This window comes from Hyperoodon ampullatus, assembly GCF_949752795.1.
Source record: "Hyperoodon ampullatus genome assembly, chromosome: 14".
Lineage (NCBI taxonomy): Eukaryota > Metazoa > Chordata > Mammalia > Artiodactyla > Ziphiidae > Hyperoodon > Hyperoodon ampullatus.
In genome coordinates this window covers 16,036,936-16,108,809 of record NC_136927.1, presented here as the reverse complement: position 1 = coordinate 16,108,809, position 71,874 = coordinate 16,036,936, and the positions used below count along the sequence as shown (strand labels likewise).

Below are 71,874 nucleotides of genomic sequence, written 5' to 3'. Positions count from 1 at the left end.
AGGTGAAATTAATTTTAATAATACATTTAATTTTGTCCAATTTATTTTATTCAATATATAATTTGTACATACAATGTTTATAATATATATTACCTTATACATCCAAAATATTATCATTCCAACATATCAATATGAAAATTTGAGATATTTTACATTCTTGTTTTTCATCTGAAGTCTGAAATCTGGTGGTTTCTTACATTTACAACATGTCTCAGTCTGGACCAGCCACATTTCAAGTCCTCAGTAGCCACAAAGGTTTGGCGGCCCCCACCATGGATGGCGCAGACGTCAGCCTAGAGCTGTGAGCAGCCTTGGCTTCAGGTGTTCTATATGAACTCAGTGACATCAGTTGAAATCCAAGCCCTCCCAGCTAACAACTCAGACAGTGTCAACCGCATATCTTCTTTCACAGGATGCCCTTGAGTTAAGGAGGATTTAGTGAAGATGCTGTCAACATTTAGAAAAGATGAGAAAAAATAGCATTCAATTAAAATGTCGGTTATACTGTCTACTGTTGATTTGTGCAATACAAAGATAACTCAGTTTACTGAAGTTCATTCTCAACATTTGAGAACATGTGGGGTGGATGCGACCTGAATGAGGGAAGGACATGGTCCTTTCCACTGCTGTGCAGTTTTCTCAGGGAAGAAACAAACACCCTGCTTATCACCAATTACTAAGTTTTATTGTCACTCACTGCTAAGTTGCATCTACACAGTTGATTGGATAATAAAAGTCTGATAAACTAATCAAAAAATTTTTAATCCTTTGTTGAATCTGATATTTCCCATTTTGGGCATTTAACTTCATTGAGCTGGATTCTAGTGGGAACCATTTACACAATGCTAACTTTTAAACCCCTATTTAGAGCAAACATGGAAATAATGGTCCTGAATTACACCTCTCTGAGCCTCAGTGTCTCTGTCCACAAAAAGGGGAGGATGAAATACACAAATTCTAAGGTGTCTTCTGGTTCTAAATTCTAGTATTTTATAAACCTATATTTGGATTTCAATTTGGTCATTGAAAGATGCTTGTTGGGTGTTATGAAAAAATAACTATGCAGAGAATTTATTATCAGATTTAAACACAGCTAAGGAGTTTTCATACCGTTTCTTTCTTTCTTTTTTTAAATATTTATTTATTTATCTGGCTGCGCTGGATCTTAGTTGCAGCATGCGGGATCTTGGTTGCAGCAGGCGGGATCTAGTTCCCTGACCAGGGATCGAACCCTGGCCCCCTGCACTGAGAGTGTGGAGTCTTAACCGCTGGACCACCAGGGAAGTCCCCATACCATTTCTTTTAAAAGTAATCTGAGTATATTCTTTATTAACTTAAAAAATTACCCAAGGGCTTTCAGGATCTTTAGGATTTGTAGTGATCACTGAGGCCGTGCTTACTGAACCACAAACAATTCTGAAGTGATACTTACTCTTTTCTATCTTCATTATAGGTGGAAAACAGCTCAAAGATGAAGAGAAAAGTGAAAATGAAAACACAAGGTTTGAAGTGAGATTGTTAAGAGGCCCAGCTGATGCCTCAGAAGCCCCCAGGACCTCCAGTAGGGAGGACGCAGGGGAGGAGGACGCCCAAGGCCAGACAGTGACAGACACAGGGGGCGGTGGGCACAGCCGAGAGCGGGCAGGTGAGCCCCAAGGCAACCAAGTGGCCAAAGAAGCAAAGACACGCCATTCTGAGAATAACAATGGACACGACAGGGAGGAAGAAGAGGCGGAGAAATATCAGAAAAGGGAGCGTGTGGAAGACGGCCGTGAGGAGAGACACCCTGGAGGGCCAGGAGAGGCGCAAACTGCTCTTCCCAGCCACAGAAACCAGACTCCAGCTAAGAAAGACGAGTCAGCGTCCGGATACGGTACGCAGTCCGCGGGGGGCCTGGAGAAGTCGCACAGCCGGGAGAGGAGCAGCCAGGAGAGCGGAGAGGAGACCGGGAGCCAGGAGAATGGGCCCCGAGAGCCGCAAAGCGACCCCGAGCGCCGGGAAGGACCTGAGGAGAGCGAGGAGGATGTCAGCCACGAGGCGGACAAGCGACGCTCGAGGCCAAGACACCACCACGGGAGGAGCAGGCCCGACAGGTCCTCTCAGGAAGGGAGTCCTCCCGCTGAGGGAAGGGGGTACTCCCGGGAGGAGCCGCACGTGGGCACAGGCGGCTCAGGGGAAAAGAGAGCCCGCCCTCCAACCCTCTCCAGGCCTTCGGAGGAAGAAGCCGAATACGGGGAGGAAGTGAGGAGTCACCTGGCTGCCCGGTCTCCCGGGGACCCGGAGGGGGCACGATATGGGGACAAAGGAAGTGAAGAGCACCGGGCTCCCAGGCCTGGCAGTGAGGAGAGCCCAGAGCAGGAGGACGGGAGAAAAGGCCTCAGCCTAGAGCTGAATGGCGTGGCGCACGGCCGTGACGAGGGGAGCGAGGAAGAGAGAGGCCAGGAGGGGGGGACCCGCCACAGAGCCCGGGGAGGGGACCCGGGAGCCTCCCCCACTCTGCACCAGACGGAAGAGAAACGGTTCTTGGGTGAAGCGCACCACCGCGTCCAGGAAAGCCAGACGGACAAGGCGAGGCGGCATCCACCAGGCGAGTTGCGAAATTACCTCGACTATGATGAGGAAAGGGGTGAGGAGGGAGCCCGAGGGAAGTGGCCGCAGCGGGGGGACCCGCAAGACGCCGAAGAGAACAGGGAAGAAGCTAGGCTTCGAGGCCAACAGTACGCTCCCCATCACATCACCGAAAAGGAGAGGTTAGCGGAGCTTGTCGGTCCGTACTACGACCCTCCCCAGTGGAAGAGCAGCCGGTTTGAGAGAAAAGACCACATGGATGACAATTCTCTTGAGGGTGGAGAGGAGAACGGGCTGACCTTGAATGAGAAGAATTTCTTCCCAGAATACAACTATGACTGGTGGGAGAAAAAGCCCTTTGAGGAGGATGTAAACTGGGGGTATGAGAAGAGAAACCTGGCCCCCAAACTGGATCTGAAAAGGCAGTATGACAGAGTGGCCGAACTGGACCGGCTCCTTCACTACAGGAAGAAGTCAGCTGAGTTCCCGGACTTCTATGGCTCGGAGGAGCAGATACGCCGTCGCCACGCAGCAGAAAATGAAGAGGAAAGGGCTGGCCAAGGAGTTCTGACGGAGGAAGAGGTATGGCGTGGGGCTTTTGCTTAAAACTAACTTCAGGTGGTTAATTTTAATATGTTATATACAAGACTATCTGATACTATGGGGAGATACGGATGGGAATTAATCACCATGGGACCGTACGCCTAGTAATGGAGCGGAGACATCCTCTGGGTTTGATTTCCACCTGGCATCTAGCCATTGTCCACAGCCCTGTCCACTTCCTCCCACTGCAGTGCTGCAGTGCTTCTCAACCTCGGCTGCATCAGGATGTTCTAAAGCTCCCTGGTGGTTTCAATGTTCAGCCAAGGTTGAAAACCACTGGTCTAGTGTCTTCTCCTTGGTCATTTGGCTTTTCCTCACTATTTCCCAGGGTAGAAAAGAACAGGTGATACAGAAGTTAGTTGCTTAGTTCTATCTCTGTCATCTCTTGGCCTATAACAGTCAGACATCTATGTGTAGGAGAAGTAACATTACCAGAGCTTTAACCTTCCTTAACAATGTTTTTTTTCCCCCAATATTGATCATGTAGGTTGGTGCTTCTCAGGCTTGAATGTGCCTCAGAATCATGTGGGATTTCTAGCCTTAGAGTTTCTGATTCCGTAGGTAGGTCCCAGGTGGGGCCCAAGAACCTGTATTTCTGACGAGTTCCCTGGTGATACTGATGCTGCTGGTCAAGGAACCACACTTTGAAAACCACTGATGTCGGGTATCTCCTAGAGCCTCTAACATATCAAAAATTCCCCTTTCTGTTCATACTCCCTAAAACTGCAAAGAACTAAATTGATCTGGGACCTCATGCCTCTACTTTTCTGTATTTTCTAGGAAAAAGAACTTGAAAACTTGGCTGCGATGGATTTGGAACTACAGAAAATAGCTGAGAAATTCAGTGGTAACCGAAGGGGCTGATGGTCATTGGAGCAAAGGGCAGATTTTAAAAGCAGCCTCACATGACCTGTTTTCCACCACTTCACTGAAAGACCCCATTCATTTACCCGAAGGCAGAAGGTAGAATTTACTGTTCATCAAATGTTTGACACGATTGGAAATGTCCTTCATTTTTGCCAGAATGTTATTGAAAATATGAATAGCATGACTTGTAGCATATTCTTTATCAAATAATAGATATATTAACATGCTTGTGACAATGACTGTGCTACCGTCCTTGAAAAAATGTCTCAGTTTGAAGTAATAAAAGATTCACCTGAGGCCAAAAGTGTCATGTTCTCAGCTTCCTTTGGGTTAATAGGGAGGAGTGTGACTTTTAGATCCATTCTTCAAAGTAAATTCTAAAATATAGCACTAAGATTGGTTGGTAGGTTGGTGTTTGGATACAGAAACAAACAAAAAAGGAAAAGAGCAAACATCTGAAATAAAAGAATGTGGAGGGGGCTTCCCTGGTGGCACAGTGGTTAAGAATCCACCTGCCAAGGCAGGGGACGCAGGTTCGAGCCCTGGTCCAGGAAGATCCCACATGCCGCGGAGCAACTAAGCCCGTGCGCCACAACGACTGAGCTCGCGCGCCTAGAGCCCGTGCTCCACAACAAGAGAAGCCACCACAATGAGAAGCCTGTGCACCGCAACGAAGAGTAGCCCCCACTCACGGCAACTAGAGAAAGCCTGCGCATAGCAACAAAGACCCAACGCAGCCAAAAAAATAAATTAAAAAAAAAGAATGTGGAGGATATAAAGAGAAAGCTGTCAGGAAAAGACATTGCTCCTCCAGGCTGGAGAAAGATTAAATAGGCTTGAAGAACCTGTTTCAAAAATTATTATAAGACATTACTTTTAAAATCCGATTATCTGGAGAACTCTGGGAATAGCTGGCCAAGGGTCATTTTTCAGGGCCAAGGAGAGAGCCTGGATAGTGGGAAGAACTCTAGACTGGGAATCACAACATCTGGGGTAGGCCAGACAGTTCCTTGGACCTTCAGGGCCTGTCTCATATCTGCTCTATAAGAAGACAGGGCTCTGGCTCTAAGTAACTGTGTGACTTTGGGCAAGTTACTTTCCCTTTCTGGGCCTCAGATTCATCAGTAAAACAAGGATATCTGTTCCATTGGCTTGTTGTGAGGATGACTGAATTTAAGCAAAACACTCGGGGTAGTGCCCAGTGTAAGGCAATGGTGCAGGAAACTGTGGCTGCTACCATTTTTATGGCTGCAGCTTCTCACAGCAAGACCAACGGACAATAGCACTTCTCCCTTCTTTTACTTGGCATTTCATTCCTCACAGATGGTGGCTTCTACTTGGTTGATTACTCCTGTTTTGGCAGTTCAGGTAAAGAGTTGTCCTCTGGGCATTACCCATGACTTTTATTCATCTGGAAGGCCTGGTTCTCCTCCTCTTTACTAAGTTAAGACTTGCCTGTGATAATTTAGCCAGATTCTGGTCAGGTTAACTCTTGGTGACATACTTTTCCAGGAGAGTGTCAGTTTGTCATATGGAGAGCAAGCCAGTGCGATGAATCAGTGTGATGAATCTGACAGAAAATTGTTCTAAATCTGGGCACACACACACTTCTAAAAGGCTGCTTATTGTCTCTCTAGGTATTTTTTCCAGCCATGGGATCATGACGGGCTGCTCCCAAAGGCGAGTGGGAAGTGCTAGGGGTCGTGGCTGCTGGAGGCAGTCCTCGTGGGACAAGGAGTTAGGATACAAATATCGTTCCGGTTTCTGGGGGCTGCCATAACAAAGTACCACAAACTGGGTAGTTTAAAACAACAGAAATTTACTCTCTCACAGTTCTGGAGGCCAGAAGCTCAAAATTAAGGTGTTGGCAGGGCTACACTCCCTCCAAAGTCAGTAGAGGAATGTCCTTCCTGCCTCTTCCAGCTGCTGGTGGCCCCAGGCATTCCTTGGCTTGTGGCAGCATCATTCCAATCTCTGCCTCCATCTTCTCATGACCGTCTTCTTTCTATGACCCTCTCCTCTTCACACAATGTTCTTTTTCTAAAGATACCAGTCGTGTTGGATTAAGGGCCCACCCTACTCCAGTATGAGTAATTACCTCTGCATCAATCCTATTTCCAAATAAGGTCACATTTGGAGGAACTAGGGGTTGGAACTTCAACATATCTTTTTCTGGGGGCAAAATTCAACCCATAACAAGCAGGCCCGCTCCCACACCCCTCAGGTGGATTAACTCTGAGCCGCATATTCTGTGCCTCCTAGAACTCCCCGGGGGATTGAGCCCCAGGTGCCACAGGTGGCCTGCTCTCTAGTGCACCCTTTATGGGCTCTCTTTACCTCCCTGTCCTGCTCCTACTGGTGACCCTACTGGTGTTTCCTGGGATCACCTCCCAGATAAACTGATTGTCCTCAACTTCTCATCTCAGGGATTGCTTCTGGGAAAGCCCAACCTAAGAAACCATTCAACGGCAGGCTCAAACTCGTCTTATGGTAAATAATGTAACCACACGTTGTAATACACTGCAGTTATAATCTCTTGTGTTACTGTGTCTTGACAGAAGATACTGGGAAATGCTTAACACGTTGCAATACATGCAACGCAATATGTCTCTCCCCTTCTCTACTGCAGTCCAGTAGAAAACAAAATCATTTCCTAAATAAAGAGAATTCAAGGGGCCCAAAATGAATAGGGATTTACTTACTGGATGAGAGAAACACTGCATGCATGATATGCCAGCCTGGCAAGTCACTCACTCACTCACACACACACACACACACACACACACTCACTCACACTCACACACACTCACACACACACACACACACACACACACACACACACACACACACACACACACACACGGTGGGCACTGCTCATGAGGAGAAGCTGCTGGCAGATGGAGCACAGCTCTGCATGGTGCCCCAGGCTTGGAACTGGTTCACACAGCTTCCTCCTGGCCCACTGCCTGGTGAGGCCCTGTGCTCTAGCACAGCTTTTCATCTTACTTTGCTGACACTTCAGGGCAGGGGAATGTGCAGGCACGAATGACCTATCTAGGTTGCAGGAGACATCCAAGAGAATCCCACCTGAGCCATAGTGCCCAGCAGAGTGCAGTTAGGACCTCTGGGTGCCACCATTTCTTTGAGAAGGAGTCAAGGACTAACCGGGTCACTGTTTTTTCCCTCTTTAATCAAAATAATATATGTTGATGGCAAAACATTGAGTGAGTGTTATGAGTTGAATTGTGTGCCTCAAAATGATATGTTGAAGTCCTAATCCCTGGCACCTGTGAACGTGACCTTATCTGGAAACAGAGCTTCTGCAGATGCGATCTGTAATAGTTACCATGGGCTCATTAGGGTGCGCCCATATCCAATAGGAAGAGGGAAATTTAGATACAGACACATACAGAGAAGAATGCCATGTGAAGACAGACATACAGGGAAGAAGTCCATGTGAAGACAGTGGCAGAGACTGGAGTTATGCTGCCACCAGCCAAGAAACGCCTGGGGTCACCAGAAGCTGGAAGAGGCTAGGAAGGATTCCTCCCTAGAACTGTCAGGGGGAGTGTGGCCCTGCTGAGACCCTGATTTGGAACTTCTGGCCCCTAGAATTGTGAAATAAGTTTCTGTTTTAAGTCACCCAGGTGTGGTACTTTGTTAGGGCACCCTATGTACCTGATATAATGAGAAACAAATGGCCTCTGCCCCCCTCCTCCCAAATCCTTCTGCAGATGCAGCCATCTATAGTTATTTTACAGTTTTTTTTTTTCTTTCTTGAGTATTTAATTGTCACAGTCTCTAATATTTTATCAAGTGATGGGACAGGAGGGGAGAAAGCGTCCTATCATTACAAAATGAAAATCCACAACATACCATTGTAACATATGTATAATTGGGAGATCTCAGGTGCTAAATAATTAACTAAATGCAACAATTACTATTTTTAGCTCAGGAGCTAGAAACTTGGACACATAACAGGCCTCAATGAGAAAGCGAAGACCAAAAGGAAGCAGGATGAGCCACATGGACACCTGGGGAAGGACACTTCAGGCAGAGGGAACAGCAGATGCAAAGGCCCTGAAACAGGAATGTGGTTGGCACGTTTGAAGAAGAACAAGCAGGCAGCATGGGGGCCAGTCATAGGGGATGAGGGTAGAGAGGGCGGAAGGGTCCAGATCATGCAGGGCTTTGTAGGTCCTGGTAAGGACTTTGGCTTTAGCTCTTGGAGAGTTCTCTGGAGGACTGACATGATTTGCTTTACATGATAAAAACACTGTGGCTGCTGGGTTGAGAGAAGGCTGTAGGGGAAGTGAGGGCAGAAACACAGAAACCAGCAAGGAGGCCACTGTAAAACATCCTGGCGGGTCATTGTGATGGCTTGGACCAGGGTGGTGGCACTGGGGGTGGGAGAAAGTAGTCACACTCAGGATCTATTTTGGAGGCAGATGACAGGGGGGGCCGATGGATTTGGTGTGGCAGGAGGGAAAGAGAGACATCAGGGATGATTCCAAGGTTTCAGTCCTGAGCAACTGGGAAGAGGGGAGGTGGGGAAGGTTGCAGGAGGGACTGGCTTAGAGGGGAGGTATGTGGAACTCAGGTTGGGATTTGTTAAGTTTGAGATGTGACTAGACACCCAGTGGAAGTGTTGAGTAGGGTGTATGGGCCTGGAGCTCAAGGAAGAGGGTGGCTAAAGACACAGTGTGGGAGTCACCATCACAAAGATGGTGTATAAAGCCTCAAAATGGGGTGAGGTCACCTAGTGTTATATAAATGAGCCAAAGATGGCCTCTGTATATCTGCCCCAAAGTTGTTTATTTCTTCACTGTAGGCTGAGAACTGTTAGCTCAAAAGCCTGTCAGTGCCAGACTCAAAATTTATACATCCGGGGCTTCCCTGGTGGCACAGTGGTTGAGAGTCCGCCTTTTGATGCAGGGGACGTGGGTTCGTGCCCCGGTCCGGGAGGATCCCGCATGCCGCAGAGCGGCTGGGCCCATGGGCCGTGGCCGCTGGGCCTGCGTGTCCGGAGCCTGTGCTCCGCAACGGGAGAGGCCACAACAGTGAGAGGCCCGTGTACCATCAAAAAAAAAAAAAAAAAAAAAAAAAATTCATACATCCATTCGTTTTAAACATAGCCCAAAGGAGCACATTTTTGGACATTCAAGGCCCATCTGCTTTGCATACCTCTGCCAAACTATACTTAGCATCTGCTGGCCATTGATAAGATAGAGCCATGCGACTACAAGACAGACCTCAGTCCTTATAAGCTGTGAGACTCCTGCCCCTTGGACTCTCTGACTCAGCGACTCCCTGCTGTGCGGCTGAGCGGCATTACCTAGACACCAAAGGCACCACTCCGACTCCCCTCCCCCTGGGAGTTCTCTTGCCCTCCTCCCCTTGAGTAGCAACCCCCTTGGTGTAGCTTCTGGACAGATTCCTGCTATGAGGAACATTCCTCCCTCCCCACCCTTGCAAACGTGCAGAGCTTCATCATCACCCAATAAAGTAGGTATGCACTCCTGCCACCTCATAGTTCTACCTTTTTCTTTTATCAGTTCCCAAATCCCTTGAACATTCTACACCCAGGCAGCAAGTATAGACAAAAGAAGGGAAGAGGTGCAGGTGCTGAGCCCTGGGGCACACTGATATTTTCCTAAACATTCATCTCAGAGATGAAGAGGAACCAGCAACAGAGATGGAGGAAAAAAAGGCTAAAAAGGAAGCAGGGAACCAGGAGAGGGAAACCGTCACACGGAGAGGGGTCAAATGCTGCCAATAGGTTTAGAGGGCTGAGAAAGAGCTTTGGATTTCACTTTACATCTTTTTTTTTTCCTGTAACTTCACTTACTGCTTTAAAGTTTTTAACTGTTTCAGCAGTTACAGGAATATTTCTTTTTAAATCAGAAAGAAAAATATTTAAATTTTAAATACAAAAGAAACATTTTAATTATTCTTGGTTTACCTCTAAAGCCCAACCACTTACATGCTCATGATTTTTTTTTTTAACTAACCTGTTCTATCTATACAACGTGTGCATCCTGTGTGATTACTAAGCATTTATTTACCCTTGGATTTTCTGTGTCAGGTTTACTTTGTTGTGGAGTTTCTTTAAAAAAGCTAACTGAATTTGTCCAATAAAAAGTCTCACATTTTTTGGAAAACCAGTGATGCAACACTGTTTCCAGATCTGCCTCCAAAGATGAACTTGGGTGTTGGTAGCTCTTTGAGAAATTCAAATCCTTCACTGAATTCATTTAGCAATGATTCCTTGGTTAAATTATATTAGGTTATTAGAAAAAAGTCTTTCACTTTTCAACATTCTGGAAAGAGATTTCACATAATGCTTCACCTTCTCAATTGCATTGTTAGGATTACGGTTTATGGCATCAACAGTCCCTTTGGCAATACTAGTATGAAATCGAGGCAGCTTTGCAGAAAGATTCAAAAAGTCTTCTACCTTCAACTTAATAAACCTTCTTTCTCTATAATATTTCTGGAAAGCTGTATCAATTCCAGTCATGTTAGGGAAACCAAATTCTGCCATTTCCGATTTCACTATCAAGTACTGAAGCATCCAGGAGAATCCTGTGTCTTTGCATCTACCTTAGTCGAGCCATACCCTCTTCTCCAAATGAGATTAATCCTGTATCTCCATATTCTTGGAGAGTTTGCAGTTCTCTCTCACAGATAATAGCATCCCAGTGCTCTTGGGGCCCCAGCCGTTGGGACGAAGCCATCCCCTCTGGGACTGCCCCTCTGACTGTGCCTGGGGCCCCAGCGCCACTGCTCTGTTTGTTCCCCCCACGCTCCGAAATGCTGCCCTCCTGTTCCATTCATCGCTTCACTTAAATCTGTGGTCAGCACACTTTTCCTTAGAGGGCCAGATGGAACATATTTTAGGCTTCGAAGGCCATATGGTCTCTGTCACAACTATTCAGCTTGGCCATAGCAGAAAGCAGCCATGGACAGACAATACTTGAACAAATTAGCCTAGCCGTGTTCCAATAAAACTTCATTTATGGGCACTGCAATTTGAATTTCATGTAATTTTCACATATCACAAAATTATTCTTCTTTTGCCTCCACCTCAACATTTAAAAATGGAAAAACCAGCTTTTAGCTTGAGGCCATACAAAAAAACTGGCAGTGCACCAGATTGGGGCTGTGGGCTGTGGCTTGCTGACACTTGGTTTAAAGCAGGCATATTCTTTCTTATTTTTGTCTCCTCTATTCCTTGAGTCTGTCGCCTTACAGCTACTTTGTGTCACTCACAGGTGATGGAAAAGAACTGTGAGAGGCCACCTTACTTACACTTATTTGTTTGTGGAAAGTACTCCCAGAAGGCAAATGACTTTTCACTCTCACTTCCTCCGCCCTCTGGATGAATTTCTCTACTTTTCCAAGTGCGCTGGTTTAGAATGATAACAACATACAACATATTGAGGCCACCCACATTTTGAAACAAGTTTTCTTTAGTACCTTGTTAACTTTCTGGCAATGTGAAAATGAAATGTCTAAATCTTTCCAGTCCTGTTTTAATATCTCATTTAAATGCCAGAAGCCCAGGTTACTAATGAACTGGATGTGGGAGTACATCACATTCATTTCCTATTCTTCAAAGATTTTGCACTTCCTCAGAAAGGGTCAAAAAACAGTGGGTGCCTAATAAATGTTAATGGGGGTAATTAACAGCTTATCAGTTGCTCTTCAGGTACTCACATTTCTTGCCATCTGACCTGTATTACATAAGGCCAAGAAAAATCTGTAATTTATTTTACAAAAATTAATACTAGCCCAGAGGCAACATTCTATTTCTAGTAAAGATATCAGATGTAATTGGATCCTTTCTAGCACTAGTTAAATAGAGTCCCAAATCAGGACCATTTAGAACAACATGAATTTTAACAATCAGATTTTTAGGACATGCTTCTTAGTATTTACTCTTGCTACTGCAATATTTACAACCAATGCTTTATTTTTTTAAACTAATTTTTATTGTAGTATAGTTGATTTACAATGTTGTGCCAGGTTCTGCTGCACAGCAAAGTGAACCAGTCACACATAGACATATAAGCCACTCTTTTTTAGATTCTTTTCCCATATAGGTCACCACAGAGCACTGAGTGGAGTTCCCTGTGCCATAGAGTAGGTTCCTATTAGTCATCCACTTTATATATAGTAGTGTGCATATGTCAGTCCCAATCTCCCAGTTCACTCCCCCTTGCCGTTTTCCCCACTGGCAACCATGAGTTGGCCCCCTACGTCTGTGACTCTCTCTCTTGTCCTGCAAACAAGTTCACCTGTACCATTTTCTTAGATTCCATATACAAGCAATATCATATGATATTTGTCTTTCTCTGTCTAATTTATTTCACTGAGCATGACAATCTCCAACAACAAATGCTTTAAAACAAAATGTACACACACTACTTTTTCTTCACAAGTTTATACATATTAAAAAAGAATATATTTTTGGCTTTTCCATATACAACCAATAAATGAATGATTACCCATTAAGATCTGGTTCATATGAGGGAATTCCCTGGCGGTCCAGTGGTTAGGGCTCCTAGCTTCCACTGCAGGGGGCCTGGGTTCGATGCCTGGTCGGGGAATTAAGATACCGCAAGCAGCGTGGCCAAAAAAAAAAAAAAAAAAAAAATCTGCTTCATATGAGAGAGGGGACCAAGATGGCAACATAGAAGGGTCCTGAACTCCCTCATCCCTCATTCGGATACACCGAACGTACAGCTACACACAGAGCAATCCCCTCTGAGAGAAATCCAGAAACCAGCTGAGTGATTCCTACACATCAGACAGATGAGAAAAGCCACATCAAATCCAGTAAGAGAGGCTGAGACACACTCTCAACTTCATCCTTGGCACAGCACTGTACAGTTGAGAGGGAAATGCCAACCCCAACTCCCAGCCTCTCCCTGAGGAGCACAGGGTTTGGACCACAACATAGCACCCCAACATTTAAGAGTCCCACTCAAGGAATGAACGGGCCTCCTAAAGACCTAGCTCTGAAAGCCAAGGCAGTTTAGGTCCATGAGACCCACAGGACTGTAGCAAACAAAGTAGCAGTTCTTAATGGCAACCAAACACTTGCTGCTGTGGCCACCCCCCAGGGCTCAGTGCAGAAGTGGCAGAGAACAACACCCATCTCCCAGCCTTTCCCTAAGGGTGTGACTGCACACTTTACAAGCTGCTCCTTGAGCACTAGGCTTCTAATTTAGCACACATTCAGGGACTGGCTGTGATCCAGGGCCACGGGAGTCTATGAGCACTTTCCCTACTTTCCACCTCTGGTTTGCCCCAACATTATCCGATTGCCAACCTCTCTGGAAGGAGCTTGTACGCATGTCTGGCATCCCAGCTGCCACCCAAGAACCCCAAATCTAATAGCCAATGAGAACTGCATTCACGAGTCCCACAGGACTTTAGCAAATAAGTTTTTATATGGGTGCAGGAGCACCCCCTGCAGCTATGCATCTGGGTTCAGTGTAGAGGGAGCAGGCAAAAAATGCTCACCTCCCAGTTTCCCCCTGGAAAGGGCTTAACTACATACTTTCCCAGCTGCTGCCTGAGGATCCACTGCTAATCAGCCTGCGTCTAGGTGTTGACAGCAATTCTCCCCTTTGGGATACTGATGGGTCGTGGCACACCCTCAATTACTGGGAGCCACTAAGAACAAAGTCAGGGGTACTTAACAGCTTATCAGTTGCTCATCAAGTAGCTTGGAGATCAGAAAGTCGTGGGAGACAACCAAGAGCTCAGATCAGGCTAATTGATGAGGTTTATCTCCTATTTGAGACCATTCTGTCAAGACTGTGAGAGGTGGCTATTGTATCTAGTGTGCAGGCATCAAGACTGAGAGTGAAGGAAAATAAACAGAGGAATATGTTCTAAACAAAAGAACAAGCAAAATCTCCAGAAACAGATCTTCATGAAAGAGATAAGTGATTTACCTGATAGAGTTCAAAATAATGGTCATAAAGATGCCCACCAAGGTCAGGAGACCAATTCATAAATAAAGTGAGAACTTTAAAACAGATAGAAAATATAACTACCAAACAGAATAATTGAATATTGAATAATACAATAACTAAACTGAAAAATTCAACAGAGGGGTTCATAGCAGACTCGATCAAACAGAAGAAAGGAGCAATGAACTCAAAGACAGTCCAGTGGAATTCATCCAGTCAGAGCAACAAAAAGAAAAAAAGAATGAAAAAGAGTGAACATAGCTCAGGAGACCTGAGACACCATCAAGTGGACCAATATACACATTATAGAGGTCCTAGGAGGAGAGAGAGAAAGGAGCAGAAAGCTTATTCAAAGAAATAATGGCTGAAAAGTTCCCTAACTAACTTGGAAGAAAAAAACCCAGACAACCAGATAAAGGAAACTCAAAGAGTACCAAATAAGATGAACCTATACTGACACACATTATGATTAAATTGTCAAAAGTTAAAGGCAAGGAGAGAGACTTAAAAGCAACAAGAGAAAAGCAACTTGTTACCTACAAGAGAACCCCGTAAGACTACAAGTAGATTTTTCAGCAGAAACTTTACAGGCCAGAAACAAGTGGGATGATATATTCAAACTGCTGAAAGAAAAAGCTGCCAACCAAGAATACTATATGCAGCAAAGTTGTCCTTCAGAATTGAAGGATAGAATTTTCCAAACAAACAAAAGCTGAAGTTTATCACCACTAGATCAGCCTTACAAGAAATGCTAAAGGGAGTTTTTCAAGCTGAAGTGAAAGCTACTAATAAGCTATTTAGTAACATGAGAACATATGAAAGTATAAAATTCACCAACAAAGGTAAAATATATAGTTAAATTCAGAATACGCTAATATTGTAATAGTGGTGGGTAAGTCACTTATAAAGACAAAAGTATTAAAAATAAATATAACTACAATAATTAAGGGACACACAACATGAAAAAGACAAAACATCAAAAATACAAAATGTAGGGGGTATGTAAAAACGTAGACTTTTTGTATGTGAATATATACCCAAAGAAAATGAAATCAGTATCTTGAAGAGATATTTGCACTCCCGTGTTCATTGCAGCATTATTCACAATAGACAAGATATGGAAAGAACCTAAGTGTCCACCAACAGATGAATGGATAAAGATGTGGCATATATATACAATGGAATGTTATTTAGCCACAAGAAAGAGGGAAATCCTGTCACTTGTGACAACATGTATAGACTCTGAGGGCATTATGCTAAGTGAAATAAGCCAAAGACAAATACTGTATGATGTCACTTATATGTGGAATCTAAAAAAATCAAACTCATAGAAACAAAGTAAAATAGTGATTGCCAGGGGCTGGGGGGTGGGGGAAATGGGGAGATACTGGTCACAAGGCACAAACTTTCAGTTATAAGATGAATACATTCCAGCAATTTAATGTAGAGCATAGTGATTATAATTAACCATAATTATATACTTGAAAGTTGCTAAGAGAGTACATTTGTAATGTTCTCGCCCCCAACCCAAATGGTATGTCACAGGTGGAGGTGTTAGCTAATGCTATGGTGGTAATAATTCTGCAATATATAACTGCATCAAATCAACAATGAACACCTTAAATTTACACAATGTTATGATGTCAATTACAACTCAATAAAACTTCATACAATTTTTATTGTACCTCTATGCTAAAAAATCTTCTAACTGGCACCACTGTATATTTCCAAGTACCCTAATCCAATGGAGAAGTAAGATGGACATTACATAATGATTTTGTCTTTACTTTTTTTTTTTTTTTTTGCTGTACGCGGGCCTCTCACTGTTGTGGCCTCTCCCGTTGCGGAGCACAGGCTCCGGAGGTGCAGGCTCAGCGGCCATGGCTCACGGGCCCAGCCGCTCCGCAGCACGTGGGATCCTCCCAGACCAGGGCACGAACCCGTGTCCCCTGCATCGGCAGGCGGACTCTCAACCACTGCGCCACCAGGGAAGCCCTGTCTTTACTTTTTGATGGCCATTCATTAAAGTGCTATTTCACATAGCTCTCCTGGTAACTGGATGTCTAATAGTCATAGAATTACCCACTCATGTGCTCCAAAGGTGGATGTCCACTTTATAAACAAGACACTCTTGATGTGTGTGTATATACACAGAAGTGTTTCTCAAGGAGTGGGTCCCGGCCCAGCAGCACTAGAGTCACCTGGAAACTTAAAAATGCAAACTTCCTAACCCATTGCAGACTTAATACTTAGAAACTCAGTGAAGCCCAGCAATCGGTGTTTTAATAAGCCCCCCAGGGGATTCTGGTGCACACTAAATTTTCAAACCACTGAATTAAATCATCAGTACTCAAAGATGAAGTAAATTACATGAATGAGAAAACATAACAAGTAAAGGTTAACTCTGAGTTAACCTGGTGCAGAAGTCCACATGTCAACTCCAGGGGCAGCTATATGGGCGCACAGGGCCTTGGCAGTGCAGACCCCCACAATGAATGGAATGAGTTGGGACTTGAAAACTGGTTGAGTTTCAAGTAGGAGACGGCTCTAACAACAGTGACCAGTGGAGACCAGCCACTACTGAATCTAGTCTGTGCATATATTGTGTTCTCTCTGACCAAACTTGACTGCTTGCATGTAAGTGACAACTGTCCACAAGGACATGTTCAGTGATGTGTCAATCCAGGCATGTTTTCTTACAAAGACCATGTGTCACAGTCAGCTGAAAGCCAATGAATGCAGCATCACTGACAGCATCATTCATGTAAGTCAGACGGATCATAGTAGGAAATGCTTTTATTCTTTAAAAGCAATTGTTTTAAGAAAAAGGAATCAGAACTGTAGTTGTTGGTAACCACACTGGCCATTTTTAGAATAGTACGTGCTATTAGGAAAAAGCAATTTCTTTTTTCTTCTGAGATGCCCCTTGCTGGATGATCTGCATCTATTCTATAACAACATGAACAATACACACGATGAGCATGTTTAGTGAGCAAGACTCACTCTCAATGGGCGAGAGTCGTGGCTTCCTCTAAACACTTCTCTTGGCTGCAGATGACCAAATAATTTAATTACACTTTTTCAGAGCTTAGAAAGGCTAACCACTAGTCATGCCAGAGCTCAACAAACCAGCATTAATGATCACCAAAAAAAGGCACTTTAAAATACTGCTGACAAGAAGTGACACTAATGCAATGAGGACTGGTCTAAGCCCTGCACTAAACTTTGTTACAGTTCATATGGACAGTGTGTTCTGTCTCCATGTGGATGTGTGTGCACATATAAATGTATGTATGTATGCGCATATACCAACATCCATATACATGTATCTATCTATCTCCGTAAGCCTCTGGGGAGGGAAAAAAACATTACTGTTTCATTTAATAGTACACAAAAATTCTAGTCACTTTATTTGGAACAAAGAATGAGAGGATTGGCAAATTAATTCAAAAAAGTACCCTACAACACCTTTCTACTGACAAAAACAGCAGTAAAATAAATACTCAGATCTTTTCTAGCTCATCAACTATTAAAATAATAAAATATAAAAAATTTTAAAGTTTATTCCATTGGAGGGAAAAGGGTGGACATTTTTGGTACTGTAAGTCTCACACACATTCATATTGCTTAGGTTGAAGAGAACATAATGAACAGAGGAAATTTCTTCCACAGATTCCTTCGTTTCAGTACTCAAGTTTCACTGATGGTGTGTTATTCCACTTGGCTTAACATATAAACAAAGTTTTGTATAAATATATTTCTTTGATCTCTAAATTCTCAAGATATTTGCACAGAGCACTAAAAGTACTTAGAGGATTTTTGTGAAATAAACACAACTGGCCATATACCAGTCTACTGCTTACCCCAGGCTTGGGTATTCTGGCTCGAGGTTTTGACAGACAGAACCAATCTGTGTCAGAGGTGGACAAAAGGCTTACTTGTCCTTCCCACGAACAGGGGTATAGACATGTTCTCATTCTTAGGATATGAAAACACAATTAGTAATGGCATTTAAAGTTTACTTACTAACTGCATAATGTCTGAGAACAAAAATCAAAGCAATTTTTGAAAGGCTGAGTCAGACTCTGGGCACTTCCGTTTTTTAGCTGCTGGCTCTTCAGTCTTGTGTGATTCTAAAGTGCTGGTGCTGGATTTGAGACTGGGGTCTGCTTTAAGGTTGTCCATGGCAACAGTGAAGCCTGAGAGAAGGTATCCCCCACCTCCGCTCATCAGTAGTTTGGGATGACTTCGATCTGGCAAAACCTAATCAAGACAGAAAGACAGACATTCATGTTTTCCTAAGCAGATAAAGCCATGTTAACAATACACATGCCAGAAATGAACATTTAAATGACACAGATTTGCCTGAAGAGAGACCAATTTAATCAGACCAATTCCTAAAGAGGTCCGTCTTTCACATGACAGTGCAGATAAAAGCGTAGAAATTGGTTTAAGTGATTTTCTTTTGAAATATAAAACTGAAACCATTTCTCTTAAACCTGAAGCAAGTTTCTGGTGGTGAAAGGGCAACTGGTTTGTGTAGTGCTCTGGGCCTGGTTTTCTCCCTCTTTCTTCATAGTCAACAGTGGAGCTGGGTCCATGGAGAAGTAGCTACTGGACATACATCCAGAGCCTTCTTTCTCCAACACTCTATTAATTCTGTCAAAAATTCTTCTCTCCTGTTCCCAGAGCTAAATAAGATGACTACCAAGAAGCACAGGGTTTCCCAGGTCTGCAGAGTGTCCTGGATTAAGTAAGATGTCCAGGAAGCAGGGCAGGGCCTGTGACAGCCATGGAGGTGCACCCCCAGATCTCTAAGAGGGAACTGGCTGTGAGCTGAAGCAATAGAATGCCTCTAGCTGCTGCTTCTTTGAGATTCACACCCAGGGAGGCTATTCCAAGTTGATAACTGAGCATGGGTACCACAACTAGACCATTTCTGTCCAACACAGGACTCCTGTAATGGGCAATTTTTGCTCTGGGGTTTCTCATCATCCTGGCTGAGACTTTCTCAGAGCAGCACTGCATGCTCTTCCTCCCCTCCCCTCCTTCCTCCCACTTGTCACAGGCATCAGACCTGTATCATGGTCTGACAGCTCTCCCTGCCTAATCCTGCTCCCTCTTGTCTTATCTTTCACAGGCATTTCTCTTACACTTTTAATTCTATCTTCGCATATACATTCCAGAGGACCTGAACTGACACGGAGCCCACCAGGAACTCTCGAACACTTGTTGCAAAGGCATCCCAGCAGAAAGGAAAGGGTCACTTTCTTGTTAGCCTAGGGATTTTGCTATTATCAGTTATTCCCTCTACAGTGATCTCAAGGCCTTGGGGAAACATGAACCATAGTCGTTTGCATTTTAAATGTCTCTGGACTCGGGTATCTGAGTAATAGACCATGACGTGAAAAAAGAAAAAAGGGTCTGGAAAGGTCAGGGCACTTTCTCTGAGTTATAGACGTGAGACTCTTTCATCTCTATAGATAGAAACAGGGAGATCCCTAATTAACAGCTTCTGGCACTACTGTGCAGAGCCAGTGACCCAGGAGAGCAGCTCCCAGGGACTGGCTGTGAGCACACATACCTGGTAATTTCTGAGCCAGGTTTCAGACAGCCTGAGGTTGATGACCCCTCCTCTTTCCCGCAGTTTTGTGTAGCATTCCAACAGAGGCTAAAGGCATAAACAGAGTTCTGTTAATAATTATTTTGAGGGTGCAATTTGAGAATCAACATTCAGACGCAAGAATTCCTGTCCACTCTGTTTCAGTATTACCTCTTTATATTGACAGTAGACCACAAATGGCCTTGAAGGAGCCACAAAGTCCAGCAAAGACAGCAGCAGTGGAGTGGGATGGAAACGACTAGCTACAATTAAACTGCAAGGAAAATGTTAGACGAATTATTTCTCTATGTCCCCAAAGCAGAGCATAGGTTTTAAAATGCATTTAAAATATCACGTATTTATTTGCATGACTCACACAAGGAAGCACTTTAAATACAACATTCTAGAGATTCCAACAATAAAATCACGAGCTATTACTTTCTAGGAAACACAAACTGGATTATAAACTCTCATGGTGATTGGCAACTCTAAGCGGCCAACTTAGAGTTGGCAACTCTGATGACAGTCTTGATTTAAAAAAAAAAAAAAAATCTGGAAGCAAATCCAACATTGTAATACTGGCTTTGCAGATACCTGAATCTGCCTTTCCTGTCAGGTTTTCCTTAGCCCATGCCCTTAGGCAGTATCACATCAACTGGAATGCCCCCCAACCTGCACCTAGCGGGACTACACAGCCCAATCTGATGTGCCATCATTGGAGAAATCTCAATTTCTTCTAAAACTCTGAAAGCAACATAATCAATTTCCCATCTCTGCCAGATGCAGCCTCCTTTCTTTAAAAACCCAAGACAGGATCATCATGTTTGCCCTCACTACAACCAAAATAGACAAGCAGACAGAGAATGCTAATCTGCTTGAAGCAGGGCCCACGAGCACCAAGATGTCGCCTGTGTTCTTTCATCAACACACCCGTCTGCGTTTCTTTCACTCAGCAGAGCAGCAGCCTCTAAACGTCTTTTCTTCTGCTCTTCTTGTCTCCTCTGCTTTTCCTGAATCTTCAAGAAGAAAAATAAGATACCAACATACTGAGGTCATTCAGTCGGGTTTATGGAAACACTGGTCTGTCAAAACATTTTAATAATATTTATCAACTTGGACTAAGGCAACAGAAGGAGATCATTTATAAGGAAGCTGAAAACACATAAGAGAGCCCTTTGGTTATAAAACCACCATGCAGCCACCTATACAATGCTTCTGTATCCTAAAGCTCCATCCCGAAGATTAAATCACACGTGTGTACACTCACACACACTTTTTCTCTGTCTGTTTTGATATTTGTTACCTTGGAAGCTGATGCTCCAAAGCCAAATCAAATCTCAGGGCTTACATGAAGTTAAATGAAGCCTGAGAAAGATACTGAGGGTAGTGGGAACTCTTAACATTCTTACATAATCCTTTTTGCTTCCTCTCTCTTTAGGTTCCTTATAGTCTGGATTTTGAGAGACAATTTCCATTGTTTCTTGTTCTTCTGGGTGATTGCTCTCTGGGGCCTCTGGCATGCTGTCTTCGTTCTCTTGTTCTGAAGTCTGTTTTTCCTCCGGTGTGCCATTACTTTCTTCAACCGAAGCACTGTCTTTTGGCTCTGAAGATAACATCTCAGCAGAAAATGTTCCATTTAAGAGACTGTCCACTTGGTTGAGAGGGAATTCATAAAGACCACTGAGGAAAGATTTTGGAAATCCAAAACATGCTGTTGCTGCCCGAACAGGTCCACCTCCAGGGTACAGCTGAATAATGGAGCCAAAACCTGAACAGACAAAAGAAACAAATATCTGCTCAATGGAGGCAGCTCTAGACTATGCAACCCTTGGGGTACCCCACAGTAAGGAGACTGAAGGTCTCTCTGCTTTACGCTGTTCAGAGGTTGAAGGTGATGCAGCTCCTCTGGGGGTCCATCTGGAGTCCATGCGTATTCCCAATGGGGGTAACAGAATTCCAAACAGGTACACAGGAAGTCTTAAAGAAGTGTACCTCCCTTGACACTACAGTAAAACCCTGTGATCATACAAATTTTGTATGTCACATGATTGGTGATTGGTTCTCAGCATCCCCCAAGTCCAATCTTTAAACAGGGTAGTTAGAAGTTCTTATCTTCAACAGGGTCATAAAAAGGGCAGACAAATCAGGCTGTGTTGTACTCTTCTAGTACAGAATACATCCCTAGTATTCTTCCCACCCTATACTCTCAATTCAGGCCGGTAAAATGAGCACCAGCTATCCAAGAGTTTAACTGAAATCACGGTCCTGGAGGTCCTAGCCAGTCACAGGCTTCAGAACCATCCCCACTGACACAGAAGCTGGAAAGGACACTGCGTCGGGAGTGCCAGCACAGCTCAGGCTGGGAGTTGTGGGCTACGGAGGAAGGTCCCAGAGACTGGAGCTGTGCAGGCACACCCAAGTCATTTCATTCGCTTCCAGTAACTCAACCTCACTTTCCATGAGTTTGAGTTTTTTAGACCCCTCGTCTCAAATCATGGTAGGTTTTTAATGAACTTGAAAACGTTAAATCTTACCTCCCATTCGTTCCATTATTGCACCCAGCACCAAGCCTGCACATGTTTCCATCACAATCATTTTATTGCCAGCACGGATATTTCCCAACGTCAGCATCTGGGCTAGTGTATCGTATCTCATGTGGCTAAGGAAAAAAAATGATTCATTCATTTATAGCTAAGCAAAGTCTGCTATTTTAATCATAATTTTTCAAGTTTTGTTTGTTTCATAAAAATGGTGTTGATAAGATTATTGATTGCTTTGGAGGCAACAGTAAAAAAGGACTTACAATTTATGAAGTAGGAGGACACTTTATGCAGATGAGCAAGATTTTCATTTTACTTAAAATCATGACTTTCTTAAAGATATACTTTCCCCCAATTATACTTTTGAAAGGAAACAAAGCGTACTTAATTTTTCCAGGTTCTCTTGCATAATACATAACTGAAAGAATGCGGGTGGATGGCTTCACAACAGTAATCATGGCTTCATATCTGGGGAAGGAAAAACAGAACATCAATTTTAAAAAGCTAGTTTAAAAATATTTTATTTTTAATAATATATTTTATAAATCTATAAAAAGATTTTATATTTTCATCCTTTTAAAAACAAAAATTACTTACTTCTTTTTCTTCTTTTTTATATATTTATCTTGAGCAAATTCTGTCTTGTCTCGGAATGTTGTACTATTTTCAATTAATTGCTGAACTATTTCCTATAAGAAAAGGAGCAAGCAGATTTCCTGAAACTTTATTTTCACAGCACAGGTACTTCAAAGGTTTCTTACCCCAGAATGTATCCAAAGGTCTGATTCTCCAAGCCCTTTTCCACAGAAGTCCAAATGGGTGAACTTTGTATTTTTATACTCTATCTAGAATTTGTATTAAAATGTAAGTATTTTAAACTCCATTTAAATCAAAGTAAAAGAACAGACATACAATAAAGGGAGAAAAGAGGTAAAGAAAACTGTCAGTCCTGAAGACACTGGCTGAAAACGTTACTGAAAGTGAACAAAGTTAAGCTCTGAGATGCACTAAGTTATCAAATTCTCTTTTGCTAACACTATTAGTAATGTCATTCACTTACATTCCTGCCTATAAGAAACAATATCTTTGATATACTGAATTGCATATACACTTCAAGCTATTTTTAACAGAAGTGTACAGTATTTTTACATTTTACCTTAGGAGAAGTCTGCTTTAAAATGCAAGCAATTTCCTAAATACCAAATGAAAACAAAAAAAAAAGTCCTTTGAATTTTACCTCGCCTTTAATGCCTTTGTCCTTTAAAGCTTTTATGTCATCTTGAGTAAGTTTCTGAGATTTCCCATCATCGATTATATTTCGATTATCAGTGCCCGCTTCTTTGGTCTCTAAGGAAGAAAATTGCTCTATGACATGTATGATCTGAAATTATTTAAAAATCTTTCCTATTCTAAGTTCGTATCCACATCCAGCCCATCAGCCACTTGAATCTGGCCTTCCAGTTCCACTGCCCCCACCCCAATCCACTATCCTTTCTTGTCACGACTGCCCCAAGCCACTCACTCATATTCTTGTTCCCACTCTTGTCCCCTTACAATCTACGTGACACCAAAGTTCTCTTTTTAAAATGCAAATTGGCTCATCTATTCCAACGCACAAACCCACAGTGGCTTCCAGTAGCAATTCAAAGACGACCCGCAAGGTTGTATATGACCTGGCCCCTGGCTACCTTTCCAGGGCTCATTTCTCAACCCCTGTACTCAGCCACATTGCCCTTCTTTCTGTTCCTTAGACACAGCAGCATGGTCTCAATGCGGGGCTTTGGCACTTGCTGCTCCCTCTGTCTGGAATGCTCTCGTGACATCTCCAAGTGGGTGGATCCTTTCCATCACTCAGGGCTGAGCTCACCATCTCAGCCAAGTTTCGCATCTTTCAATCAGCCTTCAGTACACCTCCCTGCTCTATCATCTGCACAGCACACATCACCATCTGAAATTATGCTGTTTGCTTATTTTTGGTGTTCCCCACTGCTAAATAAATTTTATGGGATAGTCTATCTAAGAAACTGCTGAAATTGCACTGCTTAATCATGTCTAGAACATATCTGGTGCTTAATAAAAACATGAATGTTGATTTAAAAGTAATTAATAAACTTGTTTGAACCAGAACTTCAATAATGTTTTAATTATTTAATTTTAATAATTAAGTATTTTAATTTTATTAATAAAATATTTAAGCACATTTATTTTGATAAAAATTTAAGTATTTAATTTTAATTAACAATAATACTAAAATTATGGGGTCATTACTCTAACAGGCAAGGCACTGTTAAGAACTTCCTCTGTGTCATATGATTGAACACTCACTACAGCTTGGGCATTAAACGTGTTTATGGCCCTATTTTACCAATGAGAATATAAAACTGAGAGAAACCAAATAACTAGGTCAAGGTTACAAAGTAAGTGATGAAGCTGGAACTTAAACCTAGTCAGTTGAATCAAAGCCAGACCTCTTATCCTTACCCTATATGTTAACTACCTCAAGAGCTGGTAACTTCTAGACACCAACAGGGCTCCACACCCACTCTTACAATGAAGCTGCAAGGATTCATGGCATCAAATACCTGGCCCAAGGTCGAAGAGCTGGTTAATGATGGGCAGGAGTCAGAACCCAGGTATCTCAAAGCCAAAGGCAGACCCTAATTAATTCCACCAAGCTACAGTTCTTAGATTATGAGTTTAGATTTCTTTGGGGACAGCCTGGGCTAGCATTCTAGAATTAATTCGAGTTGACAGGTTTCTGAGTAGCCAGCTCAAAAGCATCTATTTCATACATCCTAAGTAGTACAGTGCACCTGAAGTAGGCTCTTCCTTCTTCTTCTTAGGCTGAAGACTTCCTCCACTGGTCACTTCAAATGTGGTTCCATAACTATGGCCAATGACGTTATCCAGATAGAACCACTGTTTTTCAAAAGTTACTTTTCTGGGGAAGAAACGCAATCAATTAGCTGAATCTCATTTGTATTCAGTATAGGGAAGATTTGTTCAATCTAGGTTATTTCATAATCAGTCTCCCTAAAGGATGATCAGCAGCATTATCTCTGACCATGAACCGACAAATGAACTAGAGAGGATTGGGTTGGGGCCAGAAACACAAAACACTGCACAAAATTAATAAAGAAGGCACAAAAACACTGAATTTGGAATGAGAAACAAGGACAGAAGACATTCCTCTTCTGAGGCATTGGTCTGGCTCCAATTTGCACTGTCTGACAGGATGTCCAAACTCGCAGACTTTGGATTTCCTGAGCAGCAAGATTGCCATGCCACTGAGACACACACTGTGACGCCTCTTGTAACTTACACAAGAAAATCTCAAAACTGAACAATCATTGAGATGACAGGGATTTAACAAATTCCTGGCCTAACTGGCCATTTTCTTTGAAAATCATCCAGTAAAAGCAAATGATATTTACATATGAACATTACTGACAATCTACACATGTGTAAACAGTACCTAACACTGATGAGGCTCTACTGAGGCCCAGGCCATCTCAGCTTTTCCCATTACCCAGATTTTTATCTTCTTACAATTTAAAAGGGAAATCCCACAAAAACAAAAAAAACTTTCCTTTCAAAAGACAAAAACTAACACCCACCGAGTGTCGATCAGGGGTTAGGTAGTATGTGCCTGGTGTTTCATACTTTTTGATTTAATTCTCAATTAAGTAATCCTGGGACACAGCTCTTTCCAGATGAGCAAACTTGAAACTGAGGGAAAAGTGTCTTGCCCGAGATTCAGTTACACACTAGGAGCTGGGATTCAAATCCAAGTCTGCCTGACCTAAAAGCCTGGTTCTTTCCACTGCACCACACGGTCTATCCAGCAAAGAACAAATGGATCCCAGGAAGCCCTGCTTAGCTTCAGGACATGGCCCATATCAACAGAACTCTGCATTCTGAAAGATGTACACTGGTTAATTTTCTTTATGCCCCATCCTACACCTTCTCTTTCTTTCTCTGTGCCCCAAGAGGCCAACCATAACAGAATGCACAGACCGCATCACACAGGCTCCCTTGCTGAAGGCTTCCTACAATTCTAGACCCTTGGATGCATCACCAGTCTCTACTGGTTCTCTAAACCTTGTCACATCTCTGTATGTGTATGTGTCACATCTTCATTAAGTCTCCTTACTTGAACCACCTGAGTGAATTTCTCCAAGATCCTAAGTATCCAGACAGGGCCAATTCTTGCTCTTTGCTGGCTCCTCAGTGATTAACACATAACAGACACTCTAAATATTTGCTGACATGAATCCCCTCAGAGAAGCTGAAACTCAGCTCAGCCCAGATGTGTACCCTCCCCCACCTCATCCTTTGAGTAGCCCAGTGCTAGCAAAACGCTGTGTCTGAGCTGGGTTGGGTTTACCCCCTGGCAGCTGGTCTGACATGCAAAGAAGGGTGTGTCACTCAAACTGATTGGCCTGACAAGAGGTCACTGCCCTAGTCAGGAAAGTGGGACCCAGTCAGAAGGACATGGAGCCACACCTTCCTTGGGGAAGAGGGGGAAGTGCAGAGTCTGCTCACAGAGGCAGGATTGCTTCTGCCCAACCAGATGAGTGCAGCCCCGAGGAAACAGTGAAGGGAGAGTCTGGCCTGGGATGTAGTTGAGCTCAAAGAGTCGTTTTCTAAACAAAATGGAAACTAATGCTATGGCTTCTGCCAAGAAAACTGATGAAAAGTGTTTCAAAATAAATATCTAAAGAATACTTTTTAGAAATAAAGATGTTACTGTCTGTCTCCTTGGGAATGAAAAGCTCTTATCTAAAAGAGCACATTTGTAAGAAGCAAACTCAAACAACCACATCTCACGATCAAGCAACTTAAAAGGACAATACGAGAAAGAAAAACCAAAGGTTCATCTGCACATGGAATCGTTCATCGAACGTATAACCTAAGGACTTTGCTGCACTGCTATACTTCAATTAAAAAGCTTAAATAATTCGTATTAGCACTTTACACATTTCTAATCAGAAATTCTGAAAAGCAAAAAGCACTGGTTTCAAGAATACAAAATAAAGTTGTGATGAGGGGAGCTCTGGAAAGCAAGAATGAGACTAGAGGGTGAAGGGTGGGTTCTGTGAGAAGACAGGAGAAAATAACTCAAAACCTGGGGCAAGAACCCCAGGACAGGGGGTGGGATGGGGGCCTGGAGAGAGGGGCGGAGCACCTGAGGGCCAAGAATGGGAAAAGGACCCTGGAAAGAGTAAGTGAGATGCTTAAGATAGAGGGCCAGTATGAGATCAAGGAGGGGAGTTCCGTAGGAAGACAGAAGGAGTGAGGGAGATCTCGAGGGCCAAGGATGGGATCCTGGGGGCAAAGGCCTCTGTGGGAAGATCCGAGAGGAGATAACGAGGGAGAGGATTGGGAATCCAGAATGGATTGGGAATCCAAGAATGGAACCCTGGAGGGAGAGGGTGTCTAGAAGATGGGGGCGGAGAACCCGTAAGGCCAGCGACCCGACTTACTTTCTCCTCTGGACTTGCACTGCTTTAAACACATCTTCCCGTTTCAGCACCACGAAGTCGCCGTCGCGGATGCGGTGGTCCCCGGGATGCGGTGGCCGTGGGCCCGGTTGCTCCTCAGAGCCCTCCATGACGCTCAGCCGGTCTCCGAGCTCCGCAGCTTCTCTCCACTTCCCCGCGCTCTGCCCGGTGCCCTGGGGTGTAGCCGCCGGCAGCCTCACCTCCCACAAACCAAGAGGACTCAAAGCTCTCCGACCGGCACCGCCCCCACGTGCTGCGCGCCGCTTCCGCTTTCCGGTAAGAACCTCAGGACAGCTTCCGGGAGCCTCAAGGCTTCCGTCAGGCCGATCTCTTTGATTGGCTGCCCTCCATCACGCCCCTCCGGTCTCGCCGCAGCTTCGGGCGGAAGTTGCGTCACAGAAGCGCCAAAAAAGAACTTGGAAAACTGGGGTTTGGTTAGCAGAGCTGTTGTGGCGCCCTGCTCTAGACATTTTCCGGCTCCGCTGTGCGGCCTCGGTGGAGAAGCTGAGGTCCCCAAGCCGCTCCTACAGATGAGCCTCGATCCCGCGCGGGGACGTCAGGAGAGCTGAGGGTGAAGAGTCTGCGGGGCTTGGGCAGGGACACCTGAGGAGCTCGGACCGCGGAGTCTCCTCTCCCCCCCGTCGTGCTTACCCCCCGAGAGGAAGGGAGAACCAGCCCAGGCATGAACTAAGCGAGTTTTGGGACCTCCATCTTTTGCAAGTAAGAACTTAGTCTTGAGGAGACGTAAATGAAGTGGGGTATTTAACCAAGCATAGAAGCCCGACGGGTGGCTTTTACCCATTCTCCAGTCCTACCTCTTGTATTTATGTTGGAATTTTTACTAGTTGTTCTCACCATATTACCTCGTTTGAAAAAGATACGGCATGTAGCATTGTCGAAGGAGCACTTCAGCTTGGGAATGTGGAGACGAAGTTTGAGCTCAGTACTGTCAACAGACAACTTTGATCTTGATCAGTTCGCTTCATTTCTCTGGTCTTCAGTTTCTTAACGTATGGTGTGGTCTAGATGATTATCAAAGCCCTGTTAGTGTCCATAACATGAACTTGTTATTAACTTATTTACTAATTTAAATCGCTTTAAATAAAGATGCGGATACGCTGTCTTGTAATGAATTGCACTACAGTCTATGGATATATTCTTATTTATTTTTATCCTTAGGATATGAACTGTTTTATTGAGGTATAGTTGATTTATAATGTTATGTTAGTTACAGGCGTACAACACAGTGATTCAATTTTTATAGATTATACTTCATTTAAATTTTTTTGGGGGGCTGTGTCGGGTCTTAGTTGCGGTGCGAGGGCTCTATGTTGTGGTGCGCAGGCTTCTCACTAGTTGTGGCGTGCGTGTTTTCTCTTCTTTTCAGTTGTGGCGCGCGGGTTCCAGAGTGTGTGGGCTGTGTAGTTTGCGGCATGCAGGCTCACTAGTTGAGGTGCGTGAGCTCAGTAGTTGTGGCGTGGGGGCTTAGTTGCCCTGCGCCATGTGGAATCTTAGTTCCCTGACCAGGGATCGAACCCGCGTCCCTGCCTTGGAAGGCAGATTCTTTACCACTGGGCCACCAGGGAAGTCCTTATTTTAATTTCTTGAGGAATTCTCCACACTGTTTTCCATACTGGCTGCACCAATTTACATTCCCACCAACAGTGTACTAGGGTTCCCTTTTCTCCACATCCTCCCCTACATTTATTATTTGTTGTGTTTTTGACGATAGCCATTATGACCGGTGTGAGGTGATATCTCATTGTGGTTTTGATTTGCATTTCTCTGATGATTAACGATGTTGAGCATCTTTTCATGTGCCTCTTGGCCATCTCTAAGTCTTCTTTGGAAAAATGCCTGTTCAAGTCCTCTGTTCATTTTTTTGGATATTGAGTTGTACGAGTAAACTATTTTCTTCAGCAGACTTTATTTTTTAGAATAGTTGTAGGTTTACAACTATTGTTGTAAAAATTGCACAGAAAGTACAGAGTTCCCATATAGGTCCTCTTCCCTTCCCCCACCCCCAGTTCCCCCATTATTAGCATCTTGCATTAGTGTGATACATTTGTTGCAATTGATGGACCAAAGTTGATACATTGTTATTAAAACCCATAGTTACATTAGGATTCACTCTTTTTGTTGTATAGTTTCGTGGGATTTGACAGATGCATGATTTCATGTCCACCCTTGCTCTACTTATATGAATTATTTTAAAACCCATTTAAAAAAAATTTTTTTTGGCTGCGTTGGGTCTTCGTTGCTGTGCGCAGGCTTTCTCTAGTTGCAGCGACCGTTGTGGTGTGCAGGGTTCTCATTGCGGTGGCTTCTCTTGTAGAGCACAGGCTCTAGGCGCGTGGGCTTCAGTACTTGTGGCACATGGGCTTAGTAGTTGTGGCTTGTGGGCTCCAGAGCGCAGGCTCAGTAGTTGTGGCACACAGGTTTAGTTGCTCCGCAGCAGGTGGGATCTTCCTGGACCAGGGTTCGAACTCGTGTCCCCTGCATTGGCAGGCGGACTCTCAACCACTGTGCCACCAGGGAAGCCCCTTAAAACCCATTTTTAAAGATCACTTATATTTTGATTTATTGCTTTTCAACCAGGAACTATCTTTATGGGTTTGAGTTTAATAAAAATGAGTCTTGGGAATTCCCTGGTGGTCCAGTAGTTAGGACTCAGTGTTTTCACTGCTGTGGGCCTGGGTTCGATCCCTGATCAGGGAACTAAGATCCTGCAAGCCGCACGGCATGGCAAAAAATAAAATAAAAAAATTTTTAAAATGCGTATCTCACCATGTACAAAGTAGAAAAAAGCAGCAAGGGATAATTAGCCCCCAAAATGATATTAACAAATATGAATATGCTTTCAGAAAAACTTTATTGCATTTCAACAAATTTATCTAAAAATTGCAAATAACCCATCTATCAGTATTGGCCTAGAAATGATCTTGCTTTCATTGTCGTTTTAACACAGTCGTTCTAAATCTGGAAAATTAACTTCTTTTCCATTTTGGCCCCTACAGGAAAAGAAAGGTTGAAACATGTATGTACCCGTCCCACTCCTGTACTTCCCCAGAAAGATCTGCCTTAGATACCTATGTAAGAATATCCAGGGAGTTCCCTGGTGGTCTAGTGGTTAGGATTTGGTGCTTTCACTGCCGTGGCCTGGGTCGGGAAACTGAAATCCCACAAGCCATGCAGTGTGGCCAAAATAAAAAAAGTAAATTAATTTTTAAAAAAAGGATAACCATGTATAGCTGATAAAAGTGGATATGGCACAGCTGGATTGTCTATATATAAGGAGCTATGATGATATATTCCTAATGTCACAGGTCAGAATAATGTTCAGGCAGTGCTGCCCTGTAATAAGTCTCACAACACTACAGAGGTATCTTAGAGTTAATTACCTGTCTTATTTTCATTTCTATTGTGGGAGTTCCATGAAAACAGGTATGGCACCTTTTCTTATACCTTTTCTTATTTTTATCCCATGATAAATCCCATGACAAAAATAAGAAGAGGCATAAGCATTCAGTATACTTGGTTAAACATCTGTGGTATGCCTTAAAAAGAGATGAGGATTAGAAGAATTACTGCAGAGTGTTTGGGGTTTGTACCATGCTGTGCAACATTGCTGGTCTCAAACTATAATATATATTAGTTTTTCTTATTTACTATGTTAATACATTTTTAGGGGCACTATTTCTCCTATAGTTTTGATGAGGACTTTCCTAATCTCTATCTTTTAAAAGACATGAATGGAGAGTACAGAGGCAGAGGATTTGGACGGGGAAGATTTCAAAGCTGGAAAAGAGGAAGAGGTGGTGGGAGCTTCTCAGGAAAATGGAGAGAACTAGAGCATAGACGTGACCTGAATAAAGCCACAGGAAAACATCCTGGTAGGGGAGACCAACGATAGTGCAATTTTTTTTTTCCTTCGTGAAGGAATCTGTTCATGCCTGTCATGAAAAGCAGTTTAACTCAAATTTGTCTGTCTTTTATTTGACATTACCCTTAAGGTAATATTTGGATGTTCATATCCAAAATTCTTACTGAAATCTGTAACTTAGATATTCTGTTAATAACATGTCAGGGTCTCATTGTTATAAGGGGAAGCAAATAGGAAAAAAAATGTTTGTTCTGTTTCTATTAACCTAGTATTCTGTTTTTGTGGTTTTGTTTGTTTGTTTTTTCAGAACAAACCCCACACTCTTTGCTGCTACAATCAACGTTGGATCAATTTATACCATATAAAGGCTGGAAGCTTTACGTGTCAGAAGGTAGAGTTAAAAGTGCAAAAAGTACCATAAGTCTTATTTTCTTTAACTTTTTTTGGATGCTACATCTCATATTACTGTTCATTTGGCATATATATATATATATATATATATATATATATATATATATATATTCCCTCTTCTTTAATCTTAGTTCACCCAAACAATTGAATTATGTTTATGTTTCAAGAGCAGAATTTTTCATTTTTCTATAGGTCAGAAAAGCAAACCACACTAGGTATTTCAGAAAGAGGATTTAATACAGGGAATTGGGTATACAGATAGAAGACTGAAAGAGCAAAAAGGGAACACTGAGGTAAACTCCCAGATAGTGTTAACTTTGGAAAGCAACAACCACCCTTATGCCTGAGGGAACAAAAGATAAGTAGTGCTGAGGTTATCAGAACCTAAGAATTGAAAGGAGGAGCCACAGCATAGCTGTGGCTTTGACCTTTGAGGGTCACCCCACAAAGATGTGCTTGGACCTCTGAAGGATATCTTTCAGAGCTGTCCTCAGACCACCGAGGCGAATTAAGCAGGTTGCTGCTGGTAATTCTGGCAGGAGAGTGGCATGGTTGGTGCTTAGAGCTGGAGGCTAGAACTGTAGCTATCCTCTGTAGCTGGAGAGATGCTGAAAAGAATTGGAAACAAGAATAAATTCCTTCCTTCCTGCCACCTGCCAGTCTCTAAAGTTGCCTCTAATTGTCAGAATCTTACAGGAGTCTGGGAAATTCCTTGTGCAGATCTTGATTGAAGAATCACAAAGCTGAACATAGAAGAGTAGGCTTGGAATCAAGAGACAACAGCCAACACAGTTTGTGTATTAACATAGTTAAGGAATCTCCTTTTTGTAATCCAGAACATCAGTAAACATCATACGTCTGTCTGGATGGGTTTGGAGAATCATCTTTCCCGTGCTCTGATAGTATCATATGTTTGTTATGAGATATGGGTTTTGTGTTTATGTATATCTGTGTTTTTTTTATCCTCTGGACTGTACTGCTTATGGGCAAGGATCTTGCCCCATACCAGGCACTCAGTATTCATTCTGTGAATGAATGAAGTGCTTTACAAATGTTTTCTGTGTTGAAACTCTGTTTTTCTCTGGTATATAGAAATGTTATGTTTCATAGTTGATGTGTCTTTTGATGCTTTAGGATGCATTAGCCACTAACACCCACAGTATTTCCCTAGCAGTTAGCTCAGAATACTAGAAGTGATCTTTGGACTGGTTCTAAAAATGGAGTTCACAAGTTGCCTTTGGCCAGTTGTACTTCCAAACTGCTTCATTGTACTGTTTCTCTGTGGGAGACCAATTCAAAAATGTTATAGAACTTTACAATGTGGAAGATAACTTTACAGTTTTGGGACCAGAGTCGGGTGGTAGTCTGCCTCTCCTGATCTCAGGAAGGGATTTGACAAATGGCTATTTGGACTAGTAGGATTTTCTTTGCAAAGAAATAAGAGTTAAAAAATTTTTTAAACCTCAACATATTTTATTTATTTATTTTTAAACATTTTTGTTGGGGTATAGTTGCTTTACAATGTTGTGTTAGTTTCTGCTGTATAACAAACTGAATCAGCTATACATATACATATATCACCATATCCCCTCCCTCTTGCATCTCCCTCCCACCCTCCCTATCCCACCCCTCTAGGTGGTCACAGAGCATGGAGCTGATCTCCCTGTGGAGATCACAAGAACCCAAGCTATGCAGCTTGAGTTTTCGCTTTATTATGTAAGCTGTTTGAACTAGTAGATCTTACTCGGTGTCACAGCTCAATGTAAAGATTTTCAGATATTGGTGCCTTTAGAGAGAGACACTTCCTATCTGCCTTTCAGATTATGCAGACCTAAACTTGTTTTAGAATCTTATGTTTACATTCTATACCAGTTCTTATCTAAATGTAATCAGAATGTACAGCAATTAGAAGTCATCTACCATGTATATAGTATTTCTTCTGTCTCATGAAAAATATGCTTGTACGTGTGTAATTTTTATTAGTGCTGATGCCACATTTGTTGGATTAGTTTACAGTGACAGCTCTCCTTTTATTGAGAAGATTCAAGCATTTGAAAATTTTTTCACAAGGCATATTGATTTATACGATAAGGTAAGGTTCTTGCATAACAAAGCTACTAGTCCACCTTTATGTGTCATCTTATTGAACAATGTATTTGAGGTGCTAGTGATTGTGATTATAGACACTGGACTGCCTTGGAGTATGAGAGTATGAGTATTATTAATACCTACCACGAAGGGTTGTTAAGAGACATAAATAAGTTAATATATTTTAAATATTAGAACTGTGCTTGGCACAAAACTTATAGTACTTATTATCACCATATTTTAAAAAACTTTTTAAATTTAATTTTATTTATTTTTTATATAGCAGGTTCTTATTAGTTAACTGTTTTATACATATTAGTGCATATATGTCAATCCCAATCTCCCAATTCATCCCACCCCCCACCACCACCACCTTCCCCCCTTGGTGTCCATATGTTTGTTCTCTACATCTGTGTCTCTATTTCTGCCCTGCAAACCGGTTCATCTGTACCATTTTTCTAGGTTCCACGTGTATGCGTTAATATACGATATTTGTTTTTCTCCTTCTGACTTACTTTACTCTGTATGACAGTCTCTGAATTCATCCATGTCTCTACAAATGACCCAGTTTCGTTCCTTTTTATGGCTGAGTAATATTCCATTGTATATATATATACCACATCTTCTTTATCCATTCATCTGTCGATGGGCATTTAGGTTGCTTCCATGACCTGGCTATTGTGAACAGTGCTGCAATGAACATTGGGGTGCATGTGTCTTTTTGAATTATGGTTTTCTCTGGGCATAATGCCCAGTAGTGGGATTGCTGGGTCATATGGTAATTCTATTTTTAGCTTTTTAAGGACCCTCCATATTGTTCTCCATAGTGACTGTATCAATTTACAATCCCACCAACAGTGCAAGAGGGTTCCCTTTTCTCCACACCCGCTCCAGCATTTGTTGTCTGTAGATTTTCTGATGATGCCCATTCTAACTGGTGTTAGGTGATACCTCGTTGTAGTTTTGATTTGCATTTCTCTAATAATTAGTGATGTTGAGCAGCTTTTCATGTGCTTCTTGCCCATCTGTATGTCTTCTTTGGAGAAATGTCTATTTAGGTCTTATACCCATTTTTTGATTGGGTTTGTTTTTTTAATATTGAGCTGCATGAGCTGATATTATCACTATATTAACATTATATGCTTTCTCAAAGTATGTGATTGAATGCTCGTATATGGTGAAAAAGCAATAATTATTTTCATACCTTAATATTTTATAGGATGAAATAGAAAGAAAGGGAAGTATTTTGGTGGATTTTAAAGAACTGACAAAAGATGACGAAATAGCTAAATTGATACCAAATATAGCAAATGAATTAAGGGATACACCTGACAAAACCCTGGCTTGCATGGGTCTGGCAATACATCAGGTAAGTGTTGATTTTGTGAGACTTCTGTCAAAATTTTAAAGGAAGATTTCACAGTAACAGCACCTTCTCTAAAAGATTCTTAGTTTTTACCAACAGACCTTTGCTAGAACTGAAAGGTTGCTGTCCTCTCAGAGGAAGACTTCATAGGCGTGGTGTGGTTTAGGGTGTGTCTTAAAGTGGTACTGAGGACTGGACGTAGAGCAGAGGAGGTCAGGGTATCCAGGTGAGGGTTCATTACAAAGATTCGCTGCAAATATGTATACACTGCTAGGGACCCAAGGCTGGGAACCTTGGCTGTTGTCTTCAGACTCCTCTTACTCATCAGTTCTTTTTTTTTTAAATTATTAATTAATTAATTAATTAATTTTTAGCTGTGTTGGGTCTTCTATGCTGCGTGCGGGCTTTCTCTAGTTGCGGTGAGCAGGGGCAACTCTTCATTGCAGTGCATGAACTTCTCACTGCGGTGGCTTCTCTTGTTGCGGAGCACAGGCTCTAGGCGCACGGGCTTCAGTAGTTGCGGTGCACGGGCTCAGTACTTGTGGCTCACAGGCTCTAGAGCGCAGGTTCAGTAGTTGTGGCGCACAGGCTTAATTGCTCCGCGGCGTGTGGGATCTTCCCGGACCAGGGCTCGAACCTGTGTCCCCTGCGTTGGCAGGTGGATTTTTAACCACTGAGCCACCAGGGAAGTCCTTCTCATTAGTTCTTCATGTCTAAATTACCACATCCTTTCACTTCTATTTCTAAAATATCTCTTAAATCCGCCTCTTTTCCATCCTTACAGCCTCTGTCATAGGATTTCATTATCTTTCCTTAACTGTTGCCATACGTGGTAAAACACGATTTGTCCTTGGAAACTGTGGTGACTCTTTCCTGCCAAATGATATCCAAACCCTTTGTGTGGCACTGAAAGCCTTCCATAACCTGGTTCAACTTTCTCTCCCTGGTCTCCTTCATTCACTGCCATCCAGCTAAACTAAGCTTCCTCTAGGATTCTTACACGTGCTGTCCATTTGGCATAGAATGCCCCTTGCCTCACATGTCCAAATGTCTTGGGCCTAACTCAGTTGTCACTCTGAAACCTTTCTCATGACCCCTTTTCAAAACTCACATGGTTTTTTTGTCTGTAAATCTTTATGGTAGCAATTATAGCTGCATATTTGCATCTCATTTTTTCAGACTGGCAGCATACTGCTTTGTACACAAGTAGATGTTAAATATTTATTTTACTTAATGTCAAATGCCAAGGAAGTAAATATTGGTCATTTCAAAAGTCATCTTTATTTTCCTTATCTTAATCACTGAATTTGGAGAAGTAGAAAATATTTTTTCTCCAGAATCCATCCAGAATAGCTTTGGGGGGCTACTGTAAGGACTTTTAATACTAGGTTTAGTTGAGACAGAAGGTAGCAGACAGGGATGCTGGAGTTTTCCAGCCCAAGGACTGCAAAACCCCAGGTAAAACATAATCCACTATAAAATAAGTAATCATAATTAAATATCAAAATTTTAAAGGGCAATTAGAGTTCTGTTAATATGCTCTTCTGAACTGTTTATATTCTTAACTTCATATTCTCTATAAAAGAGTTCTACTTCAAGAGGATATCTTGTTTTCAAACTTTTGAGTAAATGTCTGTCTTGTCTAGGTGTTAACTAAGGATCTTGAAAGGCATGCAGCTGAGTTACAAGCCCAAGAAGGATTGTCTAGAAATGGGGAAACAATGGTAAATGTGCCACACATTCATACAAGGTGAGGAATTTGCTGGTATTGAAGTATTATTCAGAAACAGGCATTAAAGACTATTTAAGAGCGAGAACCTCATTTTATAAACCCAAAGAAATCAGTAAAAAGCATATGAGTTTCTTGCTAACTCACTGGTCATCACACCCAAGTGAACCTGCTGAATTTGAAGAGATCATGATAGAAACAAGCTTTTTCTGCCTAAATAAGTTGATTTGTGAACCTGCAAATTTTTGTAAGCATTGATTTTGGATGTATGCTTATCAAGACCCTGATATTTACATTTAATAATCCATGTGATACACTAAGTGGTGTGATTAAATTTTGTTAAAATTATTAGCTTTCTATTAAACACAGAGAACAAATGGAATTTTTTCTTGAATTCAACTTTTTATTATAAGATTTTAAATTCTTATTAGAAGAGATGAATAAGGTAATCATCAAGGTTGTTTGTTTGTTTGTTTTTTCCTTAGAATTTAAAAAAGACATTTCCTAACATTTCTTGAAAAAGAAGTTGGAGACTCAGAAGTTGCTGAATCTGAGACTTTCCTTTTGGCATTATTTTTTTTCCTTTTTCCCTAGAGAACAGCCAATGAGACAAGAGGAAAAGGGAAGATTTAACTTTTTTTTTATTTTTAAGAATGATTTAATACTTGTAAAATTCCTGATATATATGGGGGTGATATGGTTTGAGAATTCCATAATTGCTTCTAAAAGGGACTTGTGAAAATGCAGACAACCTCAGCTTTCTGCTCGTTGTAAATGTATAGATAAATATGTTCCTGTTTTTGTTTTTAGGGTATACAACTATGAGCCCTTAACACAGCTCAAGAATGTCCGAGCAAATTACTATGGAAAATACATTGCTCTGAGAGGGACAGTTGTTCGCGTCAGTAATATAAAGCCTCTTTGTACCAAGATGGCTTTTCTTTGTGCTGCATGTGGAGAAATTCAGAGTTTTTCTCTTCCAGATGGAAAATATAATCTTCCCACAAAGGTGATACCATGTTCTTTAACTACTTCCTTTTTTATCTTGGTAAAGAAGGCAAATCAATTTACAGAAAACATTTCCCAGTGTTTCTAAATACAGAGCTTATTTTTATTGTTTATTTTCAGTTTTTAAATTATAAAATACTTCAGGGTACAGAAAATAAAGAAATGAAACATCTCTACCCACCACTCAGAATTTACATTTTGCCAGCTCCAGCTGTATCCTGAAGGAGGTAAAGCATTACTGGTACAGCTTTTGTCTCTTTTTTACTCCTTGCTTGTACCATTCCCAGAGACGGTCATTATCCTGAAGTTAATTTGTGTTCTTTCCGTTCATATTTTTATATTTTGACTTAATAGGTACACATATTGTTTTCTTTCCTTTATTCTGCTGTTGGAAAGTGATGCATTCCTTTTTTGTTAACTTTTTTTTAAACTATAAATTTTAAAATTATAGAAAAGTGTAGAGAATAATGTAACTAATATCTGTGTACTACCATTATGAGTTGGCAAATATTTAGCTAATTTTTTACAAAAAATATTAAGTGTTACAAAGGTAAAGTCTCTTTGTTTCCCTCCTCAGTTCCATTAACTTTGTTCCACCCCTAGAGCCACTATTCTGAGATCAGCATGTATTCCTCAAGTCTACATTTTCATATTTGACTATATATGTAGGATTTGTTTTGTTTATGTTTACATAAATGATACACTGAATGTAACAAATTACAGCTTTTTTTCATTTGGTTATTTTGGAGTTCTACCTGTCTTAATATCTAATTATATCTAATTCTTTCTAGATATAATTATATCTAATTCTTATATCTAATTCTTTCATTTATTGTGTGGAGTAAATGAATAGCCACTGTTTATCCATGCTCTTGGCAGACATTGTGCTGTTTCCAGTTTTTCACAATTCCAAATAATGCTGCAGAGAACATTCTTGTACATGTCTCCTTAGCAGAGGAATTTCTTGGTTATATGCTATGCTTATTTTTAACTTTTTTAGATGTTGCTGAAGTACTTTTCAGAATGTTGGTCCCAACTTACACCCCTGCTGGTGGTGTTAAGTGATTACCATTTCCCCATATTTTCATTAACACTTGGTATTGTTAGGTTTTAAATTTTTGCCACACTGATGGGTGTAAAATGGTATTTCATTTTCAATATGAATTTCTGTGATTTCTGTTATGTTTGAGCATCTTTTCACATCTTTATTGGCCACTCAGTTTCTTTCTTTATTGAATTTTCTGTTCACTTTTCTGTTTATACTACTGATAGGAGTTCTTTATGAATTCTAGATACTGAGCATTGATTTCTTACATTATAGATATTTTCTCCCAGTCTTTAGTTTATCTTTTAACTTTGTGGTACATTTTTTGTTTTAGAGTTTTATCAATACATTTTGACATGGTTAAATTGATCAGTCTTTTTCCTATGACTTTTACATTTTCTGCATGGCTTAAGAAGGCCTTCCTCACTCACTCATTATAAACATCTCTCTTACATTTTCTTCCAATACTTATAAGTCTTGTTTTTTCTATTTCGATCTTTCGTCCATCTGAAATTTAATTTTGTGAATGGCATAAAGCTAAGGATCTAATTTTATTCCTTTAGGTGGAAAGCCAGTTGACGCCATTTATTAATTAAGCCCTCTGTTTCTACTGATGTGTAATACATCATCCGTAGTACACTGTGCTCCTATAGACATGTGAGTGTGTTTTATTTCACTGGTCCTGTACCAGGTCTACACAATCCTATTTACATTGACCTTATTAAAACTTTTGATAAGGTAGGAAGACTTGCCATACCGATTCTTCTTTTCCAGAGTTGCCTTTATCATCCTTAGACTTTAATAAGTTTAACATTTATTACATTTTTACTGAGATTGAAATTCCTAAGGCTTCCTTCTCTTGTAGGAAGAACAGAGTATGTTAGATTCAGCCATTGGTTCTGAATAATCAATGGTGTTGGTAAATGGGTGTCACCTACTATTTGGGCTTAAGATTCAGGACTGCCTTTAGGTCAGAGAGGCCAGATTTTTTTTTTTTTTTTGCTTTGGCTCGTTTTGCGGAATCTTAGTTCCCCGACCAGGGATTGAACCTGTGACCTCAGCAGTGAAAATACAGTCTTAACAACTGGGCCTCCAGGGAATTCCTTGGAGAGGCCAGAATTTAAATCCTGATTTAAATCGGATATTTTCTGTAAACATTATTTTGTCAAGGTATTTCCATGCCCTCTAATACAGTAGGTAGTAACGCTGACTTCATTACTCCTGTCTGAACTTCAGTGAATCACAGTGATCAGAAAGACAGTTGTTCCAGCTGATCTCTGTTCCAGTCACTATTGCTGCATAACTAATCACCCTACAACATAGTGGCTCAAAATAACAACAATCATTTTATTATTTCACATGGTATCTGTGGGTCAGGAGTTTGGAAGAACTGGTTGGCTGGGTACTTCTGGCTCTTGGTCTCTTATGGAGCTGGAATAGCAAGCGACTGGACTGACTGGGCACTGGCCAGCATCTCTCCTCCACGTTGTCTTTCTGTGTGGGCTGGTTTTGGCTTCTTGCACACAGTATGGCAGCTCAGGACACTCATTCTGCTCACATGACTGCCAATAGCTTCAAGAGACAGAGGTCCAGCTGACAGGCAGAAATGGCTTTGCCTCTTTTGAGGCAGCCTCAGAGGTCAGGCAGCATTACTTCTGTCACATTCGGTTGGTTACAAAGTGAGTCACAAGCCTGTCCACATACCAGGAGGGGGAAATTAGACTCCAGCTCTTTATAGGGGAGTGGCAAGGTTCTAGAAAGGTTTGAAGGGTGATACTATTACAACCGTATTTGGAAAACACAGTCTGCCACGGTCTCTGTATTTATAAATGCATCTTGAGGTACAAACAGCAAACAAATGACTTACGAAAACTTGAACACAACTGACTTACATGTTGAGGACTGCCTGTGTGGTACAATAAATATTATACTATACAAACAGTGCAAAAGGAGGTTAGATTGGAGAATTGGGGATGAAAGAAGACCCAGGAAAGGCTTTTGAAAAGGGGAGGATTGGGGCTGGGTATGTGGGACTGGATACAAGGGGATGCTCAAGGATTGGGAGACTACTTGGGCACAAAGGAAGGAATAAGTGCTTGGTGTGACAGGTGTGTAAAGAGACTTGCATACCCACAGCAGAAAGAATAAGAGCAGTCATCAAGAGGGACCAGCTGAAAAAGTGCCTCAAAAACAAAATCAATACAGAAGAAAATAGAAAGTCATTGCAGCTTTGAGTTCATCTTACTTTAATACCATTCTGGGACCAACTTTTAAACCAATACTAAATGAAGCATTTTAACTTGAATTTTCCTGAGGTATGATTGTAGTTTATCAAAATTTAAATGAGAATTAATCTTGTTGCAGTGTCCTGTGCCTGCATGTCGAGGGAAGTCGTTTACTGCTCTCCGAAGCTCTCCTCTCACAGTTACGATGGACTGGCAGTCAATCAAGTAAGCAATCAGACTATTAAATAAAAGGCAGGTTTTAGAGCCCTCATACTGCCAAGTAAATCTACAGTATTCCTGTATTATACTTTGATCCTTATCTGTAGATTGTGATAAGGTTTACTTGGTGCAGAGTTATGTGTTGGAGTGATAATTGTCTTTATTTGAGATTTGTTTTCTATCAGATTCCAGAAGGGATTTAATGTACAAGTATTATGTCCTTTTGCTATTGAGAAATCATTTTATATCTCATTTATGTGACTCATTGAATTGGATGTGTATATAAGCAAAGCTGTATGTTTCATTCCATAATGTGATATCCTAGAAATAGTATTGTTCTGAAGTTTTAAAATAGAGAATCCCTTAGAAATAGATATGTTTCATTTTATGTTCACAGTATCCATGAGGCATTTTCTATAGGTGATTAAAAAAAACTTTTTTTTTTAAGTCAGATAGTTTTCTCTATGTGTGTATATTTTTAACAATTTATTCCATTTTTTTCTGGCTGTAGTCCCATAACTCATCCCTAAAAATAAAATAATGGGTAGTTTTGAAGTCAGGGTGCTATCCAGGAAACTTGGCTGAAACAGATGGTCTTTAAAAACTAAGAACATAGGGGAAAAGTGAAGTAGATTGCTACCAAGCCCTGTCCTAGCTTGACCTAATGCCCTGTAAAAACCAAGACCAATATATACAGTAATTAACTGTGCACTATACAGAGATCTTTACAGCACTCCATTTTATAACAGATGACACGTTTAAAACTCTTGAGTGTGATCCTGTGGGGGAGCCTGGTTTCCAGCCCATGTCTATAGCACTTCCACCACTGAAGGGGGTGGTGAGGTCCTCAAAGGTGCTCTAAGGTTCACAGTACATGCATAGAAAATTCAGTGATTTAATTATTTGAACAAAATCTCTTTGTTTTCAGGTAAAAATAGACTAAAAATAGGCTTAAATATTTTAACTGGATTAGAATGGTAATCTCCTAATATTAGGAAATCAAACTTAGGGGGTAGATGATTGAGAAAAGGAGGACATTTAAGTGCTTTTCTTGAGTTTTTAAAAGTAAGGTACTGGGCTTCCCTAGTGGCGCAGTGGTTTAGAGTCCGTCTGCCACTGCAGGGGACACGGGTTCGTGCCCCGGTCCGGGAGGATCCCACGTGCCGCGGAGTGGCTGGGCCCGTGAGCCATGGCCGCTGAGCCTGCGCGTCCGGAGCCTGTGCTCCACAACCGGAGAGGCCACAACAGTGAGAGGCCCGCGTACCGCAAAAAAATAAATAAATAAAAAATAAAAGTAAGGTATTGTTCAGGTTCATTTTAAATGAGTTAGTTATAGTAAAACTTCGTTAATGCAATATTAGCTCACATAATTAATTGTTTTATTCTATTGCTGTATAGGTATATAAAATGATTTTTTGCCCGACAAGAAAGGCCTCCTTCCTGCCATATACAGTAAACTCAGTTTCAATTTTTTCTGAGCCTTAGCTTGGATGGCCATAAGGAATTAAGTTATTGTTTCTCAACTAGTGCATTGAAATGTTTGGATGAGTCAAGGTGACAGCTTTATTGTGTATATCAGAATCGAAGCCTTACAGTTGCAGCAGTCCCAGTTCTAGAAGTTCATCTGATGAAGACAGTCACAATATGTGCAGAAATAGCTTGCTGAAAGTATGTTTTCACAGTGTTGATAACCAAAAATGGAGAATAACCTAAACATCTGAAGAAAATATTATAAAAAGGATGGTACTATGAATTATTGTGTAGCCACTAATTATGATGATATAGGAGAGTGTTTTGAAATGACATCCAAAAATGTTTACAATGAATTTAGTGATAAAGCAGGTCACAGAATGTTCTCTACTGTACAATACTGACTTTATTTAAAAAAAAACAAACACTGGTAAATACAAAAACATGTTGAGAGTATACTGTCTGGGAGGTCAGATGAAAGTAATTGTTATTTTTTTCTTTCTGTTTATCTGTGTTTTTAAATTTTTACAAAGGTGACACATAGAAATATGTGTTCCTTTAATAAGAAAAGTCTAAAAATATACTGTTTTTCTTTCTTTTTTTTTTTTTTTGGCTGCTTTGGGTCTTTGTTGCTGCGTGCGGGCTTTCTCTAGTTCTGGTGAGTGGGGGCTACTCTTTGTTGAAATGTGCCGGCTTCTTATTGTGGTGTCTTGTCTTGCTGTGGAGCACGGGCTCTAGGCATGCGGGCTTCAGTAGTTGTGGCTTGCAGGCTCTAGAGAGCAGGCTCAGTAGTTGTGGCGCACAGGCTTAGTTGCTCCACGGCCTGTGGGATCTTCCTGGACCAGGGATCGAACCCGTGTCCCCTGCATTGGCAGGTGGATTCTTAACCACTGCGCCACCAGGGAAGTCCCTAAAAATATACTTTTTTAAAGCAAGGTGATCTTAGCATGTTGTGTCACTCTGACACTTCTCATTGCAGTTCGCCAGTGTTTAAATATGCATTGAGGGTGAAAGTAGTGGGTAACCATGGAGCAGGGTTTGTGTTTACATTCATCATTTAAGTGATTAAATTAAAAAGTTTTAAAGTAATGTGTATGTTTTTAAAAACTCAATCAGCATAGAAGGCCACAGTTCCCACAACTTCTTGTTGCCTTGTACATAATTCTAGACAACATTCTTATGTCTCTTCCTTCACTTTACGTATCCGCTCTGTGAGCTGAGAATGTTAGAGACATGGTACCTGCTGTCCCTTCTCCCCTTCCACCTTTTTTCCGTATGACGTTGCTTTTAAATTGTCAAGGTTTACTTCTGTTTTCTAATGAGAATTATCTTCCATGTTTTATTCATAGGTCATATCTAATGAAACCAACAAACAGCACTTACATGTTTATGATAACGTAAATATTGTTCAACAAAGAATCAAGTCAGGTGATCAGATGCCAAGAGAAAGAAGTGTAATTTGTGTCACTGGGTTGTTTTGTTTTGTTGGGCTTTTTTGCCCCTTAAAGGAAAATGATCCAAGCATCAAAATCAAAACGGATTCTTTTCTTATACTCCACTGAATTATCCCATATTTTAACATGCTTCATATTTGGACTATAACTTTGTTGTTTAGCACTTTTCCTACTCTTCGTAATCTTTTTATCCATGGTGTTCTGAAAACGTCTGAGTCTGTCTAGTCGTGTCTTCATCCTGCTTGATACTGATTGGCCCTTTTCTTCTAGAGTTGTCTTCAACTCTAGAATATCTATTTTCTATTTTCTCTCTTTGGGCTTCTTATCAAGTGTATCCATTCAATTGTTTGTCCTTCACCCTTTGTTTTCTTCATGCTCTTTTCTAGATTTCTTTGGCTTTTGCTTGTATCCCTTCTGTGTTTGATTTTTATATACATATCTTTAATTTTTCTGATCTCACACTTGTTTTCCAATAGCTTCTTTTTCATAGCAGCTCATTCTTGTTTTATGATGGTAACATTTTCTCAGAAACTCTTAAGCAGTTTTTTCTTTGTTTTTAATGCTTTTCTCCTTCTTTAATTATTGCCATTTCATCCTCAAATATCTGATGAGGAATGAGAAATTATTTGGAGTAGGTAAGATAGGTTTCCTTTGCTATTTTTTAGGTAGGAGTTTTTCTTCAAAAAGCCTCATCCCTAGATAGAGGGTAGGGTTTTGACGACCAGATCTTGCTTTATGAATGTGTTTTTGAATTTGGCTTGGGCTCCTCAAATGCCAGAATGAGGAGGCTTATGCTGGAGCTCTGATATCCTCTCTGGACACCTTAGTTCCCCTCATAGAGTAGATGCCTCTGTTTTCTTAAAACAGTGCTCTGGTTTTTGCCAGGTGGGGAAGCCTAATGGCTTTCCTGGGATGCTCTCCTTCTTCTTCTACCCACCTATGCACCCACCTTCCGAATAATTTCTGAACAGCTATTCTGCGACTTGTCTTTCAGTTGATTATCCTGTTTTGTTTCAGCCATCTGCTCCCACTCGCCATTCCTGCCACCTCCAACTTAGAAGCCTCTCTAGGGCTGAGAACATTGGCTCCCACTTCTCTTGTACCCTTGTAAATTTTTCCTGTGTGTATTCTGGAATTCATTTGATTTTATCCATCAATACTTTCCCATTTGCTGTTTTATAAAGTTTCATTAATATCTCTTATTTGTTGATGGCACCTCTGCATGCCCCAAAACTTCTCTTCACTCTTTTAGTGACTGTTATTTTGGTGGAAACTTTAGAGGGAAGGTAGGCAAATGCATGTACCCATTCTGCCATCTTTTTTTAAAAAATATATTTATTTAGGTATTTATTTGGCTGTGCCGGGTCTTAGTTGCGGCCTGCGAACTCTTAGTTGCAGCATGTGGGACCTAGTTCCCTGACCAGGGATCGAACCCAGGCCCCCTGCATTGCGAGCGTGGAGTCTTAGCCACTGGACCACCAGGGAAGTCCCTCTGCCATCTTTAATTGGAAATGGCTGAAGTAGTTTTAGATATACCATTGAACCTTTTCTCTTTTTTTTTTAAACTAACTGCCCTTTATCTAGCTCAGCACCATGTGGACCCTGAATAGTTAATATGTTGGCAAAATAACCCAAAGTCAGTATATGTACTGACTGAAAATTGTTTAACTTTTTAGAATCCAGGAGTTGATGTCTGATGATCAGCGAGAAGCAGGTCGGATTCCACGAACAATAGAATGTGAGCTTGTTCACGATCTTGTGGATAGCTGTGTCCCAGGAGACACAGTGACTATCACTGGAGTTGTCAAAGTCTCAAATGCTGAGGAAGGTGTGGTATAACTTTCCTCAATTCTGTTGTCCCTCAGTAGTTTGTCAGCATTCCTCTTTTCCCTTTTTAAGATACTTCTGAATTTCCATTAATTTAAAGAACTTGATTCTTATATAGGTGAAACTTTTCCTCTAAAATAAAGGTTTATTTATAGCTCACCATGCCTTTCTTTTACAGTCTACTTCAATCTTTGTAGGGAAAATGAAAATACCAATTATTGTATATCATACTTTGAAATTTACAGGTTCTCGAAATAAGAACGACAAATGCATGTTCCTTTTGTACATTGAAGCAAATTCTGTTAGCAATAGCAAAGGACAGAAAACAAAGGCTTCCGAGGATGGGTGTAAGCATGGAACGTTGATGGAGTTCTCACTTAAGGACCTTTATGCCATCCAGGAGATTCAATCTGAAGAAAACCTGTTTAAACTCATTGTCAAGTATGTATGAGGTTATCTCAAGTTTTATTTTATCATGTGCATGTTGGGGGTGCTCTTGGCTATCAGTAACTGAAAACTAGTCAAAGTGTTTGCAAATTACAATTCATTAGACATCTTTAGACCTGTGCAGCCAAGTCATTGAAAGAAGGAGACTTAAAGGGTGAACTGCGTACATAATATTTAAAGAAGGGATAAAATTTCATTTTTTTCAGTTCAGTTCAAAGAATCAGAATAAATAAGGCCATATATGAATATATGAAGTATTATGTTGAATATAAAGAAGTATTTTACATTTGTCAATTGTATAGATAGGAACACACAAAAAGGACAGGGTGGAAGAGGTATAATCCAGCTGATCACCCATCTTTGTACAGCCCGTAAGCTGAGTGGTTTTTACATTTTTTCATAGCTGAAAAAAATTAAAAGAATATTTCATGACACACAAAACTACATGAAGTTCAGATTTTGCTATCCGTAAGTAAACTTTTATTGGAACACAGCCACACTTGTCCATTTACATAGCATCTGACTGCTTTTGAGCTACAGGGGCAGAGTTGAGTAGATGTGATAGAGAATGGCTCACAGATATTTATGTGTCTGTACCTTTACAGATAAGTTTGCTGATCTCTAGTTGAAACAATAAGGAAAATTTACTATATCACACAGTCTGGTTACTCGACGGAAGAGTCACGGGGACAGTGAATTACAGAGTCATTTCAACTACTTGTATGTAGGGGGTTGTTTGTTTACTTTTAAAAAGCAAGAAATAGATTCACATCGAAGTCACTTACTATTGATAAGTATTTCAGAATATTTTTTTATTTCCGTGTTACTGTCCTGCAGTAGAGAAGAAGCAGTGTAGAGGCGTTTTTGCTTTAGTGATAACGAGCCTTTTCTAGAAGATAAACCTGCGTTAGAATCTTGCTTCAGCCACTTCCAATGTGATCTGGGGCATGTTAATTTCTCCTTCATTTTTATCTTCTTAAAGTAGAAATAATAATACCTGCCTCAGAATGTTGTTCTGAAGATTAAATGAGATTTCATGATGTACTTAACGTAATTAACACAATGTGCTGTTATTTTGAAATATTTTGACAAATTTTTGGATAATTTTGAAGAAATAGGAGAAAATGAGAGAGACCGAATAGTAGCTGTGCCAAACAGAGGTAAAGAACTGAGGTTTTGAAGTGCATTGTATTAGAAAAATTGATCTTGTCACGCTTTTCTCTTCACCTAGGCTTTGGGCTGTAGGAGAAGTTTGTCACTGTCCCTATCTAAGGGACAGCTTGTCACTGTTCCTATCTAAGTGCCTAAAACTACTCCTAACTAAGGCAGTGACACTGTCCCTAGCTAAGGGCTTGTCACTGGCCCTAACTAAGAGCCTAAAACTACTCTTTTTTCCTTTAATATGTTAATTAGAAAGCTGGGAAAAGTATAGAGTTCCTCAGGGGTTCTTTGTCTTTAAACCCTCAGAGATGTCCTTTGAATAGATGGCCCTCCAAACCTAGGATGAGCTAGGGTGGTGATGTGTTCTGGTAGTAAATGTTGGAGTGGTGAGTGGTCTGTAGCAGGTGACCAAGGAACACCCTGGTTGAGGACCAAAACACCTCTTTGATTGGTACCTCTTACCAGTTATAAATAAAAATGAACATTTGCAGTGGTCCTTCTTCTGTCATACTTAAGGAAGATAAGTTAGTATGAAAAACCTGGGTTTCCTTCCTCCAGTTTGCTTTTACCTTTTAGTTCTAAGTTTGTGATTCCAACATCAAAACTTGAATTTTTCATGGTCCTCCATTTGTGAATCTTGCAGGGGTTGGCAAACTAGGCAGGCTGCTTGTTTTGGTAAATAAAATTTTTATTAGAGCACAGCCCCACCCATTTATTTACAAATTATTCATTGTTGGCTTTGACAAAAGTTGGGTAGTTGTGACCCAGACAGTAAGACTGAAACTATTTACTTTCTGGCCCTTTAGGAAAAATGTTGTCAACCCTTGCTAGATTAACAAATTGAGGCCTATGAAAAGAGAATGGAGAAGACAATAGAAGGCTGTTTCAGTTTAGGTTCCTTCAGAAGCAATGATTTGCATAAATGTAGTTTCTTTGGGAGGCGATCCCCAGAAATACTGGGAGGGGCATGAGGAAGTGAGACAGAGAGGGGAGGGCAGTTAGTGTATGGTACCTTAATGGAGGCTTAATAAGGGCTTAATCCTTCTGAGGCCTCTGGGACACTTGACTGTAGAGCTAGCCTCAGTATTTTTCCATCTAAGGGCCTAGATTTGGGGCTGCTCCTGAGAATATTAGACACCCGAGCACTTCTGGCCTGCCCAGCCTGCCTGCTGATGATACTTCTGCGGCCACAGAAAGCCCTTTGGCAGACAGGTGCAGGTGCTTGGTAAGAGGCCAGCAGTGATCATGCAGGAGCACGCTGAACAATGATTGCCAAGGGGAAGTGGCAGGGCACCAACTTCTGTGTTGACATGCATTAACAGGGATAATGATTCATAGTTAACTCTGATTATATCTCTTCCTCCCTGTCCTTTTTGTTCCTGTTTATGTATTTGATAAATGGGAACTACTTCTTTATATTCAACATAATACTTTATATATTCATATATGGCCTTATTTATTCTGATTCTTTGAACTGAAAAAATGAAATTTTATCCCTTTATTATGTACTCAGTTGACCCTTTAGTCTCCTTCTTTCAGTGACTTGGCTGCACAGATCTAAAGATGTCTATTCATGTAAAATAGAATGTAATTTGGTATCCTAAAGCCTAAAAGTAGAAGACCATGATTATGATCTTTTTTTTTTTTTTGTGGCGCTCCGTGTGGCATGAGGGATCTTAGTTACATGACCAGGGGTAGAACTCTCGCCCCCTACATTGGCAGCGCGGAGTCTTAACCACTGGACCGCTAGGGAAGTCCCTATGATGCATTTTAAAGGCTAGTAATATAAATGCTTTACAAGTGTCCTGTCTCCCTTACACAGGCACACTTTTTAAAACATTCTTCCCTTTATAGATTAACCAAGAATTTTGATAAATTTACTGTTAGAATAAAATTTCTTGAGTTGTTTGAGGAGATGTAAATTTTTTATTTTTTACTATTTTCTTTTGATGCTAAATAAAGCAAGTTAAGCAAATTGTAAAGTAGATCTTCTAGTGTATCACTGAAATGTAAGTTAGAATTTATAAGTCATATTCTGTTTTTCAGCTCGCTTTGCCCTGTCATTTTTGGTCATGAAGTAAGTATTTTACTTCATCTTTGCTCAAAAATACATAAATTTGGCAAAAATAGTATATAGAGATTTCACAAAAAATAGTCATTTCTGTTGGCCAGTTATTCATATTTTCTTTTTATTTATTTATTTAAAGCAATTAAGTTTAGTATTTTTTTAATTAATTAATTAATTTTTGGCTCCGTTGGGTCTTCATTGGTGTGCATGGGCTTTTCTCCAGTTGTGGTGAGCGGGGGCTACTCTTTGTTGCCGTGCGCAGTCTTCTCATTGCGGTGGCTTCTCCTGTTGCAGAGCATGGGCTCTAGGTGCGCGGACTTCAGTAGTTGTGGCACGTGGGCTCAGTAGTTGTTGCTTGCCGGCTCTGGAATGCAGGCTCAGTAGTTGTGGTGCACACGCTTAGTTGCTCCTTAGCCTGTGGGATCTTCCCGGACCAGGGTTCAAACCTGTGTCCCCTGCATTGGCAGGCGGATTCTTAACCACTGCGCCACCAAGGAGGTCCCTTATATTTTAATATGAATCATTATTCTCCATAAATGGATGATATGAGAGATAAACTACAGTCCCTTGTAAGACAGAGCTGCTTACCAATTAGAGTTAATAGGAATGGTCTTTTTTTAAAGTGACTCTGGACAGTGTAAATGTTAAAGCAGAAACTAACAAAGGTTTCTCAGTTTTGTGGAACGGAGTCAATGCCTGGCAAGGTATGTCTTCACTCAGTGACTTTTAAGATACCTGATTTTATATGCTTTCTAATTTAAGCTTTTTAATCATCTACATTAAAGAAGTTTGTATTTTTAGACTTACTTTTCTTAGGAAAAGAAAAAAAACAGAGTTCAATCATGCTTTAAAAAAAAGAATCCACACACAAATTTTGTAAACATCAGAGGAACACCCCTTTTGCTAGTCATCTTTATGTTTTTCTCACTTGTTTTTGTTTTTTCTCTCTCTTCTTTCACATCTGAGCTTGTTAAAGCAGGTTTGGCGTTAGCACTCTTTGGAGGAAGCCAGAAATATGCAGATGACAAAAACAGAATTCCAATTCGAGGAGACCCACATGTCCTTATTGTTGGAGACCCAGGCTTAGGAAAGAGTCAGATGCTACAGGTAGGAAAATCAGACATTTAGTATTTGACCTTTTGCTTATAAAATGCATGAATAATTCACAAGTGAATTTTCTTAAAACATGCAGTGTTTGTGTTCCAGAGGGTATTATTTGTCACGTAGTGTGAGTGAGTTGGGGTTTGTGTGAGTAATATATAACTTGTATCTGGCCATCCTTTCAAATAGAGCCAGTCTCCTGTCACTCAGGCTGCACAAGCATGCTGCTCTGTTAAGATGTCAACTATTGTGAAATATTAACCATTTTCCTAACCCCCTTTTTTTGTATCTAGCATTGCTTTGCTAGTCTTTGTTGTTGTGACCTCACCTATGAAAAGAATAGTTCAAGAAAGTAAAGCAGGGTAACCCATTATCTCTTCATACAGCTACATAAACACTGTATTGGGCTTTAAGAATAGTCTGATAAAGGTAAGAGATCTGGCCTATCCACCTCCACTGCTTCTTTCTGAGTCTAAAACAAGGAAACTTCTATGACCAGTCTGTTGTTGGTCCCCAAGATGATTTTGGCTGTGCCAATCAGAGCCTAGTAGTTCTCCCCTCCAGGGCTTATGCTGGCCCTAGAAGATGCAGCTGGTTGGAGTGCTTCTGGTTTCCTTGGAGTGACACCTGGTAAGCCAGCAATGCATATCACTGTCACCTTTGGAGCTTTTCGAAAATACCGTGGCCTTCCCCAGTATTAAGAATTAAGAATCTCTGGGTTAGGGTCCTAGCATCTACATGTTTATAAACACAGGTGATTCTGAAGTGCATCCAGGATTGAAAACTCTTGATCTCATTGTATTATAAACCTACTGTCCTTCATGTCAGAGTCATTATTTATTACCTATGGCTGAGTGTTAAATCAGTTATCATTTTAATTCCTAATCTGATATTTATTTAATCCTGTGTTTCCCAGTTTTGTTCATTTTGGCCAGTTGGGTCAACTTTTTTTTTAATTCTGTTCTGAACCCATGCTATAAGCCTGACAACTGAGGCACAGGGTACCCAGTTATAGGTGAAACAGAGTTGATAGTAAAAATGAAAACAGTATATACTTAGGTAGAATATGCACGTAAAAGTGCATGTGGGGATCTGAATTGCATGTAAGTCTGCTAGCCCCACTAAGCCAAGGTTTTTAAAAATTAGGCTAACACTAACAGTTATGAGTTGTTTATATGTTTAAATTATGTTTTCCTTTGACCATTTAGCAAGCCATCATACTCTCAAACTAACAGCTAAGGAATTACAAGTAACAAAAATAATGATAGCTACCATTTATTTAGCTAAGCACCGAAGCATCACTTGGGTTGTGTGCTACGCAAGTCCAGAGCACACTATTGACATAGATAGCAGTGTAAGTGCCGTCTCCTAAGGTTGTGGGGTGCACAGCTGTGTACAGCGGCCTTGCACGGGGCATGTATTGTATGCCAGGTACCGGGTTAAGTGCCTTGCATATACGATCTCATTTATTCCTCAAGGCAGTATTGATAAAATATAGGGAAGCTGAGGCTCTGAGAGGTTCAAGAGCAGCACACCAGTAGATGCATGGTAGAGCCAGGATTTAAACAGGTCTGCCTGACTCCAGAGATCCATGCTTTTAGCTGTTGTGTCATTTAACTACTTTTCTGTCGTGCTGTATCTTATTTACTCAGAAGGTGAGCACTATTGAGCCATTCTATTACCTGATGTTTAAAGAAGCATTGGAGTCTCTGAAACTAAACTTGTACTTACATTTTCGCTATTTGAACTTGAAAATGAAGCATAAAATGGAATTGTGTAGAGTATTCACATGACCACAGACTTCAGAATCAGGTTGCCTGGGTTTGATTGAATCCTGACGTCACACCTTCATAGCTGTGTAAGTTACTCTCTTCAGACCTTAGTTTCTACATCAGTAACAGGAGTGTTACCTTCGTCTTACTGTGGTGGTGAAGATTGTACAGTAAAGCTCTTAGAAGAATACCTGGCATACAGCTAATATTTGTGAGCAACTACTATAGCTATTATTTCTCTTTTACTTTGGTTGATTCTCTTAAACTCTTTGTTTCATTAGGCAGTGTGCAGTGTTGCTCCACGTGGCGTGTATGTTTGTGGTAATACCACAACCACCTCTGGTTTGACTGTAACTCTTTCAAAAGATAGTTCCTCTGGAGATTTTGCTTTGGAAGCTGGTGCCCTGGTACTTGGTGATCAAGGTAAGAGGCCAAAGCAAATAATAGTTTTGGGGCTTTCTTTTTTTAAGCTTTTCCTTTTCAATTAATTTCTTTACAGTCTGTTCCAAGAGTCATTTGGACAGCACCGTCCCAACCAGTGAGTTGAGAATGAGTGCCAGGAAAACTAGAAATACACATCTCATCATTTTGTTTGTTTGTTTGTCTTTTCAGGATATGATGGATAGTTTATAAGAAATCTAGTTGGAAGGCTCAGCAGGAAGAGATTGCCAGTTGGGCTTTGCTACCTAAATTTCTCTTTGTGATGCTTTAACCCTATTGGGAAAACATATTCCTGTGCAAGTATCAGGCAGTGTCCAGGTTCCAGTCCAGCTGAGGTCATTCATTCCTTCCAGTTTGCCAGTGACATCACATTTCTAAATCCAGTACCTGTCAGCCATGTTTGACACAGCTGATCACTGCTGTCTCAATGAATACTGTATCTCCTTGGTTTCAAGGACACTGCACTCTTCTGGTTTTCTTCTTACTTTTATTCACTGTTCAGTCTCAGTCTTTACTTGTTTTTCGTCTCCCCAGCGTCTTAACTGGTTGGCTCCTCAGGATAACTTAGTTTCTGTACTATTTTCTTCTCAGTCCGTACTTACCTTCTTGATGATCTTATCTAGCTTCATGGCTCTTTACCTACGTATATCCTGAAATTTTCCAAATTTATGTTTCCTCCCCCTTGAACTCCAGGCACATATTTCCCCTTGCTTATGCAGTATCTCTACAGCTTTCTCAAACTTAGCGTGTCCAAAACCAAAATCTTGATCTTCCCCTTCAACCTATTCTTCTTACAGTTTTTCCCATCTTAGTAAATGACACTTCCATCCTTTTATTTGCTCATATCAGAAAACGTGAAGACATTCTTGACTTTTTCTCATACCTCGCATCCAGCCTGTCAGCAAATCTTGTTGGCTCTGCCTTCCAGATACAACCAGTATCCAACCACCTCTCCACTGCTGCTACCCCAATCCAAGACACCATCATCTCTCACATGGATTATTACTGTGATCTCCTAGTTGACATGCCTGTGACCACCGTTGCCCTTCCTATTGTTTTTAACAAGGCAGAGCAATCCCATTAAAACCTAGATCACATTATTCTTCTGTTCAAAACCCTCCAGTGCCTTCCCATGTCACACAGTGAAAGCCCAAGTTTGATAGTGGCCCAGGCATCCTTTAATCACCTCTTTTGCCTTGTTACCTGCTACTTTCCTCTTATTTCCTCTTCCCCAGCTACACTGGCCTCCTTGCTATACCTTGAATACCACCAGCACTCCAGGCACATCACATTCCTGCATCACAGCCTTTGTACTTTGGAACCTTTTTACCCCAGATAGTCTGCAAGGCTTATTTTCTTTCCTCCTTCAAAGTTTTGTTCAAAAGTCCTGACCCCAGTGAGGCCTTCCCTTAATACCACATTTTACACTGTAACCACCCCCCACCACCACCAGCAGACCCTGTTCTCCTACCCTACTCTACCTTTCTTTCCAGAGCATTTCTTACCTTCTAATATACCATATGGTCTACTTTTTTTTATTGTCTGCCTCCCAACACTGAATAGAATGTAACCTTCACAAGGACAGAGAATATTGTCTTTGCAGTGTTATATCCCGCATGCCTAGAACATAGTATTGATATATAAAAAGCATTCAGTAAATATTTGATGAATGCATAAATTCAACAAACACATCTGGCTATTATATAGCTCATTAGAAGTGACAGTATTTTTGCTAGGTTACCAGGTGAAGAAAGTAATAAATAAGAAGAGGTTACTCATTGTTAAGCTGTCAGACTTTCCATTAAATAGAAGTTGAAGGTGATACAGGGTTTAGCTGTGCATATAGCTAATGTGATTTAAGATGCACAGTGTTAAAAGTCCATAGCTGGGGCTTCCCTGGTGGCGCAGTGGTTAAGAATCCACCTGCCAATGCAGGGGACACGGCTTTGAGCCCTGGTCCAGGAAGATCCCACATGCCACGGAGCAACTAAGCCCATGCACCACAACTACTGAGACTGCGCTCTAGAGCCTGTGAGCCACAACTACTGAAGCCTGCGCTCCTAGAGCCCGTGCTCCGCAACAAGAGAAGCCACTGCAATGAGAAGCCCGTGCACTGCAACGAAGAGTAGCCCCCGCTTGCTGCAACCAGAAAAAAGCCTGCATGCAGCAATGAAGACCCAACGCAGCCAAAAAATAATAAAATAAAGTAAATAAAGTAAAAAAAAAAAAAAAAAAAGCCAATGGCCTTCTCTTTCAAATCTATGTAGATGAGCCAAGCACTATGATGGTAAAAATATCACTGTTAAAATACAAAAGAATATTAGTCAGCAGAGACCAGATTGTAGAAACAAATAAAATCCTACTAAATAATAACTAGGATCCTACTAAAATCTTTACTGAAGACTTTCAGGGGAAAAAACGAGAAATAGAGCTGTTTTATAATATTTCCCTTCTTCAATATCTAAAGAAATGACCAAAAAATTGTTTGGAAAAAAAAGCAACAAGATATACCAATATAGCCAAACAAGAAAAAGAGTAAAATTTTCACAACTTAAACTTTATGCTTTAAAACCAGGAGTTGGCAAAGTTTAGTCCACAGGTCAACCTACCCTTCAGCCTATTTTAGTGTAGTCCACAAGCTATTTTAAAGGATTGTAAAGGACAAACAAAAACCCAAGAATATGTGACAGACTATATGTGGCCCACAAAACATAAAAAATTTCATCTGCCCGTTTATAGGAAAAGTTTGCCAGCTCCTGCTTTAAACTTTGAAAAGTGGCAAAGAGGTAGCCTGACTTTGTTCCTATCCTGTCCACACCTCTGAGGAACTGTGCTAGTAATATTGAGAATTTCCAATAATACCATCAATTCCAGAGAGTCCTGGACTGACTGATCATAGAGTAGATATAGAGACATTTAACCATAGCAAAGCCCTCAGGACATGACCACCAAATTGCTTATGGTATGGGGAGGACGGGAGGAAAAATATTACAAGGTAATGTTAGAGGGCCTCCAGTAACCTGTGGTTTAGATGTAATACACCTGGCACATAAAATGTTTTATCTAGGATGGACCTAGGTACGATCATACTAAGTGACATAAGTCAGACAAAGAGACTTATCGTATGATCACTTACAGGTGGAATCTAAAAACATATTCCTTACTGCCAATCCTCCCCATTCAGTGGGGTCTTCATATGATGTTTAAAGAGGTTAAGTGTACAGTTAACTCTACAGTTGCACAGTCAACACCTGGCATTGCTGAGAACCGCATTCTAGACTTCTGACTTTAGAGGGTTTGTGTTCCTTCCCAAATCATGTTGTCCACTGTTTCCAAAGGACCCAGCTCACATAGCACCTTTTTCTTGAAACCTTTCCAGATTCCCCTTCCTCTTTTAACTCCACCCCACCCCCAGAAAATTCATATGATTATGCATATATATTATAGTTGTTAAAATATACTATCTTAAATGTGTATATATCTTATCTGTTCAAATTTAAGCCTTTAAGCTTTTTGAGGGTCACTCTCATATCTTCATTTTTGTAACCCTCACAACGTAGTGCCTTGCCTAAGGAAAATGCTAAATGAGTAAATATTATATAACAGTTAAATAAGATAAATATTTTATTTGCTGTAAAACAAGCACTAAGTTTGTACTGTATGACATTTTATAATTTTAACTGTTGGAAACTAATGGAAATATGCTTTATTGTGGAATAATTTCTATCTTGTCAGGTTTGAAACTTGACGAAAGGAATATTTTTTGTCTGAATTATTTTACTGTGGTTGTAGGTATCTGTGGAATAGATGAATTTGATAAGATGGGGAATCAACATCAAGCCTTGTTAGAAGCCATGGAACAGCAATGTATTAGTCTCGCTAAGGCTGGCGTAGTTTGCAGCCTTCCTGCAAGAACTTCTATTATTGCTGCTGCTAATCCAGTAGGAGGACACTACAATAAAGCCAAAACAGTTTCTGAGAATTTAAAGTAAGCCTCTTCAAATTTTATACTTTAATATATTGACTGCCTATAGATATGAAGAAGTTAACTGAGGACATAAATGGAGAGTTCACAGAAGTTGCAAGTTTCCAATAAATGGACAAGAATGTGTTAGAACACTGCACGTTATAACAGTGAAGTGCTGGGACCTCCCTGGCAGTCCAGTGGTTAAAACTCCACGCTCCCAATGCAGGGGGCATGGGTTCGATCCCTTATCAGGGAACTAAGATCCTGCATGCCACACGGCAATCCCAAAATAAAATAAAATAATAAAACAATGAAGTGCTATTGACATCTACCAGATTGGCAGATATTTTAAATATTAATCATTATTGGCAATGGGGTGGCAAAATGTGTTCTCACATACATAGTTTAGCATTTTGAAGGGCAGCTTGACATGTTGATCACTATTTTAAATGTATATTCTGTTCCAGCCAATTCTTTTAGGAATTCTACTCACAGAAGTAGGCACAAGAGTGCACAAAGATATGTTGACAGGGTGGGTCCTATGGCATTGTTTATCACTGTCAAAGATTGGAAATAACTTGAAGTGCCCCCATTGATAAGGAAGTGCTTAAACTATATAATAAGACTGTACTGTGGAAAGCAGCAATTAGGAGAATGAAGGTAGCTTTGTATGTACTGTGATAGGGGAACATGTCTGTGCTTTATGGTTAACTGACAGGAGCACATTACACACTTATCTGTATATGTGGATCCCACTTTTTTCCAAAACCAATGTTTATATCTGGATGTGCGTATGCTTTCTCTTCTCATTTGTTCTGTACAGGTTGGACAAAATGTATGGGGAGGGGAAAATAGACTCAAGTGATGCATAAGTGAGAAGAAGACAAAAAGATGCCTCATGTGAAAAATTGGAACTTTAAATTCTAGTGGGAAACAAAAAGCTAATTTTCTAATCTTTAATAATAAATACTTTTATTGTAGGAATGGTACATAGTAAAAAACACAATTGTACTTTGAGATTCTGGGTATTTCTGTACTACCACCACCAAAAAAGCCATCTGTTAGAGTTTCTTAGTAAAATGACAAAGTCCTGTATTGGAAAGATCAGAAAGATCTTATTGAACAAGGATCCAGGGAACTTGGATTCTGGTTTTTAGTGGTACCACTAGGATGTTGATCCATTTCTTTAACCTCTCTGGATTTCAGTTTGTTGGTCTCAAATAAAGGAGTTATCTGGTTGGTAGATTTAGAAATGACTAAGTAAAACACAGCACTTTTACTATAATGATTAGTAGACATATAAATGCCCCTTTAAGAAAAAGTGGTATTTTTGCTTCTAAATGAGCGTAGGTACTTTGAGAGACTCAATGTTTTGGTGAGACAGGAAATATAAAAGATTAAGAACTACTCATCCAGATAACCTTTGATGTATCATGTAGCATTCTAGCTTACAAGTTCAATGATCCTAAATCATAGGGAGTGATATTATTTGCTGTAATAATAGAGAAGAATTTAGTGGTTTTGATGGTGTGAGATAAGACTGCGTCCTCAACATACCGATATAGGTACATATAAGGCTGTGCACATGTGACCTGGTGTGTCTCTGGAGTTGGTGGGTATATTGAATCCAGAAGCTATTGTTTGTTTCTTTAACCTAAAGCTTCATTTTCTTTTTTTAAGTTCTACCTGGAACTTGATTAGTAAGCAAGTGAGTAAACAGTTTTCTAGGTTTTCTGTTTGTTTTAATTCCAATCACTGTTTCTTCTTTCTTTCACACTTTTAGAATGGGGAGTGCCCTACTATCCAGATTTGATTTAGTCTTTATCCTGTTAGACACCCCAAATGAGGATCATGATCATTTACTCTCTGAACATGTGATTGCAATAAGGGCTGGAAAGCAGAGAGCTGTTAGCAGTGCCACAGTAGCTCGTATGAATAGTCAAGATGCAAATACTTCTATACTTGAAGTGGTTTCTGATAAACCACTATCAGAAAGACTAAAGGTATGTTTCTTCTCCTTAATCATTCAGTTCAGTTTTGTTTGAATGCCAGAGTTCAATGTGTTGCTTGTTGTAGAGCAGTAGTATGTAAATTTCCATAGCAAATACCTTTTATATTATAATACTAGAGTTTATATAAAGTTCAGTTGAAATAATCTAAGTCAACTAGACCGAGAGCTAGAACTACAGTGTTTGGCTTATTTGGTCTATTTATCTAAACAAGTTATTTTAGCAGAATGATTTTATTTGCTACTTATCCTTGTAATCTTGGGCCTTTTTATCATGCTTTAGGTGGTTCCTGGAGAAACAATAGATCCAATTCCCCACCAGCTATTGAGAAAGTACATTGGTTATGCCCGGCAGTATGTCTCTCCAAGGCTATCCACAGAAGCTACTCAAATTCTTCAGGATTTTTACCTTGAGCTCCGGAAACAGAGCCAGCGGTTAAATAGCTCACCAATCACTACTAGGCAGCTGGAATCTTTGATTCGTCTAACAGAGGTTCCTTGAGTTTAAGTTCACATTCTTTTGGCTTAAAAAGGGAGTAGAGGGTAATAAGATTTCTCTCAATTTTCTGTGGAATGATTTGCTTTTCTTCCCACTGAGAGACATTAGAAATGGGTGGATACATTTTTTTTTAAAGGGTTGTCATATACTTAACAATCAAAGTTTAACCCCTTTTTTCGAAGCAGGACCAGTTACTTATGCAATGGGTTTTTTTTTCCTTTAATGACACTTAGGAGACTCTTGAAGTTTGAAGATTGCTTAGGTTAACTAAGGATTTGGGGATTCAAAAGTGAGCATATGGGAACATGGAATGTGTCAAATATCTTAGGCGTATTTGATTTTATATACGACAGGTCTGTAAGTACCTGTTTTTCTAATGGCAGTAACATCTATTCACAATTATGGAATGCTAAGAGAACTCTGGCAGTTAAAGTTAGCTGGATCAGAGTTTGAGCTTTTTTGCTCCTCGAATCTGATTAACTCATCTTTGTTGTTTTAACAAATTAGTTAGGCATGATTTCCTGAAAGTACAAGGCAAGTCTATTTCATAATCAGATCTTCTAGAATGAGCATTCAGAAAGATGTTCAAAAAATTTTTATCTACTAAAATCTATTGTAGTAGATAACAATGATTTTAAAATGGGTGATAATTTTCATACTCAAGTTTTCAGATAATTTTTTAAAATTGTGACTTTTCATACTACAGCCCCTCCTCCCAAAAAAGTTTTGTGTAAAATGAATAAATGAAATAAACTTAGACATACTATACCTGCTCAATCAATGTTAAATATATTTATCTTTTGTTATCTGAAGATGGTTGTTTTCTTTCACAGGCACGAGCAAGGTTGGAATTGAGAGAGGAAGCAACCAAAGAAGATGCTGAGGACATAGTTGAAATTATGAAATATAGGTAAGATTACATTTTAAATGCTGTTTTAAGTGAAATACCGGTCATCTTTCCATCTCAAATTATATATTTAACTGGGACAAGCAAAATTATTTTTATTTAGCCCATTCAATCACTTATTTTCCTCGGAACAAATTGTACTTTACTGGTTTAAAATATTCCTGTGTAAATAATCTTTACATAAAAAAAAAAAGGTTTTTTTGAATGGGTAATACATTCACGTAGTTCTAAAATCAATTCAAAAACATACTTTGAGAAGGCTTGCCTCCATCCTGTTTACCATCTACCCTACCTCTTTACCAGGACACCCATTACTTTCTTGTAAATAGCATATAACTTACTCTGTTCTGTACCTTTTTTTTTCAATTGAGATATAATTGACATATACCATTATTAGTTTCAGGTGTACAACATAATGATTTTATATATATATGTGATATTTGTATATCGAAATGATCACCACAGTAAGTCTAGGTAACATTCATCACTGCACAGTTACAATTTATTTTCTTGTGATGACAACTTTAAAGATCTCCTCTCTGGGGACTTCCCTGGTAGTCCAGTGGTTAAGACTAAGCTGCCAATGCAGGGGGTGCAGGTTCGATCCTTGGTCAGGGAACTAAGATCCCACATGTTGTGTGGTGCAGCCAAAAAAAAAAAAAAAAGGGATTGACAGCTTTTAATTTCTTATTGCTGACCCCAGAGTAGCTAACTGCCTCATAATGAATAAAATTATTAACAATTCATGACTACGAACCCTTTCGACCAATTCCTAACATATTACCCTCTATATCTTAATATCTTACTGGTTTAGCATCACACAGCACTTGAACCATCAATTTTCTCTTTTACGTGACTCAGTACTAGGGTTCGAGGGGTCTTGTAAGTGAAAATTTTACCAGGCTGGCTTCATTGTGCTGGAGACCCTCCAGTTGATCATTTATAAACAAACAGATAGGAATTACTAGACTTTCTCATACAACATGCTGCCAGGGCTCAGTGTACCAGCATATGAAGTAAAGGAATGGCCACAAAAACCAGCTGCCTGCCTGACTTCTAGTAGGTCTAACTTCCTAGGAGACGAGACCAATAAGAAACTGAGAGTCCTAATAGAGATCCTTTTTTCACTAGGAAAGTAAGTCACTGAACCCAACCAAAATTCTAGAAATCTTGGATTCTGAAATTTTTTCCTAATTGAAAACAAGCACCAACAACAGGGACTTCTCGTTTAATGACAAGAAGCTGCCTCTTTGCTCACAATCTTGAGTATGTGTATCTTTCTCTTTCTGTGCATCCTACCCTTAAGCGCTTCACCTTTGGGAGTGGAGCCAAGATTGCCACTCCTGGTTTTCTTTTCTTTTTAATGCTCTCTCGCCCTTTCTTTGGGTTTTCTGGTGCCTGGCTCTACTGAAGAGTGTCATGTGCTTCTACTTCATAGACTGTTGGCAGTCAAGCAAATCAAGGGTCAGACTACCCCAGCCACTCTCCTTCACCTGTAGCATTTGTTTTTTGAGGCTTTACCCTTTGTCACTTTCCCAAGGCCTCAGACCCCAAACTTTGCCTCAAGCAGCCAAGCTGGTGTTTCTCTACAATAAATCCAAAGGTCTGTGGACACCATGGATTAGTTCTCATATCTGAGCATTGTACTTAAGCAAGGTATTTTATGTTCTAATTGCCTTTTCAATAAAAATACTACAGTGCTCATTTATGAATAGTTCTGCATGTCTGAATACTCATGTCAGACAGTGCTGACATGTGCTTTTCCTTGTGGAACTTGTATTTGTTTCTACTTCTCCAAGTTGCCTTGCTGGTAAAACTGAATTAGCTTCAGGCTGTCAGTTTTCTTCAGGGCTCCTGAAAAAAGAGTTCTCATTGTTAAGTGTAAAGAGCACCCACATGAGATTTCCAGTTTGTTTCCCTGAATTGCTTGAGTTTTTATTAACTTTCATAAAAATTTTCAGGAAAAAAAGAGGCTAGTTTGATTCCAGATGATTGGAGTTACCTGGCATTATTTCCATGGTAGAGATCAAGACCCAGTTAAACACGTTGAGACTAGGTCGTGAATTATCTGCTTTGTGATACTTAACATGCTTTCTGTTCTCAGTGTAAACTCTGAGAGAAGGGACCTTATCTGTCGCATTTACCACTGTACTCCCAGGGCTCAGACTGATGCCTAGCACACAGTAGGCCCTCAGTAAATGTACTGAATTAATGGTAAGGTTGATCTTAGTAATCATTTTTCATTCATTAAATCTTCCGTTTGAGAGTTTCTTTTGTTTTTGTTTTGTTTTTTGGCTGCACTGTGTGGCATGCGGGATCTTAGTTCCCTGACCAGGGATGGAACATGTGCCCCCTGCAGTGGAAGCACAGAGTCTTACCCCCTAGACCACCAGGGAAGTCCCCAGTTCAGAGTTTCTGTCTCCTCAACTTTTGAATGTTTGCCCTTAACATGGTTTGGAACCTGTAAAATTACATTTTAACTGGGAAGCAGAAGCCTAAATAAGAAAAATCTAAACTGTGACAATACATCACAATTACCAGAGCACATAGCTATAAAAACCACGTATTTATGCGCAACAGTTCACATAAGCTTTCTCCTAAAATTGGAAATAAACTAGGAAGCAGAAGAGAACAGAGCCACCTTCAAAGGGTAAGAGATCATTGTGAGAGTTTTTTCTATTTAAGGAAAGTAACTCATATTTTACATACTTTTCTTCAAATCACAGATATGCCACTCATTAGCTGTGTAACTTTGGCAAGTCACTTAACCTTCCAAGACTTTGTTTTTTCATCTATAAAATGGGAATAAGAATAGTCCCTAAGTCATAGGGTTGCTGGAAGGACTAAATAGGATAGCACATGGTAAATAAATATAATTAAGGTAAATATTAGCTATTATAATTAACATAGTAGCCTAAAGCATTTGTGATAACTGTTTTATGAGAAATAAGTATATGGTAAATTATATGGTAAAGTAGTTAATCATAAATAAGATTATACTATATTTCTAGGGGAAACACACATTCATCAAATTGTTTTATCAATTATTACAATCTTGGATGACTCATTCCTATTTGTACAGTTTATTCTCTTTCATGTGGTCTCTTATCTATTCAGGGAACAAAATGAAGCTGTGTGTTTTTGGTTTTTTTTTTTCCGGTACGCGGGCCTCTCACTGTTGTGGCCTCTCCCGTTGCGGAGCACAGGCTCAGCGGCCATGGCTCATGGGCCCAGCCGCTCCGCGGCATGTGGGATCTTCCCACACCGGGGCATGAACCCACGTCCCCTGCATCGGCAGGCGGACTCTCAACCACTGCGCCACCAGGGAAGCACGAAGCTGTGTTTTTAGAAACCCTTTAAACTCATTCCTGTGAGCTCCTTAAAGGCAGGGATTGCACCTATTTTGTTCACCATGATAAGCCTGTTGCCTCGGAAGTGACTGATTTATATTTGATTAATTAATTCCTGATTAAATAACATCTTTGCCTATGAGCCTGGCTGTGAGACTACATATGTCTCATTTACAGGCAGAGAATTCAGGCAGGGAATCACCAACAGGGCTGGCTAATTGTATGTCTAACTAGTACTTTCAGACTTCTGGCTAAAATTTACTGTCAAGTACGTATTTCTTTCCTTGATGATACTGTGAAAATAGAAGGAAAGCAGCAGAGAGCTGGAGTAATAGGCATATCCTTTAATATCTATCATTACTGCAACTCAGCAGAACCTTTCTAGTTCATTTACCAGAGTATTTTTCCACACATTTTATTTGCCAAATGCTACACTAGTAGCTGGAACACATCTTTACCAAGTAAAGCCTAAATTTAGTATGTTTAGAATTTCTTTTTTCATGAATCAAAAAGAATGTTCCAGGTATTTATATTGTAGCCTATCAACTTTGTATTTTTATGCATTTCACTTAGCAAATACAGGGAGTTTCTTAAAAGTGGTAACTGTCCAAAATATTTTTATCCCCAAACTGTTCATACATAGTGAATTACACAGTGGCCACTCAATAAATATACATGTTTAAATCTTTGTTACGTGAGCCTCAGGGCTACTTCCACATTTTTCTTATTATAACCTGGAGGCCTGGGACAAAAATTTCTCTAGCTGTGCCACATTGGGTAACTTTGTTTTTCTTCCCTCCCATAAGCATGTTAGGAACTTACTCTGATGAATTTGGGAACCTAGATTTTGAACGATCCCAGCATGGTTCTGGAATGAGCAACAGGTCAACAGCAAAAAGATTTATTTCCGCTCTCAACAACATTGCTGAAAGAACGTACAATAATTTATTTCAATTTCATCAACTTCGGCAGATTGCCAAAGAGCTAAACATTCAGGTATGATAAACCAGATAGTTAGTAAATCTTTTTATAATAATTTCAGGAGGCCTTTGTTAATATAGTAGAGCATTTAAATATCAAAAGATTTGGATTAAAAGAACAGAATAGGTGTTTTTGGAGTACTTAAAAATACAGGCTTGTTTTCTTTAAGATATAAAATTAGCTGCTCAGAGCTTAAAAAAAACAGTTTTTTTTTGTTACGCGGGCCTCTCACTGTTGTGGCCTCTCCCCTTGCGGAGCACAGGCTCCGGACGCACAGGTTCAGCGGCCATGGCTCACGGGCCCAGCCGCTCCGTGGCATGTGGGATCAAAAAAACAGTTTTTATCTAAAATTCATACCTACTAAAGAGTTTTCAACATCTTGATAGGGGAAAACATCATCATAACAAGACTCAGTTTCCATGTTATCCTGACAATCCCTGTGGGCAAGTCATCCTTATAAATTGTTGAACCTCAGTTTTTTCATTTGTTAAATGGACATGATTCCACCTGCTCTACCTACTTAAAAGTTTTAGTGAAAATGGGCGTAATAGCACCTTAAACATGTAAAACAGTTTATATGGAAAATTGCTCACTCAATTTCAAAAGTTAGTCTAATTTTTATTTTGAAGCTAAGCTAAAACAAATATAAAAGATTCTCTGCAAACTGGAGTTATTTTTGACTAGCTAGGCATTATAGATTCCAAGGTTTATATGTTGGCAGTTTTTTCTGTAAGAAGTACAAATAATTTTATTTGCATACGAAACTTGACAATTGTATATTACTGTTTGAGAGATTAATTCTAAAAATCATATTTTTGTATATTACTTAATGAGCTAACTCTTTTGATATTTTCTTCCAGGTAGCTGATTTTGAAAATTTTATTGGATCACTAAATGACCAAGGTTATCTCTTGAAAAAAGGCCCAAAGGTGTACCAGCTTCAAACTATGTAAGAGAGCTACCAAACCAGGCCCTCCTGGGTTTATTATGAAGAATATGCACCAAAAAAAAAAAAAAAAAATGTTATCTGAAAAATGACATCCCAAAAGTAATGTAATAGGAAAAGAGTGTTGAACTAATTTAAGAAGTGATAAAGTCATGTGTTAATTTTTTACTTCTCCAAAAGGCTAAAAATAAATTGTTCTAAATGATATAATTAGAAATTATTTATAGTTTTATTTTTGACCTGTCTTTCATTCTTATAAATATTTCATAGTTTTGCATATCACATGTGCATCTGGGTAAGCATTCACAAAGTTACTTTTAAATGTTTAAATAGTTCTGCCACACAAAATTGAATCTTTTAGAAATAAATTGAAACCAACTTTCAATTCCCGAAAAATTTGGATTTTTTTTTTTTTTTTTTTGGCGGTACGTGGGCCTCTCACTGTTGTGACCTCTCCCGTTGTGGAGCACAGGCTCCGGACGCGCAGGCTCAGTGGCCATGGCTCACGGGCCCAGCCGCTCCGCGGCATGTGGGATCTTCCCGGACCAGGGCACGAACCCGTGTCCCCTGCATCAGCAGGCGGACTCAACCACTGCGCCACCAGGGAAGCCCTGGAAATTTTTATATTGACTTTTTTTTTTACTTTGGTTTATAACATTATATGAGTTTCATGTGTACAACATTATAATTAGACTTCTGTATATACTACTGCAAGCTCACCAAAAGTCTAGTTTCCATCCATATATTGACATACTAAGCTTAACATCTTAGCTACTGAAAAAATTTTAAATAAATAGCTGTGCAAGACTAATATTTTTTTGAAGTATATTTTATTTATTTATTTATATATATATATTTTAAATTGTTTTTTTGGGGCCATGCTGTGCATCATGCGGGATCTTAGTTCCCCTACCAGGGATCAAACTCATGCCCCCTGCAGTGGAAGCGTGGAGTCTTAACCACTGACCACTAGACCGCCAGGGATGTCTGTTGTGCAAGACTAATATTAAAACCTAGCAGCGTCTGTTCCACTCTTCCACATGCCCTATTTTTCTGTTCAGTCTCAACTGTTCTCCCATTTACCTCCGTTTTTCTAAAGGACACGCTAATAATGCTAATTCTTTTTTTTAATTGAAGTATAGTTGTATACTTGCCTCCCCTCTTACTTCCCCTATCATTTGAAATAAAATGTATTGGTAGTAGTCAACTTGATAATTTAGTCCTTTGGAGAGAGGTTATCAAGCAGAGTGTAGGAATAAACACCACACAGTGAGTGATAGATCTTTATAGCTTCCTTTTATAAAGAAGGGAAATATGGTTTTTGCGTTGGCGTGTTAAGTTGCCGTTGTTATACAGATGTTTATGAATGGGTAGAATGAACATGTATGCATAATGACTAGCCAAAGAGGTGGATGGTAGTAAATAAAGTGATTTTGATGCCCAACACCCAATCCATCCTCCTAGTGTGCCTTCCTATAATGCAGAGGTTGGAAAGTAAAGAAACGTTTCCCAAAGTATTTTTGTTTTTTTGTTTTTTTTGGCTGTGCCGCATGGCTTGTGGGATCTTAGTTCTCCGACCAGGGATGGAACCCCGGGCCCATGGCAGTGAAAGCACAGAGTCCTAACCACTGGACCGCCAGGGAATTCCCTCCCAATGTCCTTTTGCTGCTTGAATTCTGAGTGTGAATTGGAGTCCACTGATTAGATTTGGAAGGTAGAATTGGGGAGCCATCTTCCTCCTGCTTGCTGTTTTCTGCTGGCACATGTAGTTGAGGAGACATTTAATTTAATTTCTCTGCAGCAGCATTCTAGCAGTTGTTAAGAGGCAGTTGTGTGACGTTGGCGGGCCCCAATTCTCCACCTTTCTTGTTGTGGGGGTAGAAGCTCCCCTGGCAAGCCAGACCTGTAGTGTTTTTGAGTCAGCCCTGGAGACCCAGCATGCAGCCCACTCCTCCAGCCCTTCCAACAATATTACAATCATCTCTGTTTTACAATCCTTTTTTTTAATGTGCCGAGAATGGTCTGCATTTCCCGTAACTAAATCCTCACTGATATACCTTTATCCAAAGCACTCTACCCAGCTCACCTACTATATACTTAAAAAGTTATGAGGCAATATTCATTCACAAAAACTACATACTAGTTTTATTTGAAGTTATAGAGGTCACTATCAGAAGAACTAAAAAAAGCTATACCAGGTTTGCTCTGGAGCATGGGCCTAGGGGTGGAAAGGTAGAGTGTACATATTTATTTTCATCATCAGCTTTTCTACACAATGGAATTAGTTACCGTGTATATATATATATATATATATATATGTATATATATATATATAAAACTATATATATAACTATATATATATATATATATAACTTGATAAGATAGACATAAAAATAAATGAAAAGGTTAAAAAAATTGAGTGATATTTTGACATTTAAATTGAAACTATTCTTTTTTTTTTTTTTTTTGTTTTTTTTTTTTTTTTTTTTTTTGCGGTACGCGGGCCTCTCACTGTTGTGGTCTCTCCCGTTGCGGAGCACAGGCTCCGGATGCGCAGGCTCAGCGGCCATGGCTCACGGGCCCAGCCGCTCCGTGGCATATGGGATCCTCCCAGACCGGGGCACGAACCCGTATCCCCTGCATCGGCAGGCGGACTCTCAACCACTGCGCCACCAGGGAGGCCCGAAACTATTCTTAATACACAGACTTGCAAAGTCACTGAATAATTCATTAAGACTAGAGAACCTTAGCCTTACTTCCATATACGAATAATAATTTAAACAGACCTCTTCTAGATATATTGAAAACACTGGATAGCCTGAAAACTTCTCTTTCTCAAAGAAGGTCTATTATCTAAAGTATTGAAAATGGCTCTCCTTCTCAGTCCTGAGAAGCACTGTATTCACAAGTTTGGCAGGCAAAATGTCATCCCCCCTCTGATGACATCCACATCCTAGTCCCCAAAATCTGTGAATATGTTAGGTTATACAGCAAAGGAAAATTAAGATTGTTAATCAGCTGGTCTTAAAACTGGAAGATTGATTATTCTGAATTATTTAGGTAGGCTCAACATAATCAGAAGGAATTTAGAAGAAGCAGGTAGATGGAGTCAGTCAGAGGAAGATGTGACTATGGAGAAAAGGCACAAAGAGATGCAACCCTGATGGCTTTTTAGATGGAGGAAGAGGGGTATCAGGCAAGGAATGTGGGTGGCCTCTAGAATCTGGGAAAGGCAAGGAAACAGATGCTACCCAGAGCCTCTAGAAAGGACCACAGGCCTGTCAACGCCTTGATTTTAGCCCAGTGAGATCCGTGTTAGACTTCTGACCTTCAGACCTGTAAGATAATAAATTTGTGTTAAGGCACTAAGTTTGTGGTAAGGTGTTGCAATAGCAATAGGACAGTGATACAACATCATATAAAGAGTATTCTAACAAAAGGAGCTGATATCTAGTCATGACACTGAAAACCAGCTGTAAAAAAAAAAGAGGCAAGTCATGCATTTTGTTGTCTCCACTCACTGAATGTTTGGAGAACCTCTCAGTGAAAAAGACTCTTAGCTAACATTTCAGTTGTGGAAGTTTTTCACATTTTGTTATTGACAACTTCACTGTGAGACAGTAAGAAAGATGCCTTTTTTGGCTATAGTTTCTGTATCATCAGAGGTTACCCAAACAGCAGCTGGACTATGAGAGGTTCTCAATGAAGGGTGTGGGATGAAGAACACACCCCTTCACCAAGGTGATGAATAAAGAAGAGTGAGGCACTGAAATTTCTTGGTTGCTAGGTTGACACCTTTAAAAGCTGAGGTGTTATCCCCTTTTCTTCTCTGCTTAATATGTTAAATTAGGGGCCATAGAGAACAAGCACAAGATGTGAATGTGGCAAAGAGCCCATAATACCCCCTGAGCTCTGAACACAGAGGTGTGAGTGAGCATTGCCCACAATGGTTATGACCATGGGGTTGGTGAGTAGGTCTCCTGGGCTATAGAAATCCCTTGAAATTTTACCAAAATTTGTATTGCTTATTTTTTATAGCTTTCATGGGATTATATAGGAAGTCTGCAAAACATTCCATGGAAGATGCTTTTGATCTTTTAGGGGCTGGAGTCCAGACAGCTTGCAATGTAAGCTCTCTGAGAACAGAGACATGTGGGTTCCCTAGAATCTAAACATGAGTGGTATAGAAGAATTTTCTAATTGTGGAAGAAAGGAAATAATATGTTTAGTTTAATTTGCTTCCTGGAAAATGGGCTTGGAATTGACAAAAAATAGAAGAGGTGGCGGTAGCCAAATATCAGAGGGTGGTTTTAGTATCAGAAAACCTATTCCAAACTGTGGCTGATTTGTATACAAGTTGATATACTTCGGTAACAGCCAGTTTTACTAGGTAAAAATCTCAGTTTTAGTGAGTGGGTAAAGACTGAAAAATATTTCAAAAGGGATCTAGCCCTGTATTTTGTTCAAAATATAAGAAGAGTCATAGTTTAACTCAAATTTCACCAAGAAACACAACTGTTTTTTCTACTAGTACTGAACTGCTCAGCCCTACACCACCTTTTCCTAGATATGAACACGTGCTCCAGAATTAAAGTTATTAAACAACCTGATTTATCTGAAAAAAAATTAATGCTGGGAATTCCCTGGTGATCCAGGGGTTAGGACTTGCTGCTTTCACTGCCAGAGCCCGGGGTTCCATTCCTGGTCAGGGAATTAAGCTCCTGCAAGGTGCACAGTACAGCCAAAAAAAAAAAAAAAATTAATGCTGAGTTTTGTGGAGACGTGGTTTCTAAAAATATGAGGACTAACAAACTGTTAAGTTTTCAAGGAATATGAGGTATGTATAGGAAATCAGTAGCTGAAGAATATTTACCACATTCAAAAACACTTTAAAAAACAAAATTCTCAAATTTGTATTCAATTTGCAGATATTATATAACCCCTTTAAAATTAACTAAAGTGCTGAGTATTCTGTGGAGGAAAAAAATTATCTTGTGCTCACATTTGAAGGTTTCTCTCAGAAGTAAACCACTGAAAGAATCCACAGTATTGGTTTAAATTTTTTCCATTGGGGAGGGGGGTGTGAAGGAGGTGTTTATCATCTTTCAAATTCAGTCACTTCTCCTGAAATGGATTGGATAGTTAGATGATAACATTAAAATAGGTCTCTCTAAGCTATAGAAAACAAGATACTTGAATTTTTGACAAGGAGAAATGGAACAAAAAATAAAGCAAGTCATACACTAAATAATGTTAAAAATCCTGCTGTTACTTTAAAAATATTTTACTACTGGGAATTCCCTGGTGGTCCAGTGGTTAGGACTCGGTGCTTTCACTTCTGTGGGACCAGGTTCAATCCCTGGTCAGGGAACTAAGATCCCACAAGCTGTGCGGTGCAGCCAAAAAAAAAAATTTTTTTTTATTACTAAGGGAAAATAGGACAAAAGTATTAAAACCAACTCACTTCCTTGTTTGTAGATAATGCCTGCCTGTGTGACTGTTTTTACTTCCTTTGAAGCTTCCTACAAGAAATGAACCATTTATATGAGTTTTTATAAACTCTTAGCTAAAGACTTGTTCACATATTCTAGTAGCATCAATACTTTCTCAGAAAGGAATAATCAAAGGCTGGCACTAGAAATTGACAAAAAAAGAATTTAGTTTAGATCTCTTAATAATTTAAAGAGCAATCTAAATTATAGAGTTTAGACTCTATAGAGTTCATCTCTGCAGGCCCTGAAGAGCTTGACCCTACCACTAATGCCCTCTCTTGGGTACATGTGTTTCAAATCTAAACCCAATCACTTCATTCCTTCCTGTTTAGACTGTTA

The 71,874-nt window shown here is 40.3% G+C and overlaps 3 protein-coding genes and 1 pseudogene across 7 annotated transcripts in view; 2 read left to right on the top strand and 2 right to left on the bottom strand.

The window, feature by feature from the left end:
• Positions 1-4,035, top strand: part of CHGB (chromogranin B) — a gene marked incomplete at both ends in the record, with an annotated part of 12,625 nt that extends 8,590 nt beyond the window's left edge. The window contains 2 exons of the mRNA XM_079718741.1: positions 1,454-3,150; positions 3,952-4,035. Coding sequence (XP_079574867.1) covers positions 1,454-3,150; positions 3,952-4,035 — 1,781 coding nt within the window. The remainder of the gene's footprint in view (positions 1-1,453; positions 3,151-3,951) is intronic.
• A 6,147-nt stretch (positions 4,036-10,182) lies between these two features.
• On the bottom strand, positions 10,183-10,875 carry LOC307062995 (EEF1A lysine methyltransferase 2-like; annotated as a pseudogene). The gene has a single exon. The product of its transcript is annotated as an EEF1A lysine methyltransferase 2-like (transcript).
• A 6,534-nt stretch (positions 10,876-17,409) lies between these two features.
• On the bottom strand, positions 17,410-27,903 carry TRMT6 (tRNA methyltransferase 6 non-catalytic subunit). The gene is made up of 11 exons (XM_079718336.1): positions 27,653-27,903; positions 24,980-25,107; positions 23,404-23,513; positions 22,764-22,855; positions 22,551-22,634; positions 22,161-22,285; positions 21,036-21,394; positions 20,557-20,642; positions 19,798-19,900; positions 19,609-19,695; positions 17,410-18,287 (listed from the first exon to the last, which is right to left on the bottom strand). The coding sequence occupies exons 1-11, from the start codon at positions 27,778-27,780 to the stop codon at positions 18,078-18,080; spliced, it is 1,512 nt and encodes a 503-aa protein (XP_079574462.1). The 5' UTR covers positions 27,781-27,903; the 3' UTR covers positions 17,410-18,077.
• A 3,515-nt stretch (positions 27,904-31,418) lies between these two features.
• On the top strand, positions 31,419-66,132 carry MCM8 (minichromosome maintenance 8 homologous recombination repair factor; the record flags this gene model as incomplete). Of its 4 annotated transcripts, none has more annotated exons than XM_079718333.1 (18): positions 31,419-31,563; positions 31,861-31,944; positions 33,974-34,056; positions 35,272-35,421; positions 37,065-37,168; positions 37,958-38,156; positions 41,565-41,650; positions 46,245-46,396; positions 46,689-46,836; positions 50,050-50,080; positions 51,038-51,178; positions 53,226-53,367; positions 57,178-57,373; positions 59,136-59,355; positions 59,644-59,853; positions 60,693-60,769; positions 64,923-65,112; positions 65,958-66,132. In XM_079718333.1, 18 exons carry the CDS (start codon positions 31,419-31,421, stop codon positions 66,048-66,050), a joined length of 2,451 nt encoding a protein of 816 aa, XP_079574459.1. In that variant the 3' UTR covers positions 66,051-66,132. The 4 variants fall into 4 exon arrangements, with proteins under 4 accessions (XP_079574459.1, XP_079574458.1, XP_079574460.1 ...); XM_079718332.1 differs by having other exon boundaries at positions 46,641-46,836; XM_079718334.1 differs by lacking the exon at positions 31,861-31,944 and having other exon boundaries at positions 46,641-46,836.
• Between the last annotated feature and the right edge of the window lie 5,742 nt (positions 66,133-71,874).

Bases quoted from the DNA above. Each gene is read 5' to 3' on its own strand.
- TRMT6 (XM_079718336.1), bottom strand. From the start codon at position 27,780: ATGGAGGGCTCTGAGGAGCAACCGGGCCCACGGCCACCGCATCCCGGG. The intron at 22,635-22,763 runs GTAAGTAATTTT...TTCCTTCCCCAG, and splicing joins ATAAAAAAGAAGAAAAAGAA to ATATGAAGCCATGATTACTG. The intron at 20,643-21,035 runs GTAAGAATGTTA...TTCTTCTTGAAG, and splicing joins GAGGAAGCAAAAAGGATTAT to ATTCAGGAAAAGCAGAGGAG.